Source organism: Charadrius vociferus, unplaced genomic scaffold, assembly GCF_000708025.1.
Source record: "Charadrius vociferus isolate BGI_N301 unplaced genomic scaffold, ASM70802v2 scaffold163, whole genome shotgun sequence".
NCBI lineage: Eukaryota > Metazoa > Chordata > Aves > Charadriiformes > Charadriidae > Charadrius > Charadrius vociferus.
The window spans coordinates 11035502-11107590 of NW_009648332.1; positions in this window are offsets into that span (position 1 = coordinate 11035502).

A 72089-nucleotide genomic window follows, 5' to 3' on the forward strand; every position below is an offset into this window, starting at 1 on the left:
CCACAAACCTCTGTCTATAATAGAAGGGTAAAGCTTCTTAGTAACTACTTTGTGTTAAGGTTTTCCTAGTGATTTCTCCTTACTACACATCTGGAGTATTGTCTGTTATGGTTAGATTTTATAATCCTAGGGGGAGCAGTGCACATTATCAGTAAAATGTTTATGTTTAAGAACAAGAATTAAATCCCTTCCTGGCCAATACTCTGAAGTGTATACTCAGACTTCCAGCTACTTTTAATCACTTTCCTTTTAGAACTTCAGCAAGTGGCATCCCTTGTCCCAGCCCCTTTATTAATGGCCAGTTGTAAATGACTTTAGCAAATGGAGCACCATTTGTCACACCGTAACAAGTGACGCACTGTACTGTATTTCTAGCCCTACCACTTAATTTAAGCATTGAGATTTATAGCTTGTCATCATCCTCTCTATCTTTCTGTTCCTTCTTTGTGCCTTCCCAAGTGCTAAAACAGGTTGTTGGGAAAGGGGTTTATAAGTAAAAGCAAAGACATTTCTACCTTGGCTCAGAGCACTGAAAAACACTCGTTCGACTCTTTCACCTGTATAGTGAATTCTCCTGATGGTTTTTCTTCTTCTATTTAATTGCTTCTCCACATTTAACTGATATTTGATGAAAAGATCCCCCTATTATACAATTTCTCTCAAAATAATCCCACTGTACTTCCATTGCAGTCACCTGTGTATACACTATGTTTGTTTATTACTTTGAAAGACACATATGGTACAGACAGCAGCCAAGTTGTATTGCAAATTAAAAACTTTTATTTGAACTTGAAATTAGTTCTTTCTTCAGTGTGCTACTATGCTCCATGCCATCAGCAAATTTCCCTGGGCCACAAATTTGTAGCCCATTCCTCTGTCTGGGCTATATAGATTTTTATATAGATTACAGGCTCTCTGTGTGATTTATATAATGCCACATGGAAAGTGGCAGGCATCCAAGAAGTGACCCCACTGGTTTAAAGCTCCTGTGAATCAAACACAAATCTGTTCTGTGTTTGTGTGCATTTGTTTGTTTATTTACTTAAGAGCACTGAGCATTGGCCTTGCACATGCTTACCCTGTCTCTTCTAACAGAGCAGATAGGTCATTGGGTTTTACTTTTAATTATAGTAGATAGCAGACTTTTTTTTCTTGTCATCCTGGTACTATTAGCAATCGACTGCTCATTTCCCTCCAAACTGGAGACACTGCTGGTCTCTTGCTCGACACTAGGAATGCCTAGCTGGACATGAGGGTCCTGAAGCAAACATTACATCTGCATCAGTGTGTGGATTTAATACTCCCAGACTGCAAACATTTGGCCTCTTTCTCTACTGCCCAACATCTTGTGAAGTAATTTCACTGATGTAAAGCGAGTGCAAAGCGCAAGTTCAATAATATACATGCAGAATTTCCAAGTACACTAGCACTGCTATTTTGTACTGTTTATGCACAGCTGTAGCTTAGCAGAAAAGGCACAGATTAGAAAAGGATGAGGACCAGTAACATATGTTATGTATGCTGTCTGACAGGTCAAAGACAGTAAGTTGACAGCCCATGTCTCAGTCTTTCTCTAAGAGTTGTGTCGCCCAACGTGACCAGCTCTGTTTTCTGCACTGAAAGAATGCTGAAACCATTCCAGTGCGTCTTTCCTGAATCCTTGCAGCTACAAGCCGAAGCAGGGGTTTGTCATGTGAAAATGGTCTAAGAAGCTTTCAGAAAGTCCATATAAATAACGTCATATGACTGTAACTTTGGGGAACAAAAGAGCTAAAGATCAAGCGAATTGGTTTAGCTAGAATTCTAGGTGGGCATTTCTGACTTTCAGCAGCCAGAAGGGCAGGCAGGATCTGTCTGCTCCGTGCGCCTGCAGTAGGCTGCAGCCTCAGCTCAGACTGATGAGCTCTCCATGTTTACTGTAAGGCTATGCAAGCTGGGGAGTTGCCTGCAGTCTTTGAGCTAGCTAACAGTTGGGCCTGAAAGATTTTCGGTTTCCCATGGGTGCTTAAGAAAACCTAGCTTATAAATTGGGAAAGGAACTGAGAATGGAAGAACTGGAAAACGATTCATTGACCTCTCTTTCCAATGTAGTCTTCTTTAAAACTTCAGGATGAATTCCAAAGAGTCTACTAAATTTATGGGAATTAAGAAGTCACAGAGTAACCGAACAAAATTAATCAAATTCCATTCAGAAAAAGGAGACAATTTTTTATTAAATTTTATGAAGCTGCACCTGTGCAGAACTTTGAATTTTAACCCAGTATACGCCTCCGTTAATCCATTATTTTCTAGACCATATTTTCAAATGCTTTGTCTCATCTGATGCAATTCCACTGCTTCACTTTGAATGTGATCTCTTCATATATGCTGGCCAAAATCACATTTGTTTGTTTTCTCAGTGCTGTATCACATTGCAAGCCCTTATTTAATTTGCTGTTCACTACTAGCCCTAAGTCGTCTTTTTTTTTTTTTTTTAGTGTTTTCCAAACACTATCTTCCTTCCATAGTATATTTGTGTTTCAGATTATTTCCCTTAAGTATTTGACTTTTTAGTTTTCATTACTGAATGTTGTTTTGTCTTGCTTTTCAGATTTTCCCCCCAGCTCCTGTAGGCTCTCTAGCTCTCCCTGTGCTATCTCTTTACTGTCATTTAAACAAAGCTTCATAGGTAAATAAGGTTGCATTCCCCTCCTCTCCTTTTTTTTAATTTATTTATCAGTAAGAAAGGGGAAAATGCAAAAAGGTTATAATGGAAAAAGGGGAAAAAGGTTACAAATGGAATTAACACCAATGCCCGCAGTATTTCACTGGGTACCTCTAATTCCCTGTACACATATGAAAGTTATAAATTAGTATATCTTCATATATCCTCTGATATATCTTAATATACTGAAATAAACATCTGTCTCCTGTTGGATGGCATATGCCACAAAGATATGGAATATTTTCTCTCTTTTGAACCTCCACATTCTTTCTTTTTATGTACAGGAACACATTCAAAAATACTGCATAGAGCAATATCGTTCCTGTTACCCAAAACAAAAAAGCCAGCATTTTACCTCTTGTCAGGGCAGAGCTGTGTGTTTTAGGTAGTGGCTGCATTAACTGTGTGCCAGGCTAGAATGAAGCTTCAGTGCCATTGTGATGTTTCTTTAAGCAGTGTTTTTCCAATTTCAGACACAATTCTAAGAGCATAATCTAAGACATTCCCTCTGGAGCTACCTCCATACACAAACACACTTTAATAAGTGAGACCTCTGTCGGGGTCATCAAGACCAAAATGAACAAAAAAAAATATCTTCAGCACTGCTCGTATTTAGTTAGTGACCCAACCTTACCCTTTAAATATAGTAGGATCAACATACTGGGGCATGACCTCAAAGAGCTGTCATGTCACTTTTACTCTGCTTTTCTTTTAAAATGTTATGTAAGTTGGGGAACGCAGCTGCAATGTGTGCTGTATCGTATATCTAGATTTATTTCTCTGGATTATGGGAAATATCTGTGGACTGGGTGTGTTTAATTATTTGCAGATTTATATTGGTATTTTCGGGTTGAAATGGCAAAACTGAAAAATAAAAATGTCACCAGTAAATTTTTAGCAACCGAAAGTGTTCACCTTATTAGTATTCAGTAGTCCTGTCCAAATCCTCAGCCATTCTTTATTACTGCCCTCAATCCACTCCAGTTCGGTTCAGTCTTGGACAAGTCTTTGGCTAAACAAGAATTATTGTAACAGGATTGCCAAAGCCTTTTTCCCCATGTAAAATCTTGTGTCTTCAACACCTCCACCTCCACCCTTGGTTTTTTTATTATTTTGAGATTCAGTCTGCTGCAGTATTAATGGCAGGGAAGTAACTATATTTTTGTGCCAGAGGTTTATTTGGTGAGTTGCTGGGATTTTTTTCACATTGGTCTGAGGTTGGAACACAAAGGTAAAATGCTTCTTTTTTGTACTTCTAATCCCCCCAAAATCCTGTGTCTCTGTTCACCTAGCAAATAACTCGATCGTATCCAGACATAAATACGACACAAATAAAACATTCTGTGATTGTTTGATGTAGTTATAGTTCACAGTGAAAATAATTTCTTTATTAAATCTTCAAAGCTAACATCTGAGCTAATAACTCACAATCATCCCATTTTGCTTGAGAATGACTAAATATTAATTTTAATTTCACTGATATACAGTTCTTATTGTGACAATAGACAGGAACAGCATTTGGTAGTGTGAGAAAATATTTCAGTTGTTGTTTTAATGTTAACTGACATTTCAAGGATAAAAGCAGGATTCCAGATGTGGAATAATACATTTTAATTTATTGTCTTTTTTTAAAAAAGGTGACACTTCTGTGTAGATGCTTATTCTTTTATTTTATTAACGCATGGGTTTTAAAACATTGTTCTCTAACCAAAGCTAAGCACCTGTAGGGAAACAGAAAGTGTGAAATATAAACTTTTCCTAGTGTGCTCAATGTTTAGTAATGATAATAGTAATAGTAATAGTTCCAAGACCACACTAAAGCTGCTATTCTGCTTCTAAGGCCACTGTCATAGGCCTGGTACACATTAGGAAAGCATACTGTAATGCAAAAGGAGAGGATGACACAATTGAAACACACAAGAGTGCAGCAACACCTGTGTTTCCTTTCCCATGAAAGGCATCAGAATCTAACATAAGAACATTTTCTTTCAGACTTTTCCCCTAATCTCCTTCTCAAGTGAAGCTCATCTACAAGGTAAGAAATGGCAGCAATTAACTCCATTATACTACATAGCGTCTTAAGGGTATGTTACTTTCTGTGCTGAAGAAGGAAGGGCAACAGACCAAAAAAGAGCCTGAGTACACTCTGGGATGATTCATAGCACTGCATGGGAGTGGTGATGTTTGCTCTTTTCCACAGTGGACGTGAAAGGCCAGAGACATTTGTGTCTCATAGGATAAACCAAATCAGGCACAAGTATAGTTTTGAAAGTTCTGTTTGGTTTCATAAGAATATGGTATTTAATCAGTTTTTGCATAGGAAGGCTTTTATCTTTAAACTGCAGATCATCATCTCAAACCCCAGTGAAAGATTGTGATTCAAAGTTTAGAACATGTCGTGTTTAGAACATGTCGTGTTTAGAACATATCTTTTCTTCCTTACCAATAAAGTAGCTTTTTTTTTTCTCTTATAGCTAAGTTTTCACATAGAGTTTGGAGTAATATCTATTTTGAAATTTGTCCAATTCTGCTTTTTGAAGGTTTTTTTCAGAGGTATCTTTAAAAATGTTTTTTAAAATACCATCAAGCATTGCAGAAAATGTAATAAGAATGGTTAGTTCTTTTATTGAAAACAAAATTATGGCTGTGATTTTTTTTTAGTATAAAGAATAAATCACCTTCAAATTTAGAAGCAAGAATAACATAGGTTTCATTTATCCTGCCCTTGGCAGGGAGATGAACTAGGTCTGTTTTACTCAGTCTTTTGTAGTCAAAGGATCATCCAACCTTGTTCAAAAAAGTCTGTGGACCTTGTCTCCAACTCTTATTCAACAGCTGGGAAAGAGGGGTAATAAATAAAATTCTTTATGTTTAGATTAAACTACACTCTATGATTGAAAAAAAAAAAATCTTAATTTCATAGCAATAATTACAAATATAGGTTCCCAACTGTTTCTGCCTGCAGGTACTGACTGCAGTGGGAAGCCATCTCCCGATTATGCCCGCCTGCAGGTATTGACAACAGTCAGGAGCCAGGTTTTGCCTCTGCCTGCTGGGAGGCATTTGATAACAACTGGGAGGCAGCTCCTGACGTGGTGGGCTAGCTGGCAGAAGCAGCAGTCCTTCTGCAGCTCACCAGTGGTCTATAGCCAATGAGTTATACTGGATCAGATTAACGTCCAGAGGTCCTTTCCAGTACTGTTTTCTAAAATAGTATGGTATGACTTGCTATAAATTTCAGGGATGTCAACAGGATTTTAGAAGAGGCTTTGTTTTAGAAGATGCTAATGAGCCTCTGCTGATAGATTATCCCACCAGAGAGGAGAGAATGAATTTATTATGTCAACTGGAGACTTTCTAGAAAAGTTGTATAAATTTAAGAGATCTGCCAATTGTCATCTACTAGTACCCTGAGAAAGAACCACTAACTGAATTAGTTGTGTAGAAGCCTCTCATGATGACTACAGGAAAGTCTTATCCGTACCCACCTTCATCATCAAAAAATAAATGCTGCACCAGATCACTGATGATGTGATGGCTCACAAAGGCTTATTCAGTAATTCAATGACTGGAATTAACTTCACAAACTCAATCAGAGCTGAAGTGTGAGAGGGTGGCGGGGGGAGTACCAGTGCTCCAGCTCTGCTCCTTGTTCAGTCTGCCATAGGTTTTGTCATGAAGCCCTTAACCCAAGAGGTGGCAGGAATCATAGAACCATGGAATGGTTTAGGTTGGAAAGGATCTTGGAGATCATCGAGTTCCAACCCCCCTGCCATAGACAGGGACACCTCCCACTAGACCTGGTTGCTTGAATTCAGTAAATGCTAATGCATTTCCTACCTTGGTGGAGCTGATAAAAGGAATGTTTGCACTCAGTGTCCTGAAGCAAATACATACAAATCCAGACAGTTTTTAGTTCTGCTTACTGTATATCGGACTCTAAAGAACATATGTCCTTGATGGAGGGTACAGTGTTGGGTTTTACTTCTTTTCTGAATGATAATCCATAACAATTTTCCCTCAATTAAATGTGATCAGCCTCTTCTTTCACAGATGTAAATGTTGTGCAAAAGATGACACAGTTGAGATAACGGGACTAAATACTCTGCTCTAGGCCTTGTTTTCAATACAGCTAATAAGCCGGATTCTTCAGAACATGGTCAGAGAAGAATAAACAAAGTTTGCATCCAGCTCTTTTAAGTTCATCAGTGATGTCTCTATCTTAAAAGTCACTGAAGGGTCAGGATTTATTCCACAGAATATGTGGCTCTCAGCAGTTGAACATGAGTATAATCGGGTCCTTTTTCAGTTATGAGCGTGAAATTTAGCTAGAAAAATCTTCTGATAGTGGCAAGTAACAGCACTTTTATATAATCATGTTCAGCACGAGAGGATACTAAACATCAGTATTTGGAAACAGGAATTGTGAGGCAAGATGGACTGTTACATTTTTCCAAAAGTTGGTAAAACAGCTTCCAAAGAAGGCATAAGTTAGCAATAGCTCATGATATTTCTGACTAGGCCAAATAGACAGCGTCTCTTATTGCAAGGTTTCCATTTTGTAATAATGCAGTTTCCATTTTGTAATAATTCTGTACCTCAGTCAAAAGCAAAAATTTAAAACAAAGGCCATAATATTGCAATAACGCTTTAGTTTTTTGTCAGTTTGGACTAAACATGCTGTTACATAGTATAAAGTTATATGTACACCTATCATAAAAGTAGTCAACTGTTAATGGACTCCTGTCTTAATGAGGTTGTACAAGTTTAAGGAACAAACCACAACACTAGAACTCATTGAACATTTGCATGGTCAAGACAGGCTTGCCAAATTTTTGAAGCTCTGAACTTGTATTTCAAGATAAAAGGAAGCATTGATTTGAAGAAAAAGGTCTTGTTCAAAATTGAGACTTGAAATATAATTTTCATGGAATTTATTTAAGAATATCACCTATAAATGCACAGAGTTTTAATTTCATATTTCTGAAGAAAATTTGTTGTTCTTGAGTTAAACTTCACTTTCAAATGTAAATGACAGAAGTTTGTTGTGAGATTACAAGCTATAATTTCTTTTTTTAAAAATTAATTAATCTGTATTTATTTATGTTATATATTTATTGCTTTTCAAGTTTTAAAATTTCAATTTATTCAATTTTTTTAAAAATAAATTTTTAATATAATTTAATTTAATTTAATTTAAATAAATTTTAAAAAATCAAAATTTAAATTTTCACTATTTCCTGCAAGAATGAATTTTGTTTTGTTTGAAATTCTTACAAGTTAATTACTTTAAGGCATTTTAAAGTACATGGATGAAATAAAAAACAATAGTCTTTAATACGTAACAAACTGAGTAGTTTAATGTACAGTTGCATTTTGGAAAAAGAGTAAGGTTATGAGACTGACACAAAGGACATATACAGTCATTAACTACTTCCAGTCATTAACCACTGGAATTGATATCAAGTCCAGTAGTGTCTGAGCTTCTTTAAGCTCGTTAGAAAGGCTCTTTTTTTCAGTCATTTGCATATTGACACATTTTCAAAATAAAATCATGGTATGCAAAATTTTGCTTATAGAGTAAAAAACCTAATTAGTTGCACTGACTGTGGGCAGGTTGCAGGTTATAGATGAATACAGGTTACAGACTGAATCAACCTTATTTCTTCTGAGGCTGATATACATATCGAGTTATTTCCAGGGTGACAATTTCTGCCAAGCTGTCAGTTTTGTGCAGGCTTTAAAGAATATGGTAGCAGGAATAAAACTACAAATCTGACAAGTTTTAGTCTTTATAAGTGAGACTCATTTTATCGTTTAGAAAAAGTCCAGTCTTAAGTTGTCTTACTCCTTCAAAAAGACATTCCCAGAGTGCTTCAATCAAGTATTAAAATTTCATTCTTTCCTTCCTCACAAGTTTCCTTCTTCTAGCAGCAGTTGCCTACGTAGTCTAAAAACCATCACATAAAATTAAACTAATATACCCCTATTGACTGTAATTGTCTTGGGAGACTTATGATACTTAATAATAATGACATGAATTACAAAAGATTTATAGTAACTGAGTTAAAAGTCTCTTATTCAAAAACTGTCGAGAAGTTTCCAGAAGAATTTGGTGTCTTTCCTTTTTATCCATTGTGGTTAAGTTCAAGACAATCCATTTACTCTCACATGTATAAAATAATCATTAAGTATTTTGAAAGCAATAGAAATCAAAAGCAGTTAAGATCCACAAATATAACGAGTATTTCTCTCACTGAGTTCAGAAAAGAAGCAGATGGAATGTATTTCCAGTATTATTAAGCATTACAACTTGTTTAAAAGCTCCCGAATTTGCAGTGCAGTGTACCCGAATCACAGATTGTATATTATTCCCCAGTCTCATTAGAGCTTTCAAGGAGAAAGCCATCCTTACTTCTACAAGCTACTAGTGTGTCTGCCAATGCAATTTATGGTGCAGGAGTGACCATTAACTCCTACTCCTTTAAAACATATTTTCTCTTAGAGACCTTGACAAGTTAGACGTAGGACAAAAGTGTAGTTTATTGACTTCTGATTGAAGAAGATGGAAAAGTAGTCTACTTAAAAAAAAAAAAAAAAAAGAAAGTAACAAAAATAAAGCTTGAATTATGTATACCGTAAGGTAATAAACAAGATGTCCTAACTACTAAATCCTCCCATGAGCATATATTGTTATTTATTACTTGTGTTACACTGGAGAAGTTAAAGAAGGAGCAAGGCCCTGTTGTGCTCAATGCTGTATGGACAGAACAAAAGCGTGTTTGTCTGAGAGAATTTGCCAAACACATTTTCATTAAATCATATATTCATAACCCTAACTCCATCATATATTTAAAATGTTAGTCACAGCATTCATCTATTATTACATATCAAGATGAATATGTACCCCACCTCTCAAAGCAACATTTGCATTCCATTCATACCCACAGACTTTAAACAAGATCGGGGCAGCAATGTGCGGGCCCCGCACTGTAACAGAACATTTGCATGTCAGGATTTGAGAGAAGCAAAATGAGTGGCTAAGAATCCCAGAGCAGAGCATGTCAGAGGCAAGTAGAGAAAGTGCAACCTTCCTTCCAGATCAGTTCCTTGTTGTCTAGATCCCTGTGACAGAAATGAAGCCTTGCGTGGTCCACCACTCATTTCCTCAGGCAGCACGTACTCATGGCAGTGGTCCTACTCATTCCGGTTTGACAGACTGCTGCCAGCACACCATTTAGTTATAAATATTTGCAGTATCTGGCTTTATTTATGACTCAAAAAGTTTAGTTATGAAAAAATGCAATTGGTACTTAAAGGGACACTGATTTTACATTTTCTGTTTTAAGTATTTCTACTGCTATCTACTATCAGTGGGAATAAGATTAGATCTTGTTTCAGATCCAATCCAGAGAACATGACTTCATTGCTGAGTTACAGCCACTAACATGTGGCTGTGGGGATATTTACAGCATGTAGTGGTATTTCTAGAGACAAATACAGAAAAAATAGTAATAGACAAAGAAAAGAATATAGAGTGCACAGTTTGATAAAGGTACAAGTCCTGAAACACTTAGCTATCTGATCCACTTTCACTGGAAAGGGTTTAACTGTGCTTTCAGTCACATGGTGTAGCCTCCCTGTGTTTCTTTGTTCCCCAGCATAAGACTGTTGAGACTTTTTCATAGAGAAATCAAAAAAAATCCATTGTCTTGCAAGCCGTCTGATTTTGATACTGGATGAGATGGTGAATACAGCCAGTCTAATACTTGTATTATGACTTTGCTGTCTCTTCAAATTCATTACATCATGAATTTCTAGTGAAATGTAGATGTAGATTCCAAGGAAATGTTGTTCAGAAACCTGGGATCTACAGATAGGAAATGACATCTTACCCTCTTTTCTCATTTAAAACAGTCAGAGATTTGGCAACCTTGGTAAAAATGTCAAATAAAAAATTGAAGCTATTTCAAATGAAAGGTTTAATCAAAGCTTTGAAATTAACCAATAGGAAAGTCAGAACCTTTATACTCTACTACTACTGTTATGTTGCATCTCAAAAGCACAAATTAAATGTCAGAAAAGAATTGATTTTCCCATCTTGGGACCGACAGCTACTTAATTTCTTTGATATTAAATATAGTATTAAAGTCATAGGAAACCCACAAAAGCTCCTTAAGTATCACAGAGATTTCTTTTTCTACTTGTTTTGCTTTCCTCCATTCTTTCTAAGCAGTAAATGGGAAACCACAAATCCCACAAATCATGCAAGATCCATATACAACTTGAATATTGAAGGTCTTGTTCCTGTGTCCCAACTCAAGAGCACATAGGAGAAGCAATCCTAACTTGCAGAATGGATGAGTGATTGCTGCTGAGGAAAGAGATCTTGGAGTTATGAAAGTTAGCTCTATGAAAAAAAAAAAAACAAGCCAAACCAAAACCACAGCTCAGTGCTCAGTAGTGAGCAAAAACCATTAAGAGAGGAAGAAGAACAATCCTTACATCATGTATTAGTCTATGGTGCTATCCCAAACTGAAAACCCACTAGACCTTCCTCCCTCCCCCCCTTTTTTTTTCTTAAAAAAGTTATATCAGAGCCTGAAAAGTTACAGAGAAAGGCAGGTAGGATGATCAGAGATGTGGAACAGTTTCTGTACAAGTAATAACTAGATGCTTTTCAGACTGGGACAGATGACTGATGAGGGATATGATAAAACTCCATAAAATCAGAGTAGCATGGAGAAGGTGATTAAGGAACAATTATTCACTGTCTCTCATAATACAAGAAAAATGGGCATCAGATTATATTGTCAGATAGCAAGTTAAAATCAAACAACACAATAATACATAATTGTACCTAAGTATTTCTGAGGGGGATGTAGATAATAGAATTTGCATGGATTCAAAAAGCAATTAGACAAACTCATGAAATCCATCAAGAACTGACTTAGAATATATCTGACTGCAGATGGCTGAGATGGAATATTGCAATAGAGAAGCATCACTAGGTGCCGGTCCTGTTATACTCTTTTCTAAGCAACTGCTACTGGGCACTGGACTATAGTGACTTTTGGTCTGAAAAAATAATACTATTCTTACGTATTAGTTGGTGCTTCCAGAAAATACAGCCATGTTAGAATCCTCCTGCTAGGATTTTCCTTTTCTCTTTATGTCTGAGATGTAGAATACCCACAACTTCATGGTGATGATGCTCAACACAACTGAAGACCAGTCCCCAAGGTGCCTTTTAAAGCGACTCTATATACAGCTGCACCAAAATGTGGTCACTCTGTCCTCTATGCTAGACACAAGGGAGCACCTCAGTTATGCTGTGTTTATCAATTAATTTACAATAGCAAATTAGATATGGATTAATCAAGGTATGGAAGAAAGATGTACAAAGAATCCAAAGAGAACAGATTTTTTCCTTGCCCTGTTAGTTACTGCCTGTGCAGGGTTTTGACATCCAGTGATGTTGCATTGCAGCTGCCCCCAAACATAACTGATGTCAGAATAGTATCAGAGATATCCAGAGGTGTTTTTTTCAAATGTTACAGATTCTTTTTCAGTACTTTTTACCAATGCTTTTCTGGTAAGTTGATCCAAGACGTCCAAAATCTTGAAACTAAAAGGGAAAGCTGAAGAAGTTCTTGAAGCTGTTGAACTAACCCTTTAGGATTTGTACATTTGGTTGGTGCCTTTCCCCTTCCTTCTCTCCCTTTCTCCAGTTGGTGTCTTACTAAAATACCATGTTATCCTGAAGTCTGGCATTCTTGTGTTACTATTGCAATACTCATCCCTTATGTTGGTTTTATCCATAATGTACCACATCATGTATATGCTGAGACAGTGCTCTTCTAGCAGGAGCCCAAAGCCTCGCAGCAAATGAACAGTGCAAAACCAGTTGTATTTTAATTCTATCACTGTAAGTGTACAGAACTGGAGAAAATCCTCGCCTCCAACATTTTCTCTCTTCTTGCTGTAATCTGTCCTCTTTTCTTACTTCTTCCACCTTGCTTCCACTTTGGCTTGTATTTTTAAGGTATGATTTGGTAGCAAAGAGGGAAAATACTGAGAGTGCATAATTTAAATTAGAGAGTGTGCTGTGCCCTGTTTTTGTTAAAACTACAGAAAAAAACCTTAGCTGTGTGGAGTATAAGATAACCTTTTTTTTTCTCACTCTAGTGCTATAAAGCAGATGTCCTGCATTTATAAAATAGAGTTGAAAATGTCTGCAGCAAAAAGAAAAATGCGAACAGTACAATGTTCTTTTCCCATTCCTACATTTTTCTTCATGTTTTTATAATACTCCATCTGTATTTCTTCAAATAGTTCTGATGATACAATATAATAAGGTTCCCCTGTTCTTCCATTTCCTTTTACAATGCTTCCCTGAATAGTAAGGGGAATTTACTTACTGGCTTGAGAAACAGGTCCAAAAGCTATATGAAATTTTTCAGTGTCTGAAGCGATACACAAAATGCTAAAGATTAAGTTGCTTTGAATTACAGAAAAATATAGCAGTTATGCCTTCTCTTGCCTATAAAATATTCCATGCCTGTCTTTGGAGACCAGAAAAGGCTGAAGTTTGTCAACCTTTTGCCTCATTGGTAAATAGAAATAAATAAACTAAATAAAGCACACCATGAGAGCCCACTCCATCATTCCTAAATCCACTTTCTCTACAAACAGCCAGGTGTTTGCTCCATATACTCTGTCACGCTAAACATACTGCACTCTAAAAAAGTCCAAGGTACTGTTCATACTCCAAATATACTGTAATGCCTGAAACACAAACTGAGAGGGAAAACACAATCCAAATTTTGCTGACTTTTTTAGATAGATACGTATTCTGTGATATGCACAGCAGCACAATTTCACAGATCTTTTCAATATAAATGTGAGAAAGATTCAGGGCAACAAGCCCTCTTCAATTCGGTGTCACAGTGGTAGCCTTGTGGTCCCCATAAAAGCAACTTTCCTCCCAACATGTAGCAAAGGAATCAAAGCTTCTGTATGTCTTACCAGTTGCCAGCTGCTGGCTCAATTGCTTGTCGCCTTCATGAGCTATTATTTATTCAAAGTTATAAGCCCAATGTGGAACAACTAAGGACCAAAGAAACAGTAAATTTTTCTTGTGTTCCCCTCACACTATGTGGTGTGCCACCTAGATGTTGTTGATTATTTGGATTCATACCTTTGTATCTTTTTAACTCACTGCCTCATGCACATTTCTTACACTCTGGCAAACTTTCTTGCAGCTTGTTATGTCTCATCATGTTTTCCTGCAATTCATCAATCCAGCTTCCAGCAGTCTAATCGGATGCCATGTAACTGAATTTAGTACAACAGAATGTATAAAAAATATTTTTTGCAAAATGTTTTCATCTGCCAGCGTGTTAGGTACTGAGCCATGAATCTGTACATAATGGGGAAATAGAAGCTGTATGCCCAATGAAGTACGTCTGCTGTTTGTGAATTAATAAGCAGATCTCTCCAAAGTAAAACAGTATTACAATTTACAAACATTTGCTGTAGCTATTGGCATGCTATTGCTTCAAATTCCTGATATTCACAAATTTTCAAGCCAATGTCTCCCTCCCTGCCTGCCCACGACAAGGGCATGTGTCAAACATCTCTTTTCTAAGGGCAGTAATTCTAGTAGTCCATAGTTTTGATTTTCCTTTATTTCTATGAACATACATTTTTTCTTAGTTCATTTTTTTTTCTTGTTTTGTTTCTGATATTGCTTTACTAAAATTTAGAGGTAATTCCTGTTCTGAAGGAATAAATTAGGTGCAGTGCACAAATTAGCTATACTTCATTTTTTAACTAAACACCCCAAAGCTCGGTACAAGTCTTGAGGTACTTAAGTTATTGTAGTTGTCCACTTCACTTTGTAATGGATTTTTCTTAAAACACTGTATGATGGAAGTACTGCTCTTCACATTTTAGGAGAGGAGAAAAAGGTACAGAAAGGCAAAGTGTATGAATAAATATTATACATATACTGCGTGTCATAGGATAGAAATGAACCGAGTACTTCTGAATAGTAGTTAAACACCTTAACTACTGGAATACCTTTTCGTCCTATCTTACCTCTAAATTTCTACTACACCTCTATCTGATCAGTTGATTGTCTTAAAATGTTGCAGCATCAGAAGGATAAATACAGGGCAGTTGTCTGGTCAAGGGAGGTTGACAATATCAGACTTAGAAGGAGAAAAATTAAAAACAAATTAAAATATGAGAAGCCCAGAAAAGGAAGGGTAGGCACAGCCATTGGATAAGTAGATGAAATAACATGAGAGGAATAAAAAAAAAAAAAAAAAAAAAAGCCAATGCATTTAAAATGTTGTAGAAAGTTGAATTTGATGAAATAAGACAGGGAAGCAAGTGGAAAACACCAGAGATGATGTGGTCAAGGCAGCAGGTTGGTTTCAAGAGCTGCTCTTAAGTTTGTGGGGAGAGAGACTAAAAAAGCTGGGAAAGGGAAGAGTGGACAGAGAAAAGCAGATTTCTCTAGACAGAACAGGAGAAGGTTATAGACATGTTTCAGCTGGAATGAGCAAGAGTGGGTTGGTATTTTGGATCTATTCTGTTTTAAAAACAAATTTTCATAAGAACCTGGAGGGTTTGAAAAAAAGGAAGAGTTGAGTACAATTTCAAATCTAAGTGGTGCTATCAACAACATTTTCTATAAAAATGGAAAGTGAGAGCATTCGCAGCAAATATCAAGCTAATCTTTACACCCTTTAAATGCCACATACGTTAATACTGGTGAGAATTATCCGGCATTTGCTGGTTTTACATATATTACCTCCTTAATATAAAAATACAAACAATGGAGTGACTGCATATATATGCAGCTGTAGATAAGTAGTGGCCCCTGGACCCATTTTATCTTATATCCAGCTTTAAAATTAGAGTCTTCAGCACAAATAGCAATGCTCTGTGCCATTGTGCCTGCTAAAACACATTTACTTTCAGCAACAAACAATAGGAAAACTCCATGTGGCACTTTGATTACACAAGGAACCCAAATCACTAAAGAGATGCAACATCACAAATAAGTATTTGTAAAGGTTTGTCAGCTCCAATGAAGTTATACTTTTCTAGACTCTGCTTTTTCCATGCACCTCTGCAATTACTCACTTCACAGAAAAAGGATGATGCTGCTAAAATGATGAAACCTTAATATAACCTTTTCAGCAAGAGATAAAATATATTGATTGGTGACTGCTGAAGGACATCATTAAGCTGTTCAATGTTTGATTTCATTTCTTCTTTCTTTCTTTCCTTTTTTCTTATTTATTATTTGGTTGCCCGGCAGGCATCTCTGTACTGACTGACCCTGCCAGTTCAACTATTAAAGAATTTATCTCTCTGAGGAGGCCTGATGTAAACATGATAATCTGTTTGGCGGCCCTTATGATGGCCTATGAATAAAACATATGACAACACAGTTTGAGCTGAAGAGCTTACTATCTGTTACCAAAGAGAATGTTTGGAAGCTCCCTGATGGCTCGGCCATTCTGAATCCCAAAGGTTGTCTACTTTATATGCCGGCTAACCCACTCAGACTGCTCACAAAAGGTGTAGTTAACTGTTTTTCCCTGCCAGCATCTATTTTTCTAATGGCTTATTAAAAAGGCACTAATGCAAGAGATTGGGGATTTCAATTGCGTATCTGTCCATGATGAGAGATAAAGGATTTTCTTCAAGCCAAGATAGAGCTTCTTGGGAGAAAAACAACAAAGAAAGAAAGCAAGAAAGAAACAAAAAACCATTGATTTTCTTCAGGGAAGATCCTAAATCCCTTATACTAGGGAGTTAAAATAGTCACTTGAGCTTGCGTATAGAATACAAGCGAAAATATGGCAGTTGAACTCACAAAGTTGCTCAGATGCATTGTATTTGTGAACTACTTTAAATAAGTGAACTTTTTCCTTTGATTACCTCTTGAAACCAAGGAACTCTGATTCATGGTTTTACCCACAAGGCTGAGAATCACATCTTGGCAAGTTAAAGAAGCAAAACCTGTTCCTAGTTTTTAAGGCGGATAAAGCCAGTGTGGAATTGTTTAATGTGACCTTTCCAGCACAAGAGAACTGTTGTTTTTCTATTTTCAAGTTTGTTTTTAAAGCCTAGTCATTAAAAAATGCTTATAACACACTTTTTTTTTCCTGGAAATCTCCCCCCTTTATGTAGAAGCTTTGGCCATTAATCCTTTAATTATGTTCCTGCATATATTTAATTTTTGATCTTCTGTACTAGGAACCATAAAATGCACATTTTATATAAAGGCTGTTTTATACTACTGCCTAACAGCTGCTATTGGCCAAACAACTTTCCAGGGACTGTCTCTTGTCCATCAACAGTTCTCTTTTAAGCAGCAAACAGTACACTGTGCAGAGCACTTTTTACCCTGTAGCTTCCTTATTTCTTGTTAGTTGTTATTGGATGCCACTTACTCCTTCATGGCAGCAATGTCAGCATAAAACCTGGGTAAGAATAATTGGGTTAAATAGATGAGGTTGGGGTTTTTTTTTTAGTAAATTCAGGCCATCAAGCTGTGCAAGTGAAACACAGTAAGTGAATGTCAAGGAAACATCTAGTTTAAAATAAATAAAATTAATGCCTAGCTAAATTTGGTTTTGATCACCTTCCTGATGACTCTAATTTATTATATGAGATATTTCTGATGTTAAAACTCTCCATTTAGTATTTTAGATGTAAAAACTTTTATTCTAGATTTTGCTATTAGGAACATACGTTAATATAGAAAAGCTCTAACTCCAAAGCTTGCAGAGATAATTATTTTTAATAAAAATATAAATGAAAATGACATGCAAGTGATTGATTCACCTTTATGGGGTTTTTTTATTCCATCTTCATTTGGATCATGGTTAGAAAGTTCATTCCAGATTTATTATGTATTTTCTAATATCTTGCAGGGTCCATTTTTGTGCTCTTTGTTAATACTTTACCTGAACACATGGCTGCTTATCTTCATCAGGAATTTTGAAATCAATGGGAAATATACTTCAGTTATGAATAAGTAAAGAATATTTCCCCTCAGATATGAGTTTGCCATTGATTTCAACAGTATCAGGATTTGATCCTCAGGGCAATCCACAGCTAATATATATTGACATCAAAGGAGCTATGAGGATTTAAATCAACAGAGAATCAACACTTGTTAAGTGTTTGAGAGCTACTGGGTTTTACCTGTCTAGGTTTTCCATACCTCTTACTCTCTCTTTGTTTTCTTCTATCAGGTGTATTTATTTGTTCAGAAAATGTAGACTGCCTTAAATGTGCTTTGGAGTCTTGAAGAGAATAGAAAATAAGTTTCTGAATCTTGTTTGCCAGTTTCCAGCCATCAGGGACTGGCTTTTTTTTTTTTTAAATGGAAGTCTGTCTTGTCTCCTTCATCTCAGGAAAATCACTGTTTGTCACCTTTGTAACTTAAGTCCCTCTGCTTCTCAATTTCAGCCAAAATCTTCACTTTGACTCATGCATCAAGAGAAGGGCAATAACTCCCTCAGTGCTGTGCTTGCCTGCTCATAGTTTTGCTTAAAAAAAGTTGTCCTTAATCTTTCTTTGTTTCCTTCAGGATGTTCCCACATAGAATTTTTCAATTATTTTATTATAAAAGCAGACTAGAACTGTTAAGGGTTATCATAACGGTACTCCCAGTTGTGTCTCTACACTATGTGCTTGTAAATTTGTTGCCCAAACATTGTCCCAAGATGTTAATTACAGGTGTCAAAAAATTATGCATTATTATAGTTAAGTACTATATGTGCTAAGCACTTTACCTGTGAGAAGAAATGGTGTAATAGGATAAGGGCATTCAAAGTTCTATTAGTTTTGTTCTGTTCTGTTTGAGAAGCAGCTTTTCAGCCTTTGAAAATTAGTTCTAAATATTTATTATAAGACAGCCATGCTGTGATACAGAAACCTGAGGGGAAGACATGACAAAGAGCATCAAAAAAGAAAAAGAAAGGCTTTACCTCTATCAAGTGTGTGTAATGCATTTTATGAAGGAGGGGTCAGGTTAGGTATTGGGATAAATTCTCTAAGTGAGAGCTATGGAAGTGCTGAATTGCGTTGCCTGTGGAATCTCCATTACAGGAACTCTTTAAAAACAGATTGGACAAACAACTGTTGACAATTACAGAAAGCATAGTAGATCCCACCTTGGGCAGAGCGTTGGACTAGATGAGTTGTAAAGGTCCTTCTCAATCCTATTTTTAAATCATAATTTTCTAACACAGTGTAAGTGACACATGCAGCTATATGGAAATACATTACTTTCATTTTCATTCTGGGATAGAACACAGGCTCAGAGGTAGGAGACCCTAGATCCACCATCAGTGAAAGCTACTTTTATAAACCAGCAGAGCTGGAATGTGACCCTGCAGAAAACAGATACCATTTTCTATGCTGTCAGCAGCAATAAGGAAAAAAAAAAAAGAAAATGGAAGATGGAGAAATGGTTTCCGTTAGTCTGACCCAATGAAAATAATGTTGTAGGCTGGATTAAGAATGAGACTTTCCACTTCACAGCAATCATATGTGGCACTTGCAGGTAGATTTGAAAGGCATTTCCATGCTCGCGGACAATTAGTGGCCTCCAGATTATTTCCTTGTTTGTGAAGTTTCTTAACATCATGGTAGTAAGACTGAAAAATGAAATCCACTTAATAATTAATATTTTAAAAAATTTGAAGTGAAGGAAAAAAAAAGTAGATTTCATGCTTATCATAACTCACCTTAGAAGAAATCATTCAGCTCACTTAGAGTTTATAGTATCTGACAACTGTCTTCTGTGTCTTTCTCTTCTACATATTAATATAGCATCCGTGATGTAGCACAATATTTTTGTGAGGACTCTCATGAGGTGCTTCAGTGATATTTTGAGACACAGCAGATTTCCAGAGTATATATTAGAGTCAAGGTAGGAGTAAAAATTTCATGGAACAGAAGAGCAGTGAGGTTTTTGATGAGATATGAACAGCTGTCACCTTTGAAATTTCCCTCTCCAAATCACTTTCAGCTCTGAATATGCTTTACACAGGCTGAACAATGCTGGTGCCACATATCTAACTACTAACGTTAGGCATGAACTGCTGCAGGGAACTGACACTTAACGGAACTATTTAATAAGCATCTTTTTTTTACAGCAGTAAATTAGACTTTGAAAATTGAAGAGAATCCAACTGCAATCTAAGAAAACAGTATTGAGTAAAAACATTAGATAGAAATTAAAGAATATTAATTTAGGTCTAGAGTCTTGTCCTTCAATTACACTGTATAGTGTCAGATCCAAAGTGCCCAACAGTGACAGGAAATTAACTGGTGGCATATGCCAAAGGAAAGCTTAGTTCCTCCAGAGAAGATTTTGATCAGGGAAGCCTCATTACAAGACCATACATGAGCAGTCAGGGCCAGCTCCACTGCCTAATGCAAAAATAGGGAACAGGCACAAGAGGTCTCTTTGTGCTTATTGTGTACTCAGGAGAAGATTTTCTCTGAAGACATATCTCAGCTCTTTCCAGCTCTTTCCCAATTTTGTGTGTCCCATCCGATACAATTTTCAGTGTTACACTCAATTTATAGGACATTAACATTTCCTTATCTCTGTCATAACAAATATTAAATGCCAGTAGAGACTACTGGAAGCTTTATAATTGTTAGCCTATGGTGAACTTACATGATCCACGCATGAAAGGCAAGAAGACTTCCTAGCATGTCAAAAGCAGTCTGATCAAGACTATTTGGGTCCTAGCTATACACAGGCAGTGGCTAACACCTCAAAGTTGCATATTACGTTATGTATTTTTTTACAGATACATGACCGTATGGACAATTAATGGGATGTTTACTTCAGAGTAACCTGGATGAGTTGTCCATACAAACCCTTATGGAAGATTGCTGTTACCTTATATAAACCATCCATGTTATGTGATCCATACAATTAGATTTTTGGCTGTTTTTCCCAATGTTGACAACAACTACTGAGTTTTTCATAGTTACTCTGAGAAAAATAATATCTAGTCTTTAGACCTGGCTGGGAAAATAACACCTGCAAAATATAAATCTGAGACTACAACCATAGTGAGTATTATGAACACCTGAGAATGTTTTACTTTAAAAGTACAGTATTTTTCTTTCTGTGATCTCCTTTATAAAAACTAGAACTGTTTATGAAAATCCTAAAACTTGAAATAATTATGTCACAAATGATTTTGTTCTTTTCATGAGGAAAGCACTGATTTTTTTGACCCTTCATCTTGAATAGACTTAATATCAATATAGCTGTTTTGTCTAACTTCAACTTCTTGAAGTGAACACCTTATCATGCCAGAAAGCCATTTTTTGTTCATGCACCTGCACAGTGATTAATGGAGGCTCAACCCTGGGAATACCATTTGGCAGTTAACAGCTGCTACCAGCACTCCAGAGAATGCAAAGAACCTTGCAAAATTAAAGCCACAGATTTGTTCTCCTCTAAAAAGCCAAACAGAACTCCTCAGTAATGTGTGAGGTGTAGATTGTGCATCATAATTTCAGGTATGCTCTTTACCTCTTTGTCTAAGACTGACAAGTTCAAAGCCAGCTGATATATTGCAGCAGAAGACCTCTCAGAAAAGTGTCAGCATAGACCTGGGGAGTATTGCCAATATAAGCAAAGAATTTTAAAGCAGTCAAATTAAAACAAACTAAAAAAGTTGAAGAATGAAACAAAACCAACTGGCACACCTCAGCCAAGATGGAAGCACCTAGTCTCAAGAGAAAAATATATAAAAGATAAACTAAATGATAACTCGGACAGCAGCACCAAACGATCCCTTCTTGCCAGTTATTGCTCAGCATGAGTTCAGTATTGAAGCCATGGCTATACTTCTGTGAGTGAACAACCCTATTGGCCTACACTTGTGGCAGAACAGTTGGTAACAGCTGGTAAGTGACAGTCAGGCTTTCTGATTGCATGAAACATGTATGACCAAGTCTTGGATTTACTATGCACTCAGTAGTGAATGCTCAAGGTGAGCTTCAAAAGAAAAGTAGAGCTATTCTTATTGACCTTAAAGTGACCTGTAATATCATTTGCCACAGTAGCACACTAGACAAGATACCAAGAGAACTCATAGATAGATGGTGATAACTTATCTAAAGCAAATATTTTCAGGCCACAAATTCAGCACCTGAAGGTCCTCTAGAAAGTTAGAAAGTTTGGATTTGGCACCAATTTGGTTCCCATCAATTCATCAAAGGTTTATTGACCTAGATCTTCAAGTGGGTTTACATATGCTTCCAATATCTATTTAGCCTTAAGGAATTTGTAATTACCACGGGACTGAAGGGAATGTGAGTGCTGATATAAATGCCAGAGGTGACTATCTCAAGAAATAAGAGACTAAAGCCAAGTTAATCTAGTTTTGATCTAGCACAGCTACATTGTGAGAGCTTTGTGCCAAGCCTGCTTATGACTGTTGCTATGAGGATGTTACATACATGTTAGATACTAATGTCAAACTTGTGTTGGACTCCCTGGAAGCCTGCTCATTGCTGGCTCAAGAAAATCTAGCTGTTTTGTATTAAACCTGGGCCTTCTTGTCTTGCTATACAGATTGCTATAAATAAGCACTGTTGTTTATTCAGGTCAAAGTGTGGCCATTCTCAAACAGCTTATGTTTTCCAGTTCTTGCTGATAGCTAACAGCAGTAGTAAAAGGTTGGAGAGAAAGCTGGCTCTATGCACTTGTAGACATCTCACTCATGCTCTGAAGCTTTTTATGGTTTATTAAATAAATGGATTTTATGGATGTGCTGGCCCTCTATTCCTTCTTCTTTATCTAATACCTTTGAAGTACTCTCAGTGCTAGCTGTCAACTAAGAAAAAAATATCAGTCAGACTAATGAATAGGCCCAAGGTTTCCCTCCCTATTCTTCTCCCCGGAGAAAAGGCCATGGCATATTGTCGAGGCAGTACAATCCAGATTTACTATCCTCCTCATTCACTCTCAGCGAAAAAAAAAAAAGCTTGAACCAAATTGCAGATTAGTGAGGCATCTGAGAACAACTACTTCTCAGGAAGAGAAAGTCAGAGACTTGGCCATGGAATCTTTCCGAAGGGAAAGGAAAGGAAGAAACTCTGCTTGAGAGATCAAATTCAGAAAATATCTCTGCTAAGGAATTTGTGCCAAAGGGTACTGGTAAGACACTGGGTCACAAAAGGAAACCAAGGGCTAGAGACACTGAAAGGAGAGACGTCCCACTGTGGAATGACTGGAATGCCCGGAAAGGGAAGATTCTGTATTGACCATCTTGCTTCATCTGCATGTCAAAAGCAACTTCTGCCATATAGAAACATAGTGCTGCTTTGAAAAATGCTGTGATAAACAAAGCACTTGAGGCCATGCCATTGTTCTCTTCCTCCACTGTTTTCAGGACAGGTATATGGCATGAAATAACATGTCTTTCAGAAAATCCCATGCACAAAAGGAGTAATGAAAGTAAACAGTAATGGTCACTTTGTAATGACTGAGTCTATCAGAAGTAGGAGTAAAACTCACTGATGTACCATCACATTTTTTACCTGCCAAGTCCCATAAAACGAGGTATGATTTTTCAAATTATCTTACGGTTTCACAGAATTCTCCAGGAAATCTCAAAAGTATTTGAGCTGAAGCAGAACACCTTTCCTAAAGAACATCTTACATAAGTTAACAGGTATTTTTTTGTGTAGCAAGGATGAAAGATGCTGGTAAACAGACAACCATGGAAAAATGTTGTATTGCCTGAATTGTCCAAACATTTACTACAGACGATGAGTGTTTTTTGAGCATTTTCTGACATACAGAAAGCAACGTAGCTTTTGGAGTTATGGTCATCCATTAAATAAATCTACATCCCAGTCATTATGATGAGAGGATCCATTCTGCAGAAAGATTAGAAACATACTGATTTTTATCATTCTGCCTTCCAGTTATATCCACTCACACTAATTAGTTCTTTTCCATTTCACACTGTGCCATATAGATTGAAATTTGTGAGAGAATACAGAGTAATTCTAAAGCAAGTACTCTTAGGTAATTTATTTGGAATAAAAGTCTTAGTTTTTCACTTATCAGTTCTGCTTCCCTTTCTGCTTTTCAGGCCCTTGAACTGACCCTGTTAGATCGGATCTTTGTCACTGGCTTTAACAAGAAAGTTATCATCAAAAAACAATGGCTTTTCAACTTGTCTGCTAAGGAGCTTTGTAGGTTCCATATAAGTGAGTTGATGCTGTTAATGAAAGAATCAATAGCAAATTGATCAATGAACCATCAACGTAGACATAGTTTTGTGCCCGTTTCATCCATATTTCTGTCTAAAGGATAAATCTGTCCTAAGCATCACTTAATTTCCACCAGTACCAAATAGATAGGTATAGATATAGGTATAGTTATAGATACATATTGTTTTCCACTAAACAAATGAAAGTGTCTTGAAACTAACAATTCATTTGCTATAGTTAAAAGGCAAATATATTTGTCAAGATCTTTAACAAGAACTGAAGAAGAAAGTTTTCATTCAAAGACGAATGTTTCAAACTTCACTTAGTGGAAAGCCAGTAAGCCAATTTACAATTGTTTCAGTGCGGTTCAAATGTCATAACCAATGTTAGAAGTAGATTGACGTAAGATATGATCATCTCTGCGACAACTTTTTTACCTCCCCAAAATAAAACAAATACTAAAGAAATAGAAACTGTGAGTTCAGAAGTAGGGATTGTATTATTAATTATTTTGTAAGTGGAGAACATTTCATTATCTAATGACTGATTCCAAATGTTACTATTACAGTACTGAAGGCTGTGACATAATGAGCTGCTGCACTATACAAATTTTCCCAAAAAGTGAAGCTTGAGAAAGCAAAATTTCCAAACACAATCCCACAAAGGTAAGACAACTAGTACTTGGCATATTTGGTGGGCATTATGGATGTATCCCATACGGTACTCATTTGAGGACTATCATCATCAGCAACCAGGCACCGTGGTTGCAAGAAGAGTCAATGAAATGGTACTACATAAGATTGCATCTCTGAGACTGTTAATTTTAGAGGATGATTTTAGATAAAGTATCAGGCATGAGCTCAGGACGTGATGAATTTAGTGTGATTTGAAATACTCTGAGTCTTGGTGAGAATCTGGAAATTTCCAGGCTTTAACCTCTTCCAAAAAATTCTTACTACAGTTTATATTTGTTTCTTATAAATTAGACCAACTTTTTTAATCATCTAAGTTCTGAATTGGGCAGAATCCATCTTTGCCAGCACCTTGTACTAGTTGCTTGCATGATTAAAACAACATTTACCCCTGAACTACCACATTTTCCCATCCTAGACATTCCCTCATATGAAATGGCTTTTCAAACCCACAGGGAGAACTGAGGTTGGGTCAATTTGAAACCTTTCCTTGGGTGAGTGACCCTCACTGTGCCTCAGTTTAATGCACAGAATATTAGGCAGCAACACAAGACTAGAGGCATATGCCCTACACATCCATGCATATGAAGTGCCTGGGCTAATCCTGACCTGGTTTTAGTGAACTCACCTCCTCTTGCCTTCAGTGCAGCCCCACCCACACATCCAGGTGGGAATTTGTCCCAGGGCATTAAAACTTCCCAGGGAGTAAAAGAAATCTTTAAAAAGAGACGATTTGTTCGTAACAAGATAGCTAAGATATATTTTGTATTGGATGTATTGGTGTTAGCTGAACAGAAGCAAAACAGGTGTATTTAAACTTTAAACCAGATACATTTTAAGTTAAAAGAGGAAGATAGGAATGGTTGTTTGTTTGTTGGGGTTTTTTTTTAAACTTATCAGTCATTAGACAGAAACAAAAAAAAACACAGTGGGAGACTTGTAAAATGGTTCTTGCGATCCTCAAGGGCATTTCTTTCAGCCTTTCAACAACAGAACTGGTCTATATCATAAGTCTTATTTATAAAGAGGCTTTCAGGCAATTTCACACTGCTTTTCTCTGATGCCGCCCAAAAAAACATGTAAACCCGAGGGATTAGTAGTGACTTAGAGAGAAAATAGTGTAAAGTTACAGGATGAACTGAGCCAGTGCAGCTGGCTTGATGCACTGTTCCCTTGGGCTACTGCAATGAATGAAACTTATCTAAGTGCCCCAGTCCACTCCCACACCGCCAGTGTACTGACTCTTTTGTTATATTGTGCACTAGAATTACTTGGTCTCAGGGGGCCGTCAAGTCTTTAATGGCCTGTAGTGTGGAAAGAGAGAGGAGTTCACTATCTAGGAGCTGAAAGTTAAACCTCCTTTTATATTTCTTTTTTGACAGTAGCAATCGGGAAGCATGGTAAACAAAATGTTTACTCACACACTGCGGTTGGTAGCCTATTTTGATTCCATTATTTTTATCTTATCATATCATAGCATGCAAAATAAATTGTGGCATTAATTATCCATTGTGGGTCTGTCCTCAGTTACAGGTATCAATTATATTGTGTTACAACTGGTTAATGACACTGTACATCCCAGAGCCTTATTTTGACAATATATTTTCTCATTTATTAAATTTTATCTGCAGAGGAGCTATCGAATGTATAACAAGACTGTATCTGTTTTCATCTTTTGTTTACTATATTAACTGACTTACATCTAGTTAATCCACTTTATATTTAAATTGTTACTAAAAGGCTCATATATGCAATTGTCTTTCTGTAACTATAGCAAATGAAAACTGACACAAATTTCACTTCAGTCTTCAATATGCACAAGCTCTATTCTTAAATGAAGGTCTTAAAAGCCCATCACCTCTGGAAAAAGAAAGTCTATATAGCTCACTCCCATTTGCTAAATGAAATACTGATTGGTTTTAGTTTTGTTGTGTTTACAGTTGTGCAAACACTTCCAACAATTCCATACGTTGGAATATTTAGCATTCACTTGTCAAAAAGAAGTATTGTGAAAAAGGGCAGGAATATATATTTAGGCCCTTCTACTATTGAAGTCAATACCAATATTGTTTGTCACTTCAAAGTTGGAATTTGAATATTTTTAATAGCATTGACTCCTTGTGATCTATGTTCTAATGTTCCTACTCACTCTATTAGTGAGTAAAAGGCTATTGAGGGTGGATAAGAGTAGTTTTGCTTAGTAAATAGTGCATGATCAGACTTATTCCTTTCTCACTGAAGTGCCGTGAGGATTAATTTGTTAATGTCAGTGCAGCACTTTGAAGACATAATAAAGAAAATAAAGTTACTCTGGTGATGAGTGCCATAGAAGTGTCTATAAATGAATAAAGTGCTGTCTAAGTGCTAAGTATTATTATGATTACTGCCTGCATTTGCAAAGAAGTGGTTAAATACAGTGGGATGTGGGTGTAAAATTACATTTTAAATGGATCTATTTTAGAGATTACTTATCAGCGTGATTAGCGTGATAATAATTACATTTATCATTAATAATACATTTTTGAAAAGTTAGGCAAAAAAAGCTAACAAGTTTGATTTTGATTTTGCCAGAAATGCACAGTGCTTTCCAAAAGCAATCTGTGGAACTTGTCTCTGGAATGCAGCTGTGTAAGATTTCACTAACATCTTGCAGGTGGAGCCTAATTTTAGTTCAGCCTTGAGAAGGGGGAATTGTTTTCTCTGATATGCACAGCACCATAACAGCAGCAAAGCAGGTGGAGCTTTAGACAAGTACTTGTTTACTTTCCTGTTAAAAAAAAAAAAAACAAAAAAAAACAACACAGATGATTTGGGTCGTTAATCATACAGTTTCGGTTTGATTTTAACAAGTCTAACAAAATAGTCTGGAGCACATTTGACCTACTGATTCTTAAATGTGGAACGAACCCAACAGAATGGAAAATGTTCAGAAAATGAGCATTCAGTCCTAAATATAGTGGAGAAGGAGCTGGTAAATGATGGGAAGGAAAATTTAGAAATACATCTGCTCAGTCACAAAGAGTGAGCTGCAGAATCAGTCTCAACAATTTCTCTGCCAGCTTCAGCAGTCTCTTATTAGAACTCTGAAGTTAACTTTTTGTAGAGATTTGAGATTCTTGAGCTGCAAAACATGGAAATTAATCAGGAAATAAAAGCTAAGCAGCTACTTGCTGCTTTTAGTCAAACTGGTAAAATAAACTCAGTATAATAAATCTCATTCTTTTATTTTTGATCACTTTATGCCTCAAGCTCACCAAAAATCCTTATCAACTGGTGACTTTTTCATCAGTCATTATGAAACTTCTCAGTTTGTACAAGGAATGGTAAAGTAATCCTATAGAGTCCATGGGGTGAAGAGTATATGATTTCCCTAGAAAGGCTATTTTGATACACGTACTTCTTTTCTAGGCTTCCCATTTTGGATTATTTTTCAATTTATTGCCTTGAAAACCCAAGGGTCCTTTCCAGGCCTGTGTTCTGCATTCTGTTATGTGGTAGACCATGGAGTTGCTGGTTGCACACATGCTGTATCTGGTTGTTCTTGGTTGTTCTTTTCGGATGGCATTAGCTGTGATTTTTACACCTTGGGTTAACGTTATGCATCTCACTTATTTAAACTTACTCACTGTAAAGTTAGTCCATTGTAAAGTTTTTCAGGACTACCACAGAAAAAACAGTTGTTGTGCTCTAGGTCATGTTTCACCTGTAAGGAAATCATGGCTACTGGATTAGAAAATCTGCAGCTTTCTGACTATTGATTTCTAGTAGTTCTTTCAAAATGAACTGAGTGGACAGGATCTGGATCCAACAAAGAACTATGGTTTCATGTGTTGTTATTTCCAAACATCCTTTTGGGGAGTTCATACACTTATTACCCTTGACTATATAGACCTTGCCTTTCAAACATCTCTTTTAATGAACAAGAAGAGATGAAAATTTGTCTCTAAACATGTTTATCAACTAAATATGGTTTTGGTAATTTCTCAAGAAGCTGCTCCTGCATTAACAATTAGATGGGCTCATTAAAGGTCTATATTCAGAGTTCTTTTCTTTTGCTTTAGACAGATGTGGCATATCTCAATAATTCCTGAGAAGGGCAATAGTTTACTTAATCAATTCAGTGATCATCTAATTATTTCTTCATAACAGTGACAACAACATAATGCTTTTTATCCAATGGTTCAATAGTGCTTACCTTTTTTTTTCCAAATGGCTTGGCCACCTCAGAAATGCAGCACACTCTGGAGCATGATGGCACATACTGTTTACTTTTCTCCAACTAATTCTAGTATGAAATGGATTGGTAATGACATGCCTGTGAAGCTCAGAGATGGTGAACAGAGATCATCTTATCTTACATCTCACCTTGTCTTAGCATTTATGAGAGGTCTTCCAGATGTCACAATAGAAGAGGTCCTCATACTGAAGGCATCTTTTGTTGAGTTGCATCTGTCACCTCCTTCTTCTGTATGTACAGGGCCTGTGTGATGGGTCAGCAAAGAGGCCTGGACATCAGTGACCAACCTCTAGTCTCACTCCTCTCTATTCCAACTCATGCAATTGCACTTGGCTGAGAATGACATGTGTGCTAATCTGAGGATCCACCCTGAAGTGATCCTAAGGATGTGAGTTCACTGGCATTTTTGAGAAAGCAGTAATAACCCGGGAAGCCTTTTGTGGTCAAAATCCTGTTCTTACTCTGCCACTGAAACTGTGCTGCCCCAATTGTAGGACCAATATATCACTGATGTCTTCTTCTGAAATATTTAATGGAGATTATAGCATTTATAGCCAGTACCATAAAATTGAGCTTTCAAAACCACCAAGAATTATATTGTCAGTGTTGAAGAAGGAAAGTTGTACAATAATTCCCTTTATCATTTTTTGGTATTGATTTATGCTTTCCCTGGGACCAAACTCCAGGTACATGTGTAAAACTCTCTCAACTGGAGCACTAGCAATGTCAGTACTTAAGCCTGTATAGATTAGCACTGTAGACATGGCTCAAAGAATGTTATTGCCATGCTATAATGAACAAGAAACTCCACAAAATAATGTTTGTTTCTATTACTATCTGAACTGCAGCAATGCTGGTAAGGATGATATTCAGATTGGCAATAGAGACAAGTCCTTGGGCCTGGCACGCCCAAGTAGTGGACAGAAGTATGTGAATATACTGTAGCGTTTGAAACGAAGCCAACATTTAGAAAGATATGACCTGGGAATAGTTTTTTCCTTTGCCTTGTTTCACTGTTTCTTGAATTTCTTACAGAATATATGGCCTTTGCTAAGTTTTAAAACATATCAAAGGTATTCTAAAAATTCTTATTGCTTAAGCTCAATTGATTCTGCAAATATTTGCCAGGTCTATATTTAACCCCCTATATTTCTGATGTTTTCAGTTTCTGTTAACCCAAAATAAGTCTTTCTAGCATTTCCATGTTTTTATTATGTCAAAGCAATTTGAGCTGACATGTCTTGTTCCAATTTATACTTTTTTATAAGTGATGGAAATGGACCTCCAATCCAGCAGAAGCTGAACATACTCAATGCTGAAGGGATGAGCATAACAGCCACAATGACATTTCAATTCAAGCCAAAGAAAGTGGGTTTTGCTCTCCTCATGGTATGTCAGCACTTCCTGTGCCAACTGAGAGAAGATAAGTTACTATGCTGATTAATATTGTTAGCATAAAGAAGTCCTCCTTCTGAACCAATGTTTGCCAGTGTAAATCAGGGTAACTCTTTTCAAGTGATGCACCAACATGATCTTGAACCAAGCCTTTTGTCATTACACAGTTAACTAACTCTGTTTGGCAAATAAGAACTGTCTGGGAAAGTTAGACCTTGTGCTTTACAAAAATAACGGTGGTGTGTCATAGACTTTTTTGCAGCGCCTCACATTAAAAGTGATTTTAAAAGACCGTATCCTTCCTTTAAATTGTTGACAAGGACAAAAGTAATCAGTAAATGCAATGCTACAAAGAACTAACTGATCACTGTAGCACTAATGGAGGGAATATCCTTTTTTCACTGTCTTTTTTTTGGACAACATCAGCTACTTTATCAGGATATCAAGTTGTGCATTTCTCCTTTGTCATATTTTGAAGGAATCGACTCTGCCTTCTCCTAGGGCCAGGTTATGTAAAGAGAAAAGATTTGATCCTACTTGGGAGTGTCCTTTCTAGTTTAGTGAGAGAGTTAGATCATTTTTTTAAACTGTTGGTGTCCCTTACTATGGTAAATCTACTGGTACAAATAGGAGAAGCTCTCAGGGTATGGCTCTGCACCACAAGCAGTCTATGGTTCCAAGGAAATAAAGTCATAAACTCTGCAGGCGTACTTTAGTTCTGTAGTTGAAGAAGCATTCTGTATGAAATTTTGTAAATGCAAAATACCAATGGGCTTGATTATATTGTTTTCTGTTTCTGATTGTTATAGGAGAATGGTCCTATTGCAGACATATTTGTGAGATAAAAGATCACTATAATATTTTAATTTCTCAGAGGAGACCTCTGCTGAAAAATCGTATTAAGAAAGGACTTCTTTCAGCCGAATTATAAAACCAGAGCAGAAGACTTTACTGTGAAAGAGGCTGGAACTCAGCACTGTCCAGAAGTCAGCATTTATGGATCTGTGCTGCAAAGAACTGTCTCTGCTACAGTTCCACTCTATTTGATGAGGATTCCTGAAATCTTAATCAGATCTAACCATCAGCTCTTCTGCTCTGCCTCCCCAGTTCCCTATTCTTGATCGGCAAGAGCACGCCTTTTAAAAATAAAAAGCCATTTCAGGGAAAGATAGAAAGAGAAGGAGTTTTTAAATTAACATTGAAATTGTCAGAGACTAATTGTATGTTAGCATCAAACAAACAGTGTTGATGTTGTTGCTGGGTTTTGTGTTTTATAAGTTTTCTGTAACCCCTAATCAAACATGGGCGAGTATCTGTTGAAACAATGTATGTAATTTGTTTACATTGTTAGTTGAGATAATTACAAAGCAAGCACAATGGAAATAACTGGTTTCTTACTTTTATGTGGAAAGTGTCGGGGGGGGGAACTCAACAACTAACCAGCGGTTGTCAGCTGCTCTCTAAAATATTGCCTAATTTACAGTTGTTGCATATTAGCATTGCTAAGAATGCTAGGGACATAAAGTGTCATGTTGAATATAGGGTGATGACTTCATACTAGAGCAAGTCTGGGGATATGACCAGTTTGCAGTCACAGAGAAATCAGCTTTAATTAATTTGAGTGCCAGCACTGTGTATAATTACACAGCATGAGAGTTTGCATGCAAATTCTAAAATGCTGATTGTTGAAATACTTGCACTTACTTATTAATACGTTGGGACTGAGCAATCCTGGCCTGTAAGCAAGGTACAGAAAGAACACACAGTGCTGTCAGGGTAATTTGCACTGCCCTATAGTTAGCACGCAGAATTCAGATAGTTCTGCTTCTTAAGTGATAAGCATAACATATTAGTCATTCTTGTGGGTGACGTACCTTGTAGCCCACTCTCAGTGTGCAACTACACCAAGATGATCTATTGTTATTAAAGTTGTCAGAAACATAACAGCAGGATTTGAGCTTCATTTATTGTAGACACTAGCTACAACTCAATCTTGCTTTTCAATTTCATTTTTTATTTACTTATTATATATTGTCGCTATTTTCAATTAGAAAAAACGGCTTGCAGGCAAATGTAATGTAGAAATTGTAGCAAAATTATCCCTCTTGCGTGATGTTTAGTACCTTGCGGAGACAATGACAAAAGACTATATGTAGCTGTTTCTCTCCTACCCAAAAATTACCAGTGCAAGGTGTTTTTTCTGGACTCTACAGTTGCCAGCCTTTTGTTCTGAGGTATCAAAACTGGTAACCCAAGAAATGGAAGTTGTATGTAGTCCTATCCAGTTTTTAATCAGTATGTTGGTCTCAGCCATGTGTGACTAATCCTGTTTGCAATCAATTTATCTCAGTATTTTACTGCAGCAATGCGTTTCACTGATTAATTATATGCTGAATAACAAAATAAAGTGGTCCTAAATTTGGATGGAACTCTTTTGTGTGTTGGTATACACAGGGAAAAATCCAGAGGTCTTTTCTTGTAATTCATTAATTTATACATCAGCAACATCTGTTGCTACCTTTCTCCTTTCTGAACTCAGAGAGTCCACTTTTCTCTAGTATCTCACCATATGGAAGCTTCTTCATATCTTCAATCATGCTGTTGACCTTCTCTGGGTCTTGTCAAAATACATTCATAATTCAGGAAAAAAAAGTTTGAATGTACTTGCCCATCACACAATGATTTTGTATACATCTAGGTAGTAGAACAGAGATTAATATAGGAGCTTACTTTGTATGCATCTGAAAATGTACTGTTTTTTTCTGTTGTTTCTTAAAGAATGTTTTTCATTTACAAAACATTAACATTTGTCAGGGTTATTTCCAGCCACACAGAAAAATGTTCCTTTGTGTATTTTGATTATTTAAAGCAATTTTGTTTCTCTAATGCATATGTGCATCCAGCACAGCATGTTCACTGCTTTGAATGAATATGTGGGGAATGCTGTTAATTTCCTCATGTGCATGTACAGGAATGCTTTTATTGTCTACTGCACATGTTGAGATGGGGTTTCTTTGTCTTCTCTTTCTTTCACATTATTTAGTGCAAACTTCTTCTTTATATTTGAAATGTAATAACTACCATAGATTACAAAATTGACTATAAACAGTATATGCTAGACACAGTTATGGTTTGGGGCTTCCCAGGGTCCCCAAATGAATTCCAGAGTTCTCTGTTAGGCACCAGGGCTTTCTACCATGCTTAGGGTGCTGGGTGGTTAAGAGGGGAGTCCAATATAACTAGATGGTAGCTGGAAGGTTCTACTTAGATTACAGTGAGGAAAAATACTAATGCTCCAAAAAAGATTTTTGATGAGTTGACTTCATGAGTTTAAGAATGCTCTAGAAAGCATTAGTTCCAAATCCTTCTCCTAAGACGTACATTTTTCTGAGCACAGCAGATTCTGCCGCATAGCCAGTAAAAAGTGCTCAAGGAAGTCTACACCTCCAGCATGCTGCAAAGTCATCTTCCCCACAGACCCAGGGTCTAATAGCTTGAAATGAGTGTCACAGAGACAAGATCGCTAAGGTGTTGTGAATTGCTCTGTGACTATGTGTTTTCACTCGCCAAGCTTCAAGTACAACTTGAAAATATCATGTTGAGAGGATTATGTGCTTCATCCTGCCTTACATTTAAGCATGTGTCTAATTTTAAACACATAAATAGTTCCATTCACTTTACTGGGATTATTCTTGTACATAATTTTGAATATGTGCTCAAGTGATTTAGCAAATTGTGTTCACAGAAGGCATCAGAGGCAGCAGTAACAATGAATGTGATGGGCCAACTGGAGAACAACTTTCCAGTGGAAACATGTCTCTTCTGTGTCAAAACCACCATGTATATTCTTCTCCAGTTTAAAGAAAAATCCCAGTTTCTCAGGATTTCTCACATCCTCCCATGTAAGGCTGTTGCAGGGCTTTTCCTTTGGAGGGAATTCTTCCAGTAGCCCTCAGGAGCTGTCCTAGCTATGAGGATATATTGTGCTGTGGTCTCAGTTCAGGTCTCATCAACTGGTTTATCATATTTATACCATGCCTCACTGTGTATTTCAAGCAAAGTCAGGTATTTTTAAAAAACAAACAAAAGACATTTTCCCATTGTTTTCAGAAGATTTCAGTAGAGCCCAGTGCTGAATAAATAATTGACAGTACAGAAAAATATATTTTTCGTTTTCTGAAACACAAGTCAGGCACAAGACTACAAAGCGGATAGCTATGATTTAGAAAACTATAACTCAGTATTAATGTTTAATGGACGTGGCACATTCCTTGCTGTGAAATGTTATAAATCACTCATTGAAAGAAAACAACAGAATATTTGAGGAGCGTGTTGACTAGGGTTTTGTGTGGTTCAGAGGTGACATGGAAACAGTGACCACCTGAAGACAGTATTACATCTGTGTGACAAAGAGCAACTCAACTCTGATCATTTCCTAAACATAGAAAGTAGAGTGGCTTTTTTATTTTTCTTTTGATTCTGCTGTATCTTGGGTATATTCTTATTTCTTCTAGCAAGAAGAAATAGTATTTTCCACTCCTCTTCTATCATTCTTAATCAGAAGCTTTTTTTCATCCCAGTTTTTAGTCTATCAGACATGAATGCTCTTCACTGTGTTTGACTATGGCATTGGCCATATGCATATGGCATTCAGTGAACTGGATGCTCTCAGAAGACTTGATTCTGCCATCCTTATTCCTGTTGAGATTGATTTTGATACTGGCTTTACCCATCCTGAGTCGTTTCTTTCTTCTCAATAATTGTATTGAAATCAGTGGGACTATTCATGTTAGCAACTGGTCACCGTGTAATGATGTTCAGTGCTTGGCCCAGGAGGACTAACGGATGGCTACTATGTTAGTCTGCATGAATATCGGTAGCCAAATCTGGTCCACTGAGTAGTTAGCTTAATAGCACTTTCCAGAGTAATTACTGCTTAGTATAATGGAGGCAGAGCTGGATCTTAATGTTTTCTCTCTGTGTTGCTTCTCACATTCTTTTTTTATTCCTGAAGTTAGTGTATTTGGCAAAATGTTTCCCTAGAAAAAGCAAGGTATGTGATTATAACCAAATGAGCAACTTGGAACCACACAAAAAACACAAATCACATTTGTTTATAACTTGTTACTGCTTTTGTTTGTTTCAGAAAAGCCTATTACATTTACTCTTAAATGATACAATATGACCAGTGTGATCTTGTGGTCTAAACAATAAGAATAGCTGTTTCTCAGATCTTACTTTCTGCAGCTTCTCGATGTTTTTCATTAAAGAAGAGAACATGTAAACTTTAATTTATAAATTCACCTTTTACCTCATGGATCATCATAATGAACCTTAATAGCTAGATGTTCACAATCATACAAACTGTTGTGGTTCAGATCTTGTTTGATGCCTTTTTTGAAAGACTTTTGGAACACTAGTTCGGTTTTATTTTGGTTATATGTGTTGAAGAGAAACCTTAGTGTGAATATTCCCTGAGATTTGTTTTACTTAAATAAATAGATGCTTGTTTGAAAGAAAACTTACCTAAACCAATAGGTTATGGCTAGCTTACTATTTTAGACATAAATGGCCCTGATATTTTATAATTTATGAATTTTGCCAACCTTTCTACATGTGTAGTTTAGATAATTGTTAATAATTTCCTTCTTTCAGCTCCTAAAAGTGGATATTTTCCCCTTTATCCTAAGAGATGAATGTATATCAATAGAGAATTGAGTATACAAACACAGAGCACTATCAATATTAGCAGTATAGTTTTGCTTTGAATGTTGCTGTTAAATAGATATTCCTGTCGAGCACTGTGAACCTATCACTAATAATTGGTTAATACTAAAATTAACCCACAAACCCCAGAGGAGAAGTACCCAAAGGCCTGGCACAGTTCTTAAGTAGTACATGTGTATTATGTTCTGAGTTGGCCCTCCCATGATGTCTTTTGTCTTTCTGTGTCTTAAGCTGATTGACGAACCTGATGGCATAGGTACTTTAATGTAGTGGAAGTGTTCTCACTGCACCTTTTGCATCCAGAGGTTTTCATATCAGCTGGATTGGAAGAAAGGCAGAACTTGACATCGTGAGAGAATTTCTGATCTAAAAATGCTTAGTGAAATTACACATTAGGTCTTTATCTATGTACACTTTTACAAATCTATACACATTTTAATATTTTAATCAGTAAACATACAAATTTGAAGAAATATCAAAGCATTCACCTAAGTTCCAGTTCAAACACACTATGATCAGAGCAAATACTGACGAGTTAAATTCTATACATCATGCAGGAGAACAGAGTAGAACATTGTGGCAATGGCCCCTCTTGACCCCAGACTCTTCTTATTTGGAGCTCATTGATAACAAGTGCTGTGACATATTCACAGACAGTTGTTTAAATCTGTTGAGTTGAAAATATTCTCTTTTCCAAAAATATTTGGCTGATTCTTTGGTAAAAATTGCCTTCAGGCAAACACATGGAAAATGATACAGCTTATTAGAGCTTAAACTGAGAAAAACTCTTGATAGCTGATGTTCACACATCACTAATAACCTGAAAAGCTATGGGTTTTAGACAGTGGTATTAAAAGCAAATTCCACGTGATACATTGCACAAATGCCAATCCTATTCATACAAGGGTCCAAATGTTAAAAATGTATTAAATCAGCTTTCTGAATGCCCCTGTTCATTATTTTGCTGACTTGGAAACCTTGGGGTGTTTTGTATCCATTTCATTATCTCCAAAAAGCATGAATTGTAATGGAATTTACATAAAAATCCTGCTGGAGAGTGGAGACTTTACTGCACAGTCAGCTGCCCCTCCTAATCCAATCTTCCCCAACACAGTTGGCCCGGCAGTTGCCAAACTCTAACAGTGGGGATCTCCTTTGTTAAGAAAAGTATGAATTTGAGCTTTAAAATGAGCAGAAGTCTTTTCTATTACTCAAGATGCCTCCTCTTGCTGAGTTTACATGAGATGTCTGGCAGGAGGTGTTATTAAATAGCCTCAAAAATTAGGCAAAAAACCAATTATCTAGAAAAGGGACACAAAAGGCTTAAAGAAATGAGCATTTGAATTTTCATTATTGAGTATCCATGGGACACCACACCACTATTTGAATTTTGTTATTAACCCTTTGCATAAAGAGGGTTTAATACTTTTAATCAGTTTTGAATTATACTTTGAGGAAAGCACAAGTTGGGAATTTTAAGAAGTCTCCTTCATTTCTTTCAGTGTTATTTCAGTGATCTCATGTTTGCACTTATCTCAAAAGAGTTTTAACTTTGTATTAGATTTTTTGTGAAGGTTGATTGCATGGGCATTTCAGTCTCACCTTCATTCTTTATTTAGCTGAAATTCCTAATCACTTCAGTGGGTGGTAGACAGGACTCAAGTGTTCCTATAGATGAATTTCAGCTTCTAAAAAATCTTAGGAGTTGAGTAATGTATTCTTGTTTATTTTTTTCACTTTATAGATAAAATCTAGAGAGCATTCATCACCACCTGGATAGAAGTGATTTAAAGCAGCTCACAGTTTAGGCTGGCAGCCATTTTCTGAACTTCAGCAAAACATCAAAATTAGAATGGCAAGAAATAATTTAATAGCGATTTCATGTGACCCTTGCAAAAAGATACAGATAAAGATACACATACTGCTAGGGAATTCTACCTGGATCAGCTCTTGCTTTATTAACAAAAAGCATCCAGCTGCCCTTGCCTCAGGAAAAATGCTTTTTTCAAATTAACATTAAGGAACCTAGGCTCTTTTATTCTCCTGAAAACATAGTTTTATAACAGTTCGGTCTCCTTTTTTATTCTGAAAGATCCATTCCCAGAGCCCATATCAGGTCACAAGACTCTCCTCGCTTTCCTGGTCGGTTTACTCTCCCAGTTCTGCTTCTTTGTTTCCTTCTTCTTCTTGCAGCCTTCATATTAATTTTTTTCTATTCTCTTTTACGTTTCTTTTCATAAGCTCTTCTTTGTTATAATCTCTCTAACAGTGTGTTCAATTTAAGTATCATTAAATAGTGAAAACAAGCTACTATGGCAGCACACATGTAAGCTTAGAAGTCGTACAGTGACTAACAGAAATCTTTATTTGGCTTCCTTTGTTTTTACTGGGCTCTATTGATTTCTACTGGAGTACCAGTCTTCCCAAGAGCCAGTAGGAGAGCAGTCCTTTGGCTCTGTTCCAAATTGCATTTGCTAAATAATAGCGTTACAAAACTCTTGGACTTTCCAATAGAGAAGACAATAGCTGTGTCCAAGAACTGTATACCAGGATCCTTTGAGTCTGCCCATTTAGCCACTATGCCAAACCCTACACTCGTTTAGAAAGAGATCCTCAGAAACCTCTGACATCAATGGATTTGCAAGGGCAGAGTTTACTCGACACTAATAGCACTGATGAGAACGACAAGCTATTACAAGCTTTCTTTTACTGTTTTAAAAAAAGTTCAGTTTCCAGGCAGATATGGTATCACTTCACTTCAGACCTGTATAGAAGATATATCTTTGGATAGCGGTAAAATTTGGCAAATGTTGTTCTTTTTATGATCCACCTTAATTTTATAATATGCTTTTATGTGGATGGAATTTGTTCCTCCATATGAAAGGAGTTCTTAAAAATAGAGTACAGCCTTTTTATTGAGGTAAACACAGGTTTGGCCTTTGTCTGCTCATTTTCGGACATTTTAGTTAGTTTTTGGGAGAAGGAATGAATGAAGCATATGGCTGTGCGTGGCCAGGCCCCCTTGAACGTTACTGATGAGCACACGGTACTAGTGAACTGAGAGGGAACTGAAAGGACTGCCAATTTTTTTTTTTTTGCTGCAGTACTACAGAATCAACAAAATAATGCAGAAACCGAAAACAGAAAAGCACTGTTATGAGAGGAATCAAATATTTTGGGGCATTCAAAAAAGCTCTGCAGAAAATCAGGTGCAGATCTGCAAAATCATGACTTGGGAAAAGCTCTGTTTGAAGATTTGTGGAAGGATTCATGATTGATCCTTGTACTGAACAAAATATAACAGGGGAACCTTTAATATTTGTGTCCACATCTTTAGCTGGTGGAAAGGATGCAGTTCCATTAAGTCAATGCAACTGTCCTAATTTGCACCAGCTGAGCTTCTGCTTCTTTGTTTGTGTAGCCTTGTCGGCACCCCTTCCAAGGGAAAGCAAACATTCATTGTTCTTTCCTGGGTCAAAGAAAAGTCAGTGCAGAAGGCTCACAAAGTTTCCTTATCTCTTCCTTTTTCCATTTTCACAACTAGCATTATTCATGTACAAACGTTTTGAACTTACAGTGCAGAACTTAATGCATGTGCTTCTGAATGTACCTGACACTGGCTGATGGATGAGTAATTTCCATGAGTAGAATTCATGTATTTTCATTGTTTTATGCAACATAATTCATGCTACATTAATTCAAAATGTGTAAACTGAAAAAAAACAGCACAATCTGAATCGCAGTTCATTTCTGATGAAATTAAAATCACCTTTTCCCCTGCAGATTTGCTTCTTAACCATTTATTTCCTTTAAAAGTCATTTTAGACCCTTTCTTATTTTATCCTTGTCGTGTCACAGAATCTATTCTCAATGAGCTGCTTTTTCACTCTAAGTCAAGGCAATGCGATATCTGGATCCATGCAACACTGTCTGCAAACAAGCTATTAGTGATTGAGGCATGATCACAGAGAGATAGATGACAGTGCCTTCATTTGCATTCACATATATACACTCTTATTGAACATTAAGAGTTATACTGCTAGCTACTATATTATTATTTCCCATATAAATACTTGCTTGTATTCTCATAGGATGTTATGTGTTCATTAGAATAAGAGTAGCTCTCTTGATTAAGCTGAAATCCATATCATGAAGGGGTTTGGAAGTTATTGAAAAAGATTTTTGAAAGCTGTTTTCCAGGAAACAATTAAGGAGAAGCTCCTTCTAAAATGTTGGTAGGTATTTCCAGTCATCCAGCTTCTTTCAGAATTAATTGGGAGGTCAATACTTAGTCACCTCTTAGTCAATGCTAATTATAATGTAAGAAATATCACAGCAAAGCTGGAGTCCTAGGATCCATCTTCTGCTGAGACATTAGAATAACTTTCAGGACTCTGGTTGAGGGTTTGGTGCTGAATGTTTCTTGTGACTATCTCAGAAGAGCTTGCAAATCTCATTAAAATGCCGTAACCAGAATGAAATGTGGTTTGGAGCGATTTCCTTGTCCCTGATGGAAATCACCCGTTCCCAGGATACTGCTATCTCGGTTTTGCCAGGGACAACATATCCCTAAGGCTCACAAAGCACTTGGGAGTAAGGAAAATGTTTGGTCTTTAAAACAGACAAGGTTGTGTCAAGAGTCAGTTATTTTAAAAGAAAAAAAAGTCCCCAGAGTAAGAATCTTTGCAAGTTTAAAAACCTTCCCCTTTTCAAGTGGTGCAAGCTGAGCGGTGGGCTCTCCTTGGCTGTACATTCAGCACTTTATCCATGAACAAAGTATAAATATTTCCAGAAAACCCATTTCTATATTTATTTTCAGCATGATGTCACTTCCCCTCTTTGTACAGCTGGTAAGAGAGCATTTTTTTTATTACTGGAGGACTTCAGTCTAAAGCGAACTCTATTTTCAGAGAGTATAGGGACACAGAGCCAGTGTGCTAGCTCTATAACTGCAGTGGTTTTCACTGTAAATGAAACAATGTTACTCCCCAGTTCCTCACCCAAATTCTCTGTATTTTTTTTGGTTTAGTACAGGCTAAAGAGCACATTTTTCTGCTGGGAGTCTCATGTGAAAATATTGACAGCCAATCACCAGGCAGACTCCAGTAGCAATTACTGTAAACTGTGCTGCTCCATCCAATAACACTAATATTTTTAACAATTGTCTTTCCAAAAATAACTACACTTTGTGAAGATCAAAAATGAACAGAACCGTGTATTTCTCTGCTGTCTTCGAAGGATTTTCTGAAGCAAATCATTATTTAAATGTATTCTTCAGTACACAAGTACTATATAATTGATGCAGTAAGTGTATTTGAACCTTTGATCATACTTTTATCAGTATCAAAATACGTTTTATCGCATTTTATAGAAATGTGTTACATTTCTATACCTTTTTGTTTACTTTCCACCACTTTACCCCCGAGAAGAGGCTCTTCTGAGGCAGGGTGTTTAGCAGCATCCTGCCCGTGTTTCAGCTTAAGGGTGCACTTCCCTCAAGGAACAGAATGCTGCTTAGTTTATAAATATCTTCTCAGCCTCTTTCTGTTCAAAAGGCCAGTGCTGCTGGGGCTCAATCACTGGTGGATAGGCAACCTTTCCTGTCTGGCTACGGTAAACAATCATCAGGTTATACCTTCTCCCACAGAAGTCTGAGCGCATTAGCTGCATGATAGACCTACGCTTAGGAAAGAAGGGATCTGTCACTGCTTTTATATCTGCAGAGTGCAATTAGCTGCATTTCCTGAGCTCTAGCTGTCTCATTAACGATGTTCTTTAGAAACATTCTACAGAAAAAGAGATTTGTTTCCTCTTCGTTTATTTACACGCAATGTTTAACTTGGATGGTACGGCCATGGTTTTCAGAGCAGGGCTTCTTATCTAGCCCAGCAAACCCAGTGATACTTTAAGGAAGCCAAGCAGTTCCCCAGAGTCACACATTCCTCCAGTGGCTCAATCAGGATTAAAGTCAGGGTGCTCTTACGCCTTCCTTCTCCCCACTTAATCATGTGGCCTCCCTCACTGCTGGCAATATGCATCTGAATTACCTTGGCTGGGAAAACGGCTGCAGACAAGAAAGAAAACAGTATATCACACCTCCATAGCCTTGGGACCTGGGGCAGGTCAAGGCAGGGTTAGCAGCTGGTTACAGGTAATGCATCTTTTCACCAGGAAAGGTCAATTTAATGTGAGATCCCTATCAAAAATGCTAACTCAGTGCTCTAAAACTCCGTTTTGAGCCCCTAAGGAAGGATTTCAGTAGCTAGATTCTCCACCTTTAATATTTTAGTGTTTGGAATTTGATTTCCTGGAGGTTTAGATAAAACACCAGGTATCTTGGCTCCAATACAGGTTTTTAGAACTTGAGTTGATATGGGAATTTTTTGTTGTGCTTTCCTTATTTTGTGTATTGTTAAATTATACCCTTTGAGGCGCTCTCATCATTAGTGTCATTTACTCTCAAATTCTTATAAATGTTATTTTGAAGCACTTCAGATATTTTCATTTTAATGACACATAATGATAACTACAATTATTAAAAAAGACATCCCCATGCAAACCTAGCAACTTCTTAAGAATCCTGGAGTTCCTTAGAAAAGCATTAAGACAATAAATTAAAATAACATCCAGGCTAATTATGAGCCAATTTGAAAAACAGCATTTTGGTTTGCTATTAAAAAGTAAGTGTTTTCATAGTCTGATGTCTAAAGGAAAATAATTTCATTGATACAGCAATTTTAGAGCACAGAGGGCAGAACACACAATTTTTGGTAAACCTCTGGAACAGCTGGCAAAAGCAGGGCCACAAGAAAAAAGAAATAATCACTTCCATGATATAGAGAGTGCTAAGATCATGCACTAGCAGTACCCTGAATGTTAATTACAGAAACTTGAAGTCTATTCAGTATTATATAAAGAATCAATTCAACGGCCTAAGATCAGATGAAATATGAAAAGGCTTCTTCGTCTGCCTTTGTACCCTGATGGAGGCACTTTCAATCAGCGGAAACCAGTACATTCATTTACTTATTAGGAAGTTATTCAAAAAGAGAATTCCACTGTGAACTGTCTACAGAATAAACTAATCTGGTGTCTTTCCAGCAGAGGTGACTATCTAGTGTCTGAAATTCACAAGATAAAAGAAAATTTTTGCTGATGTATAGGTACATGCTGATGCTGAATGACTATTTAAAGATAGAAAGGATCAAAAAATTCACCAGAAGCTTTTCTTGCTGATAGAATATGTGTTATGTCAGTTTTGGAGAATGAAAGGGGAGGGAGGGGAAGCAGGGCAGATCACAAAACCACAGCGTGCATGGTATGGATAACAACTGAAATACACAATATAATAAGAAACAACCCAGAAGAATACAGCAAACTTATTAACAATTCCACCAAACTTCAGAAAATCATTAAAGCATTGAAATTATCAATGAATTTGCCCTAATCTGATGTTCACACAGTATGATCTCAGTCTTGCCAGTGATTTCATGACTTTAAGCAGATATGTTTTGTAATGGCATTTTCAGCAAACTTCTGTTCTAGGAGCCCAGTTGGGCATCTTAATTTAGCCTTATCTGCAAAGTTTCTAGATTGTCTGGTTCTATGGAATAGTCCAAATGACATTTAGATAAGCATGAAATTGTGTAAATCAGATATAATTAAGGGGGTTGTTCCATTCAACTACCATATTAATCCAGCTAAGTTTCATATTGAGCTCCCAGTTTCCCTATGTATTTGAGAAGACCTTCAATATGCCACATTCATTTTAGAATATGGTCTGGATCTCCTTTTATCTCCTATCTCACTCAGTATCTTCAGCAATTTGCCTGAAGAAACCAAAGCCAGGAAGGAGACAGTGTTGGCAGGCACATAGAACAGCAGGGTGGTCCAGTTTCAGATTTTGTACCTGATTTGATGGCTGAGCACCATTTTACCTTTCTGTGATGCCATATCTTTGAAAGTTCAGTTAACTGATTTCTTCAGTTAATTGTGCTTTGTGATCTACATGTGGAATACACTAGGAAAGGCAGATATTATTTATCATTAAGGATATGTCTACTCAGAAATTAAATATTTTCATTAAAAATATGAGTTTGTATTGTTGTACAAAAATGTTCTCAAATCCCTTTTTTGATGTTCTTGCATTGATCTTCAAGCGACTGTTTTCAATTTTGCTTAAATTGATTAAGAACAAGTTAAGAAGCTAAACCAAAATAAAACATTCTTTAACCTGGGTTGTACCTTTTTAATCAAAGCAGTTCCCTTTTTTTTTTAATCTGTCAAGGCAGTTGATGAACATGAAGCAGAAAGAAAGAAGGCAGAGTACAGGGCAGTAAAGATGTTAATGACAGGGAAGTCTGAGAGACTGATTATAGCAGACCCATGTAAGTATGTAAAGAGAAGTTTGTGGACACAGTAAGACATTAAGAAGCTTTATATTTAGAAATATAATTTTATTTGTGTGTGTGTGTGTGTGTGTAAATGATAAAGGGGAAGTATAATCCTCAGGTCTAAGCTACTGAAAACTCAAAAGTATGCAAAACACCAGCAGTAGAAATGATGTCCAAAAAGACAAAGATGGAAGTAAGGGCTGTGATGAAAGAAGATATGAAACTCAAAGAAATTATATGCATGTATGTTTATGTTTGGAAAGCCAGACAGAAAACAACAAAACAGAAACAAAAACTGTATGATAAGGAAAAGCTGCTCTTAATTGCTAAAATAGAATAAATTTTGAAGGGGTAAGTATTTTCATTGATATTTTCTGATACAAGCCGAGTAAAATAGTTCAAAAGGAGCAAGAGCTTTTTAGGAGCAAGAATTTTTCACAGCCTTTTTTCCTGTTTTTTTTTTTTTTTTTTTTTTCTTGCTTGTCTAGTATTTCTTAACTCTCTCACTTGCGTAGATTTAGAACAAATGCTTGCCATTTCTCTGCCTTGAAAGGCAACATAGGGACATTTTAATAGATTTTTACCATATAAGTCATTCTGTAATCAGATAAGGGTTATACTTATTCTTGTATGGAAACGTACTGCTAGCATTTTCTAAACAAATTATTGCACGGCAAACTACTGGGAGTCTATCATCAGCACAGTGTTTACCAAGAGCTGGAAACATCCCAGCTGATTACTGGTATTCAGGGTGAGGTTTGCAGCACTGTTTCTAGTCTGCGGGCCTTGCTGTGTACCCGGTGGATGCAGCAAATGGCCACTGTTTAAGTTTAAGGTTTGTAAAGGTTATTTGCTTCCTTAAGATTTTCCCATGGAGTTAGCAAATAATTGGCAGAGCCTTTTATGTATCAAACAAACTACATCTCAAACCACATTTCATATAAAAATTTTTCAGCTTTCATCATACCCATATGCACAGTTTCTGCAATATGTCTTTGCCTGTATCGATACATTTGTGATCAGGAGAGGCTGTTTGATTAGAGTTTCAAAAAGAGGATGAGAGTTTCATTTTTATATGATTGGGGATCCTTCATAATGAAAGATTCTGTACTATAAGGAGTTATTGTGTAACTAGAGCATTACATGTAAACATAAATCACTGTATTATATTGACACGTATAGGTATATTAGGTATAACCTGACTGTCCACATTTGAAGTGAAAAAGTAACAATATATCTGTGGGTTACGTTGTCATTGGGATAGATGTAACTGTGAACACACAGCCATAAACATAATTGTCTTATATCAAGGAAAAGCCTGGGAAGATTTATACAGCTTTCAACCACAAAAATTTCAATATGCCTTTGCTAAAGTTAACTCAAGATAACTGTGAGCCGTATGAGTTTCTATCCTGCGGGGACTTATCGTGTCACAACTCCACTGTGTGAGTGAGAGACAAGTCTCCCCAGAGCGGCTGCAGCAAAGGCGGCGGGTGGGCGTCCCCCACACAACGCCCAGCACAATTCCAGTCTGAAGGATACAGGTGCTACTCAGGTTCAGCGGCAGGCTCTGTGGCTATTTACTGCATCTGTGAAAGAAATCACAAATGCTTATCTGAGAGAAGTGGAGAAATAGCAAATACGTATACTACCTGCATAACAGCTTGAAAACTTATAAGTAAGAAACTTAGGTTAACATTACTGGGTTTAATTCAAAAGATTCTTTAAAAAGACTGAAATTTCTCTTTTAGTTAGTACATATATTTACAATATTCCTTAATGCTGCACCTACATAAAAAAACCAACTCAGGTGAATAGTACAAAGTGTGTAGTACTTTGGGGGTCATTCATGCTTCGATTCCGTGATTTCTTGGTGATTGTGTGTAAGTTTGTTTTGAATTATTATTTGATTAAGACAGGACATACAATGATCTGGATCCTTACTCAGCACTGAAGAGCTGACATACCTTGTAATTGCCTCTAATGTATTCCAATTTTTTGTTTGTGATTGTAACTATGACATCTGGTTCTTTGCCAGACTTTTTGGGTGGCATTGCTATATGCTCATTCTCAAAGTGCTGAGTGATACGGTCATGGAAAATACCTCCTCTTTGCCCATGAAAAAAAAAACAGTCATATCAGAGATGTTAAAATTTATGCTAAGTCTATTCAGTGAAACATAAATAGTCATCACTTGGAGAACTTGCTATGCAAAGCATGATCCTGCAATATGCTAGGCTCTTCCTAGATATTCCCAGCACCCTCAACTTTTAGTGAGTTGCCTGATGCTCAGCACCTTGTAGGATCTGGCCTCAGAGAAGGAACGTGAAAGGACCCAAAGCAAACTGGCAAACATTCAGCTCTTCATTGTACAACTTTTCTTCTCTCTCAAAAGTAACAGTTCAAACAAAGGATTAATTTAGAAAGAAAAAAATAATTAAAATTGAAAGAAAAGGAGGAAGGAGGATGTGTGAAAAAGAATGTTAATAACAGTATTTGAAGAGGCAAATAAATTAGAGAGATGAAAAAAATGTTTTTTCTTTTAAATAACATTAGGAAGGTTGTAGATGTTGTTTAATATTGTCCTTGAATATTTTGCGAGTGGCATAACCACTTCATGAGATGCCAATTGCTGAAATACAGAGTTGTGATTTAAAGTGACAATGTCACCTTAGTTTTAGTCCAAGTGATGGATTTTGTTTTGAAATGGGTTATACCAAACCTAACATGGAGAGATGTGTTTGCATCTGTTTTATTTTCAATTAAAATTATTCTGTTTAAAAAGACCAATCCCATAAGTTTCTATTAATTTTTTTTATCCTCTAATGTGAACTCAAAAGGGCCTTACAAGATACCTTAGGAAAAGAGCTGCTGCATCCAGATAGCCAAGACAGACACCAAAAATCCCAAACTGTACAGATTAGCTTTGAACATTTCTTTCCTTTTTAAGTGAATGGCTATAAACAACACAGACAAAGCGTTTTTAAAAAATAGAGGAAGCATATTCTTAATAGCTTGCACCTGGTTTATGTGAAAAGCTAATATGGAATCCTGCAATACTGACTGATACCACTTTCTTTTCATTTTTTATTATTATAAAGTATAAAAATGGCAAGATGGCAGACTAGGAAGCCTTAAGTCTTTTTTTCATTGTTTCTTAAGTAGCAGATTGCATAGTAAATCGACTTAATTTATGTACCGTGTTTATTGTTAAATTCTCCAGAATCATTAAAGCTCTGGAACCGCATTCGTATAACAGAATATGACCTCTTTTCTGGCTGTTTAATCCATTTTCAAGCTGCATACACCTCTTTGAATATGTGTTAAAGTAGTAGCCTCATTTGACAGGAAGATTTCATAAAGCTTTGAAGTGTATCATTAAAAGGGACACTGTCAATTTGAATTTTTTCAAGATGACCAATTTAAAAAAAAATCTTTTGAATGTTGGAGGGTTTTTTCTAATTGCTAGAAAATGTCTACATTTTTTTTTCTCTGTGAATGTTTGGAAGCATCATTTAGAAGACCAGAGAATATTGCTATTATAGCCATCATTATTAATCATGAACACTTTCATATTCCTCCCCTCACATCCTTTTCTCTACCAGGAGCTCAGCCCTGTGCATACAGCCAGCCTGAGTCCTGTGAATCATATTAGCGTTATTTTAAAACTTTAAAATAGGACTTTACTACAACATTGCTTTGTCCTGTGCACTGCGGTTATTTTCATTCTTTGACTGCTGCCTGTTGTTTGGAGAGGGTTTTTAGGCCTGAGCTTTCCAGCGCCTCTCTCCAGCAGAGCCCTGCCTGCGGAGACCGCACTGCCAACCAACCTTTCAGTTGTGGAGCTTTGACAGACAACCTCTGCCAGATGTAGCTGCCATGATTTCGGATATTCATGCTCACAGCTGTCCATCTTGCAATTCTGCTGGAAATTACTGTCAACCTACAGGGACAAGAGAGAGAAGCATGTGCCTGTACTTGAGCCACCTACATTCACATCGCCTGTTAATTTAAACTGCCAGTGAAAGAGCCTTTGCCCTAATCTTCTGGACTGTCGATGGGATTATGATCTTCCAGCGGAGGGGCAGGGCATAAAGCTGCGAAGTGGTAACATCCAAAATTGTGGCAGCTTTGTATGTGAGCCAGAGCACAAACTACCTGTGCTAAGTAAACAGGAAAAAAAAGAGAGCAAAAAAAGGTCTTTCATCTTTCCCAGCTACACTGCACGACAAGTTTTTAGATGAGAAAGTGGCATTCGAGTTCCCAGTGTCCTTTTAATGACTCAGTGAAATATATTTTATTTTCCCAGTAAAGTTGTTAAACTGTGAATATTTTATCCAAGCGATTAGTTATTTTTTCACTCTTACAAATTGGGCACAGAATATTTAAAAATAAGAGACAGAAGGAACACTAGATATGATAATATCTGACAGTTTATGGGAATGTGTTTCAAATTACAAGCAAAGCATGTGCGTGCACACATGAATACAGCTGTGGTTTCTCTTCAGCATTAGGTAATGTTCTTTCATAAAAGAAAGGAGCGAAGGCTCCTGCTATTCTGTTCAAAGGAAAGACGTTTATATATTTTATATAGCACTCTTTATACTGCTGTGTTATGGTATGTAATATATTGGAAGTTCTCAGTCTGTGATAGACCCCCAAAGGGTAGACATGTAGGTCTAAGAGATGAAAAAAATCAAAGACATGATCTCTTGACAGAATTATATAACCTTCTCACACTGCCTCTGAACTTCATTGAATCCTCGAGGTGACAGAAAGCTGGCAAGCTAAGTAGAAGCAGCTGCTTGTGATGGCATGCCTAAGATATATGAATCTATTCAGTGTGATCAATGGCTGAATGCTCAACAGCCCGAGTCATTGATCACCACGATGACCCCAGTTCCTGCAAAGTCCATCAGGTTGCTGTGGAGGCTTTAAGAAGGAGGGAGTGGAAAACGTAAAGCGGGACATAAACAGCCAAGGGAGGTGAAAGAGAGGCACGAGCCCTCCTCATAAAAACTATTCAGGAAATTGCAAAGCTCATTACTATGTGTGCGGTACTTGATCACGCCGAAGTTTTGCTTTAAGGTGCATACCTGAATAAATGCTGAGAAACTCTGTTCTGAACACAGTCTGGGTTTGCCACGGGAGCCTGCCTTCCATGGAATTTCAATCAAGATTAGGGTCTAGGTTCTCCATGCTCCTTTGGCAGTCTCAGCTCCAATATGCACGTGCACTTGCACATGAACCTTGTTTTTTATATCCTTTCCACAAATGTCCTTTAAAATATTGCATGTAATAAACAAAATATCAGCCCACAGTATATGCCAAATTTTGCCAAAGAAAGCAACAAGGATATAGTGTCAGCAGAGTGTTTATTATGTGAATGTGTAAAAAGGGTACAAGTGAGTTTTATTAAATGTGTTCTACTCATACGCAAAAATAATTTAACAATTGAATTGTTTCACAAAAGGAACTATTTTAGTGCACTTGCATCATGAAAAATGACTTTGTTAGAATGGCAGAACAGGTTTCCACATGCTTTAAGTCTCAGAGGATTTATCTAATTTTCTCAGTTCACTAATAAAAATATCTTTTACAGCTTTCAACTACAAAACTTGGAAAACTCAAATGGGCTGAAAAAGGCCAAGCTGGGTTCCTTCTATCTCATGCATCCCGTTGTTACTAAAGATGCTCCCAGTTAAACCTTAGCAGTGTTTCTGCTACCCTTCATTGGGATAGTTCAGTTTTAGTATAGCACAGAATTGAAATGCACTGAGACTGCATAAATCTCATTGTTGATACAGTAAGTAATGCCAAAAGAGAATTCAGTTCACTCCATCAGAAGTGGGAATAAAAACACTTTTTCCACTAAAGTAATCATACATGAATGTGAATATACGCAAGGGGCCTGATCCAGAAGTAAAAGTCTCTCCCAATAACTTGGAATCTGGATTTAGTCCAAAGAGCAGATCTGTTGAACAAAACCAGTACATTTTACATCGGCACTTTTAAGCATGGAAGTGCCCTATAAAGGCAAATGTCTTTGAGGCTATTGTTTAATTTAAGGTTAGATTTGTTTCACAGAACACTATTCTGAAAGAAAAATAGTCTCACATATACAAATTGTTTAGTTTCACATAACAAAAAGTTATATGAATCTCAGCTACTTGCATTTAGTATTCATGATGCACCAATTAGATTATAAGACTTGAGCTTAGAGCCAAAGTGCTCAAAGCAGAAGAGAAGATTAATTTCCGTTTTCACCAGGAGAAAGCCACATCCCTATTTGTTTTATTATTCTGATGCATGCATTAATATTTCTTTTGTTTTCATTTTCACATATTTCCTTTCATTATATAGCAGTTGGACTATAAATATAGCCGTTAGTAAGATACAGTTTCCACAAACATAGAATCAGAGGAAAAGATGCTTTCTTTTGTCCTGGTGCAAATTGAGAGTACTTCCAGTAGTACTGTTACAGTATTGTAAAAATGAGACAGAATTACACTTTTAATCCCCCTCCCTACCATACCCTCATCTCCAGGTCCAAATATTCTTTGGTTTTTGAGCACTTCTAAGCCAACAAAGATGCATTGTCATGGTGATAACTGTTGGATAGCACTGTCATGAAAATAAGTGAATTAACTGGTTAGAGTACAGTTCCTTATCTCATTATGTGACTAGAATATTGAGCCATCTCATTTTTCTTTCTCAGTGCAAAACACATAAAAATTTACACAGCAAATTCTTTCAGTGTGTCATACATTGTTTTGAGGTTTGAATTAAGGGAAGTAGTAAACCTAACAATTTTACCCACAAAGATAAACAATCTATTCAGTTTGTTCAGCTTCACCTCTAATGAATGCATCCATTTGCACCTGCATAAAATGTGATTTGAAAATCCAAATGTAGTCTATACTTAACACATATTACTACTACTGGTTTTTTATGATTCCATCTTTGATCTCAATATGCAGACCTTTGGCCACGTCAGTTCTGCACATCTCAGGTATTCTTTATGGGATTTCATTGAATCCCCCCAGACAAAAAAGGCTTCTTTTGCATTTAGTTTTACATATAATACTGTATTAGGACAGATTTTTTTAGAAAAGTTTTCAAAGTTGATCTCACATACTCCACTGATTTCAGATGTTAATAGATACTCTTGTCAGCAAAACTACTTGCCATTACATTTCTGACCTGGGTAGATCTTTGTCTTACTCTCACTGTTTCTGAGTTCTTCTGTTATGTATTGCCACCATCCCTCTCCATTCAGTCCTTAATGAATAGCTTAATGAGTTTGACAGAAATTCCTTCCATTTTTATCTTAAAGGCAGACAAAAAAATGTGCATGTCGTTTTGCTTGGAAGTTACAACACCTACATGATTTTTTTTTTTAAATTGCATTTCCCACAGCAGAAGTGGGAGCACAGTCAGTTGGCCCAGAGGAACTCCTAGACACAGGCAGCTGGATAAAATCCTGCTGTTCACTTTTGTCTTGCCTGTAGGCATTTTTTAACAGTTTTCAGTTCAAGTGTGCTTTTACTTCTTGTTTAATTTTAATTTGTCTAACAACATAATAATACCTTTAGGGAATATTAGTGCTACAGAAAGAGCATACATACATTCTGTGTATACATACATGTATGTGTGTGCATGTGTCTAACATACATAAAAACTGAGCAGTGCCTCCTCTGTAGAAGTTCCACCCTCCAGCTTGGTTAAGCTGTAACAAAATAATAATAATAATATGGTCACTTGCATAAACAAGAACAATGGACTCTGTATTTATTAGGCTTTATAGAAAGGTTCTTTAAACTTGAGTAGAGTTTAAACTATTTGACTGAAGAACTGAGCAGAAATTGCTCCAAGTAATATATGAAGTAGTTAGTCTTCACCCTGGGGAGATGGAGAACCAGAATGTGTTGAGCACCTGGAAGTGGGAACCAAAAAAAATGAAACTCTGGAGAATTTTACTCAGCTTTTGAATGTTCCTGTCATGTTACCCTGTCTCTCTCTCACACAATTTTCTCCCTTCTTTGGCAACCATATGAAAAGTGGAGCAGCAGCAGCTACCAGTGCCAGACCCCATATCCTCTTCTCGAGGCAAGACATTCAGGCTGCAAAGAGCCGGGGTCAGTGGAAATGGGCAGTTCTCCCAAGAAAATGTCTGTTTTGGTGGATTAGGAAGAGGGTCTGTGATGGACACCTGGAGTGCAATAGCTCTTGGAGAAGGTGCCTGCAGAAAGCAAGGTGCTGCTGGGCAGTGGGAGGATGCCGGGAGCTCTGCTGGTGCCAGAGGGAAAGGGAACCCTGCCGGATCACTGAAGTGACTTTTTGGAGGTTATAAAAGTGTAGTTCATTATACTCAAAATGAGGGAAGGGGTGGAGTTAGGTTAAAATAGAGACTAAGGAAAAACCTGCTTGGAGAAGGAATGAAAGGAGGGGGAGGAGACAAACTATTACTGAAAATTAAAGGCGACCCATGGCAAAAATTTGTAAACTGCTGATAAGAAATCGAGTAAGAACTGTGTGTCCCCTATTGAACTGTGTGGCATGCCTTAGTTTAGAGATTACATTGTATTATACTCTATTGTACCCTGCAGAAAGCACACCCTCCCCAAAAAACTGTTTTGAAAATGTTTAACTTTCAATTATTACCAAGAAACACAAACAGGTAAAGTGCTTTATAAAGTTTAAAATACTTTATCTCTAACAAGTCTGCTTTTATTTTGTATAGGTATTTATTCTTAATATTTGTTGGGTAGGTCTTTCATACAATCCCAGACAAGAATCAAAAGGATAGGAAAATATGTTCCAGAACTGGAATATTTATACTGGAAATGTACATGAATAATCCCACATATATAAGCCTTTAGCTCAGTTATATTTCATAAATTCATAAAATTAACAAATGAAACAGGAATGTGCACAGAGGAACATATAATAACTCTGTCCATTTCCATATTTTTTGATCATTTCTGTTCCATGCATCTTTCTTCATATGATCTTTAAGCCCATGAAGAATAAAGTCAAATTTCCTCTCTTCTGTACTGCAGTAAAATCCCACAAGGCCCAAAAAGCATACTCTAATGACAAGGCAAAGTTCTGTGGGGATTTTTGCAATATCTTTTACGAAAGTCTCCAGTTTATAAACCATTCAAGCAAGGAATATATTGTTTGGCATAGATTTCCAGTTGTATATGGCATAGATAATTTCAGCACTATAAAACTATTATTATAAAGACTACGGACCAGATTCTCAGCTGGTGGAAATCAGCATCGCTCTTCCCATGTTACATGAATCAACTTTTAAATGAATTCTTTAAGTGGAACAAGTTATACTACAAACATTTTGTAATCTTTAGCTATGCGTGGATATTAGATTTTTTAGGTATAAGGTTTGGGTTTTTTTAATTTTAATTTTAGTTCAGAATTGCAAACTCTGAACTTTAAATGATCTTTGCATCCTCTATGGCACAAATGTTGTTTGGGCATGTTATTAAACCTTACAGTGTGTAGTTATATATAAAGGTTATATTGCATATACAAGGCTGCAGGAAAATACCTATTTTAAACTACTGGGACCAGCCCTGCAAGCATAAATAGTTTTAACTTATAAGATTAAACCCATTGATTTAAAACGATATACGTATACATCTTCAGAAGTACCAATGTGAAAAATCATTGTAGATTCTGTAACTTGTAGCTTCTCCTTCAAAACCCTAAAAATATAGCAACTTTACTGATGGATTAGGAGACAGTGCTGTCATATGACATGGGCCCACAAACATTAGGCTTCAGCACATCAGCTGGAAAAGTCTCCCCAGATCCTCAACAGGTCTCCCATGTAACATGGACTTTCACGTTACATATCATGAGACCCCTTGTCATGTATAAAAAGTATACTGGGCACGTCTTCCTGTATTTTCCTAATAAGTTGATGCTTTTACTTTTTTTTTTTTTTTAGTATCTTGAGCTATGAAGCCTCTAGAAATCTGCTATGGCTCACATGGAGATAAACTGTAGAGAGTGACTTTCTATTGGACGGTCAGGAGGACTGATCAGACTTTGTTATCACTGACAAGGTGTAGACTGGCCCTGACTCTGACTCCATTATACCTCTCTGGGACAACAGTGGTCCAAGTCAACTCTGAACTTACCCAGGGTTTCCAAAAATCTTTAAGACAGCAGTAATTCAAGGCCTTATTTGAAAATGAGCTGTGATAGTTTATTACATGTGAGCAGATGAACAGCTGTGAAAAATGAACATAGAAGCAAAAAGCAGCGTATTTTCTTTAATGTAAAAAAGCAACATCAACTAATTGACTCTTTAAAGACAATCTTCAGAATATGCAGAATTATGTTTTAGTGCCTTACGTTTATCATTCTTCCCTATATGTCTGACTATAATCCAGTCTAATTCAATCTATCTAATGCATTTCTAATATGTTTTTCACCATAGAAGTTAGGCACCATTAGGAACTTATCTCTGTTCCCACTTTACCTTGGTGGTGACATGTTTTCAAACCAGACAATACTCTATGTCAGAAATATCAAGACTTCCCATAACCTGAATTTAGTAACCCCCATGTACTTTTAGATTCTTGACTCTTCCTACTGTCTGCATTTCAATATGGAGTCCCCAGTATCTGCTCATCACTCCTAATTACTTTTATTTTAGCCTATGTTCCTGATTTCTGGGCCAAGAAGTTTAAAGAACTATGATGTACTCTGACGAAGCATTTAATCAGGGCTGAGTAATCAAACAAAAAGCTTTTCAGGGCAGGGTGGAATATGGGAGGAACCATATTGTCTGCCCAATTATTGTGTTTCCTGTTCTCAGCCCTGAAAGAGTTGCTGCAGGGACCAGAAGACCTGCCCATAGCTTGATGGGAAGAGTTCCCAAGTAAGTAGAAGCCATGTGAAAAGGGAGTGGTGGCAAAAAACAACATAAAATCGGTGAAGGAGAAAAGCTTTAAAGTATACACACTTTGCGGCTCCTAAAGCCTTTGTCATGATGGTGCAAAACTCTCTAGAACTGTTTGTGGCTATGGGTGAGGGGCAGGGGAAACCCAGCCATTAATTCCTAAGAGGTGTTATCAGATGCATCAGGGTTTGGCTGTAAATTTTGACTACATTGCTGTGGTGCACAGAGAAATGAGTGAGGAAATATCTGATTAAAGTGTACATTGCTGCTGAGGCAACTGAATGTTGCCATAGCAATTGAGATGAAATGTGCAAAGAAGTGAGATAATTAAATCTAACCCCTTTAGTAGTTCTGATAGTCAATGCACTGCCAATAGGAAAAGTTATCTACAGTGTTAAAGATAAAACATATTCCTCGTGGAAGTACTCCTTGCTGGTATTTTGTTGCTCTCTTTCTAAATGAATTGCTTCAGGTAGCTAATTTGAATGTTCTCTTTAATAATCAAATACAGTTTTGACCTTGGTCTGTAACAGCCTAGAACTTTTGCTGACTTATTGTATCATGGGAACTGTCTACACTAAATATCCAGAATGTTTTTATTTCCCCTTCCTCCGTGTGCAGTACAGTAAAGCCCAGGCTGTCATCTCAAAGCCTGCAGTTCAATAATATCTAGAACGTGCTGCCCTCTTCAGGAGCTAGCGATTAAAAATAAGGTGATTTTGTTTATTGATCCAGAAACTGTAGTGAGCAAACAGGAACTACAGAAATTAACAAGTTGGGGGTTTTTGACATTTGTAATGCCAATGCCAGAGACACTGAAAGTAGTTGCAACATTAATAGACAAATCTGATTTTAAAAAAGGAAATAAAAAAACTTGTTAGCATTTCTTAAACACAATTTGAGAACTGTGGTCATACTCACATCCACTCAGATTATTTATTTCATCCAGTGAAAGCAAAAGCTAGGAGAAGCCTTGACTCACTTCTAAAGTAATAATTCCGTATTCTGTATACCAGCAAATAACCTGTTATTAAAAATTATTTGTCTCCAAAAAGAACTCATACATTAGCTGTCACACTAATCTTATTTTACTTTCAGCTGCTCTGCTCATCTGAATCCATGTGAGGATTTAAGCCATGATTTAGCAGAACATTAAAACACACTTAACTTTAAGCACGAGCATTGCTGCAACTTCAGAGGGATACTTGTGTGAAAGTATGGAACAACTTATGCATCAGCCTGCAGGCTGGCATCCATGGCTGCTAGGTAGGGGACAGGCCCACAACTTCCAGTTCATATCTTACAACATTGTAACTCATGTTGTAGAGTCTTAACAACTAAGCAGTTAAGAACTAGAAGCAAAATCTACCCTTTTGTGAATATAATTCCTTTTGAAGTCAACAAGAACTTTTGTTCATTTATGAAATGGTGACATTTTATTGGTTTACTAATAGCTTTGGAAAAAAAAAATTATTATGGCTTCGTAGCAGGGAGACTCAAAAACCGTGTGGAGGAAAGGCAACTACTACTTTGCCGAAATGAATGGATTTTTTTATGTAACAGTCTTGAACAGGCAGTGGATTAATGATTGCCTCACCCAAAGAGCACGGTTTGCAAACTGTGAGAGCTGAGGAGCAAAGATCTCTGGGAAGGACGCAGAAGCCAGTGCTTTGTGGGAACTTGGCTCAACTGAGGTGCATGTTCAAAGGGTTTATTTTAAGCTTACGTGAAATACTGTTTCTTTGGCTGAGGGGGACCCTATTTTTCTGCATTGCATAAATGAAGCAAAAGAGATATTCTGTGCTACGTCTCACATGAAGCACCATACAGAAGATGTAGCCCACAAAGAATGGAGCAAAAGTGGCTTTAAGCCATCTCTGTAGATGCTCAGATTCAAGGCTGGATACAGGCCAATGAATCTCCGCGTAAATTAGAGCAGCCCTCAGGGACTGTTCTAATTTACATTAGGTTTATCCAGGCTCCCTATATCTTGTGCTGTGCTGCAACCTAGATTAAGTCTGAATTTCTGCAGCACTGAACACCCTGGAAATTCCCTTTTTGCCCAAGGTAAACTCCTTGAACGGAAATAACTCCTGTACCATACTGGGGAATTCTTCTCTATCTGGACACTCCCTTACCTGTAAATACCTATATTTCATCCAGCGGTATATGTGGTCATGGTGAGAACCTGGAATCAATCTATCATTTATTTTATAGTTTCCCTCTTTAAAGGTAATAGCCCTACCGAGGCATCAACTTTTTTTTTCAAAGTGGTTTGTGACTGTATCTCTTGGTTATAGCAACATTTTCTAAACACAATTTTTAATTTAATTCCTTAATTCTTTCCCTTGCATGTTTACTTTAGGATTTAATTTTCTCAAAGAATGAAAATAATTAAGAATAAGTGAGTTTTAAGTAGTCTCCCTTCCTTGGCAAAAAAACTGTTTTACCTCTGAAAACTATGTACGAAGCAGATAGGTAGATTCTGTACCTTACCCTGGACACTTCAGCAGGAGTAAAGTTGCATTGTGTGTGAGAAATTATTGTAGAATTTAGCTTATTGTCCTGAAAACTTTTTGTTCTTGAACTGCACAATTGGGACATATAGCACAAGATGTTACAGAAAAGTTAAAATCCTCTCTGTGAAGATATTGAGTGAAAATGATCACTCTCTGTTCAGCCTTTAACTAAAGGAAGTGGTAGCAGTGATTCATTTCTTTCTAAAGAAAACAGAATAGCTACCATGTCAGGTATAAAACAGACTGAAAGGGATAATAGAAAAGAAGGTAGAAAGGAGAGTTAACTAGTATCCATTCTTTCATTCCCACATCACAGTTAAAGCATGCTGATGAAGTGTGTGGTGTGCTTAGTACTTTCTCAGGATCCCAGTCTAACCATTGCAAACTTATAACCCATGAGCAATCTTTTTCTAAAGCAAAATGTGAAGGCTGATTAAATATTTTAATAATGTCAAAAGGCTTTTTTACAAAATCATAATACAAATTTCATAAGGAGTTAGGAAGAAAATCTTTAACATTTCATTGAAGATCGTCTCTCCTCATCTTAACCCTTCATGTGCACATTTTGCCCTGTTTCCTCCCACTCTGTAGCAGAGTGACAGCAAGCCCACGGTTTTATTTTCAAAAGCACAATCACAAGTTGGATGCCAAGATCCTATGTCTCTATTTTACGAACACTATGCAGATAAATTCCAGCTGGCATACAGTTCTAAATACAGATATGCACAATAGCCTGTGCTTTTTTTCTAACCCGGTACCTGCTAAGTATATGTAATATATATTCAGAACTGCATTAAACTATTGATCTATGATTTGAACACATATTTTCATTTTTTGTTTTGATGCTGGTGCATTGTTTGGCAGCTAGAATCCCTGCAGATAAGAGTATAATAACTAATAACATTTTCTTTGCTTTCTAGGGTCTTTATGGCAGAATGATGAATTCTATCTTTTCCAGAATGGTAAGCAGAAAGCTATTTCTGTTTGTGATAACAAAGAACATAAGGTAAATTCTTGTAAGAAAAGATTGCCAAATTGCTTGAGAAATAACTGTACTGTACAATTTCATAATTATATGGCTTATACAACTGAAAATATTTGAATATTCAAATCCTGTAAGCTACCTAGAAAAGATTTGCAGAACATTATGCTAATTATTCAAAGGAAAATAAGTTAGGATTTAACATCCTTGTTAGAAATGCTGCTGACCCCAGAATGCCCAACTTTTTATTCTTCTTAACAATTTATTATAATGTATAAATTCCCGTAAACATAAATACATTATTCTGTCAGTGAAGAACATAAATATCTCTCTTATTTAGGCTGAGAAAGGGTGAGTTCCATAGCATGTGTTACTATTTGAATTGTATAAAATTGATCTTTATTTATGTTTCACTCGGGCTTTGCTGTATCTGTGAATTTAAAAACACGTAGTGTCCAAATGTAGACATCACTTCTGCATGCTATCATGTTGTTTAAAAAATATGGTTTCATTTTTTGTTCTTTTTTTATGGCTGAAAAAGGCAATATTTATTTTGCCCCTTGATCATAACATCTTTACAATCAAATAAAAAGAAAAATTCATCATATTGTATGGGTAAAGGTCATCCTAAAATAACACTTCTGAGCAAACCCTACTGAATCCTATGACTATGTTGCTAAGGAGAAATGTTTTCCAACAGGTCTTGGGCATTCACTTTACAAAAAAATTCTTTCCCACTACATAAAAATGTAGTCTGAAATCAACATAAAGCCATCACGAAGTAAAACTACTGTTAAAGTGGAAAGACATATTACTCGAAAAATATCCCATCGGAGCACAAATTCTTGAAACGTGACTGCTTCTTAGTGTTACACTTGAAAGATCTTCCATCTAATCCCAAAAGGAACTCAAGACCCTTTAAAAAAGAAGATTATTCACAAACTTTAATGCATAAGAGCTTAAAAATGAGAGATTTAAAATACATGGGACTGTTTTTTTGTTATCTTTGATAGAAACAGTATCAAAGTTGCTAGTGTTCAAGCAAACCAATAGCAAAACACAAATTTTGTGATGAACTTTAAGAATGATAACTTGATTTCTGATGAACATGGGAGGTTAGTGGTTCTTTGAAATGTTTTTCTAGGAAAGTAAAACCTGCAGGTGAAACTGTTTTGAAACACTTGGTTTTGACTTGCAGATCTGGTCCTCTGATAATAACAATGAGGTCTGCTTTGGCAAAGTCTGTAATGTATTTTTGCCTGCCTGCTAACGGGGTATTTCAGAAGTATCAGGGTTGAGGATCCTTTAGGGGCGTACCTATGATTAAAGGGAGGGAGAAGTCATGTTGAACTAAAGGGGGGAAAAAAGTTTAAAAAAAAAAGAACAGTCCAAACAGGCATGAGAACTACATTTAACCTCCTTCATCCACAAACGTAAAAATGTTCAAGAAGAACTCAAGAGTCATTTTTAACCAAAAAGATTAACTATGTGACAGTTAAGTATGTTTGGGATTAAACCATCAAAGGGCCTGTCTCTTTTGTGTATATTTGCCTATTAGCAGTAGGTACTTGGCACAAGGATCCTATGTAGGTTGCAGCCACAGACAGACACTTGCACTGCATACACCCTTTTCTGCAATGTTCATTAGGCAATAATATTGTCAAAGGTAAGTGTTTACCAGCAGCTTTAGTCTACTTAAAACCATTTTAGCCTGAGGCTGTTCTTGTGAAGAAGGCTTGGGGGAAGGGCAGAAGAGAGACACAACATTTCATTTTTCATGAAAACAAATGTATTCAGCCAGTATCCTGATTTGAGGTAATTTATAACTCTAAATTTGCATGTTAAGTGAAATTATAATTATTTTTATTTTGAGGCCAACTGTGTGATTTACACTATAAGCAAAGAAGATAGGACAAAGGGTTGGACCTAAGGGTTACTACAACAAAGACGATAATAGATTATTTTGGGGAGAATTAATTTTTGTATGTATAACCATGTACACCTCAATGAATTTTCCCTGACTGGCTCAGGAATACAGGGTTACTCTGCTGATTATGGATTTCCTTTATGTAAATATTAATTCAAATATAAATATATTTTCAAGTTGGGTGTCTTTTGTTTAAGGAACGGGAAACTGAGCTTCCTCATGTTACTCCCTTTCAACATTACAAGGGCTTTTTTAATCCTAAAAACAAGATAAATATCACAGAAGAAAATAAATTGTGGAATATAATTATTATCACTTTAAGAAAATACACTTTTCTTCTCATTTCTAACTCTAGCTGTGCTTAATGAATAAAGATTAAATGCACATTACTATGAACAGTCACAACATCTAGATTTTAATCTGAAAATGGATTTTTTTTCTATATATGTGAGTAAATGATCTGTTACCTCGAATTCTTCCTAAATATGTAATATTTAGTGGTAGCATTTCATTAAATACATAACTATTTTGTCATGAATTTTTAATTCCACAACTGTTTTTCATAAGTGGAAAATAACATTTTAGGTAAACTGAGAACATAAAAGACCTACAAACATACATGGAAGACCATCGCAGCTAAAAACTGAAGAATACAAAAAATAGTTCTCACTTTCCTCTCAGTTAAAAGTCTGTGCAATTATTCTTCTGGATTATAGATCTCTTTTGGGATTCTGGTTGCACAGAACTTTTTGGTTCATTTCACAGGAATAATATTCATCTTAATTAGCAAAAACAATTGATGGGCTTTTCTCTTTTTTACAAGAGGGTGTTCACTCGGTGTACTGATTACAAGTAGTAGATTATCCTGATAAATGAAAAGTTCTTGTCTTTCTGAACAGCAGCTGAATATGTTATCTGTCTTCAGCCTTGTCGCTTCTTTGTTAGACATCACCTTGTTGAGACAGAATGACTTACTTGGTAAGTGGTTGACCCGATTTTTTGTCTGGCACCCTAACATTGCTGGGCATTATGCCAAGCTGGATTCTGTAGCTATTTATGACTGCATTCAAGGTTCAACTATGCAAATCACAACTATTAGCCAAAAAAGCAGAGCAGATTTGTTTTTTAAATATTTCCATAGCTCACAAGGTCAAAGCATTTGTTTTCACAATTTTAAAATATAGTTTTGTAAGTAATGATCAGTAATGTTTAAAGAGATCGTCACCTTTTAACATTTTATTTAGACTGAATTAGACAGAACATAAACATTTTTCCTTGTGCTACAAAATAATTGTATGGGGCACAGGAAGAAGAGACATGAGCTGAAGTGAAAAAAATATACATCTTATCTGTTTGTGAACAGATAAGCGCCCTACAAAATTACAACAAAATAAAAGGAAGATGAACTATGACAAAAAATCTTTGGAGAGTGCAGTCTTCCTCCCGAAGGGCCGCCCTGGTGGAGCCAGCTGCAGGGAGCTGCAGAGAAGGTGAGGCCCAAAGGCCTGCCCTGCCCACAGCCCGGGCAGCTCCACATTGCCTCCACAACTTCTGCCCCTAGTTGGTGTGAAATCGGACTTGAATCCCAACCGAATCCCTAGCCGGTACATACTCACAAATATTTATGCCTGTGTAACTTCCCAGGCCTAAATCCATCCAGCAGCTTTTTGGCAGATTGCAGCTGCAGGCAAATACAGGGTGCGATGGCCCTGTAGACCCGTTCTTGCACCACGCACTGAAACTGTGGTGGTTTGCTAGGCTTCATCTTGGGACATTTCTGCTGGGTTCGGCGTTGGTTCGTCACTCCCTGCCCCATTCCCATGCCATTTGAGCAACACTGAGCCCAAAAAGTAAACCTTGTGCAACTTCAAGGAATGCTACAGAAGTTCTTTGGGTTGGGTTTGCCATTGCTCTGTGTGTTGTCCGGTATCAGTCCTGATTTGAATCCTTTGACAATCATATGCATAGGCTGTCCTGGCTGCTATCATCCTGCAGATTAGCTGTTGATTTGTCTCAGTCCTTTGAAGTAACAGTGAAAACATGTTTACAAAACCAGCAACGGTATATGTTTTGTAGTAAGAACTGTGTCTACAGAAAATCGAAATGTATTTTAAACACTTTAAAAATGATTACTCGTAAGCAGAATTTGAAAAGACCTTGTGTGCACAAGATGTTGCAAGACAGATTTTAAACTTAGATCTCCAACGTATACTAATTTCCTGACCAACTTAACAAAAGTATTAATAAACTTTACACATGTATCAACAAACTTATCTATAAAAGATACACAATTAAAAAATAATAATTCTATTAACCCAACACTTAAAGATTCTTCAACGATGTAATACAAATAGGCAATAATATGGACTATCGAACATAGACATGGGTATAACGATAACATATTGCAGACTATATATAGTAGACAGTACAGTAAATTGAACTATTTCTTCTTAGAGAAAAGGGAAGAAGGTTTAAATATGAACAGCGCAGTCTGTTTTCTAATACAGGTTTGGGCATACTTTGGATTAGGTCCAAACTTTGTGACAGAATCTGAGGCGGGAGCACATGTTCCTTCACCAGGTGAGCATCCTTCACAGAACACCAAGGGTGGACAACAGCTGCTTAATTTATTGGTTGTAACATGAAATAATTACCAAGGCTGAACCTCTGGTTCAGAGTATTTCTTTGTCTGAAATCAAGGATTAACATTAAAAAACTAAAAAAAAACAGTTTTCTGGTTTAAGTTTGCCTTATCAGTCAACAGTTTTCTTTATAGTTGTACAGCAAAAAGCATTTTTTTAAGATTGTATTGACTAAGGAAAACAATCTGAGTGTGAGCTAACAGTGGCTAAGTGTAGTTTTCATTTCTGAGATACTTTTTATTCATCACCTGAGTTTTGTGGGTTGTAGTAAAATGTGTTTCAGCAGAAGAGAAAGAATTATGGGAGAAATCATGTGAATAAGTGCAGGATAAAGCCAATTAAGATAAACTAATTGGTCAAAGTCTGATTTCTCTGTTGTAGTTATCATCCACTCCGAGCAGAAGAAGGACTCATTGTTCTTGATAGAGTTTCTTTCCTTACTTGTGAACTGCAGGGCTGAGACTGTAGGGCTTCCCTGAGTCATCAGCAACAGTATTTCCCCAGACTTCTAACGAGGTGTGAAAGAGGCTTCCAACAACATATGGAAATATATTACAGTGCAACAAAAAATAAAGGTTGAAATGGGAATATGGAGATTTTCCATCAAATTCATCGGGTTTGTACAAAGAAGTAGAGTTTGAGCCTTATTAATACAATACAAAGCCCCGGAATTTATTCATGGTTAAATTTCTGTGCTTTAGCCAATCCTTTTTAAAGAGTCCCTTCTCCAAACAACAGCACAGAGCATTGTGTTATGGTAAACACTAGCAACCCTGTCCACAGTCAAATCTAAATAATACTTAAGAAACTAAATCCAAAACATTAGCAATAAAAATACTTAGCATGTATTTCTTTCCTGGGAGCCTACATGGAAATTGAATTCCACTGAGCTGCACTTACACAGAACAGAATTCAATTAAAAAAAAATCCGCCTGGATTCCATGCTGTGAAAAGCCCTTGCAAATTTATTTTAGGGACTTCGGGTGTAGAGCCTGGACATAGTTTTATTTTGTTTTTTAATGGAATCAGTCGTAATGTCTAAGGTTATTCTTTACTTGCCTCTGCTGCACAGTTTTCACATATAAGCCAACCGAGGACAACTCGTTATTAAAGAAGTCGGCAGGTGTCCTGTGCTCTGAAACATATTAAATAAAGAACTCAACAGGATCATGTTGACTGTAAGCTCCACAAAGAAATTAAATAATCAAGACAGAAGCTCTTCAACAAAGACCAGTTCTGCATAAGTAAAAAATGTCTTGTCAGAAGATGGAAAGTTCTACAAATTTTTACTAGAATCCCTATTTTGGTATTTTCTGAAAACAGGCAGTCTATGGACTTTAAACACTTTAAACTTTCTGGCCTGAGTCTTACGCAATAGAGTGATCAGAAGGGCAAGAACTCAATGGTCAAAATCTGCCCTTCTCTGCACAGCTTCATCGCTCAACAGAAGAGCCATGGCAAAATGGCCTCATTATCACTCTGAAGTTTGTTGAATTGTCTTACCCACGTCAATATTAATATGAAATAGCTTTGGGAAATACAGAGAAAGGAGAAGAAAAGGGTCCATGGTATTTTTAGTTAATATTTTTCTAATGTATGAAGCCTTCCAGCCACAGAAACATTTAAAATTCAATCCCCTTTGAGATTTAAATGTATTTTGGGATAAGGTAATTTTAAATCACATTAGGAAGGTTCAAAACCAATATAAATACAGTTTTGAACTTCCCACTTATTCTGAGTTGCTGAGTAATTGTGCCAGACAAATGTTTTTAGAGTGGGCTTTAATACAAGGAATTACAAAATGTATTGGATTTTCATTTATTAAAACATGTTGTCATGCCGTAATTGTTTGAAGAAAATTGACAATTAAGAAATCTAACTAAGTCTCTTTTTGAAGAAAAATTAAACTTGATTTAATTCTATTTGGAAAAAAAAAAAAAGTTGACTTCAATAGAAGTAGGTCTGGGCAACTCGGAGTCGATTGTAAAATAAATTAGGCTAAGTGCATCCAGACTCACCAAGCATCTTTAAGAAACGTAGTGTTCATAATCTGTCTTCCGACAGCTTAATATGGCTTTAAAATAACTAATATGAAAAAATATTACAAAACCTTTGTTGACCAGGTGTTTTCCCTTTTTATCAATACAATATATTCCTATAATGGCCATCCCATGCTCTGTCATTAAAATGTGAGCTTTCCTTTCAGGTGCTTTGCCTCAGACATATGGAATTCTCATCTGCAGTTTTTACCTTCAGTCTCCAAGTTAATCACACAGGGCTCCTTGCACGACAGTTTGCTGCAAACACAATTCCATGCTCTGGGACTCAGTGAGTTAGTATGAATTTACTAGAACAATTAAAAACCCCTTCTCCAAAACTCACCATCAATTTTAATACACCGCATAAGATGACACATTTCCCTATATCTGTGATTTCTCAGTTAATATTGTTGATGAGATTTAACAGGCATAGGTATTTGTAGGTCTGGCGATATGGTCTTGATTCAGCAAAAGTTTGCTCACCTAAACCTTGGTGTTTGCAGAAGTGGGGCCTCAGCTTATGTTAAGTTACAGGTGAAAAGTAAGTATGAGGTTCGGATGTCCTGATGCCATTCATTCCTACCAACAATTTATTCCATATCTATACTCATTTTTCAAGAAGGAAACAAACAATTCTCTAATATTAATTCTTCCCGAGACATAACTTAAACTTGAATTAGTTACTGTGTTAGCTCAAGCTCTTGTTGTCAGCCTAATGCCCATTATGCATTTTATAGAAATATTTCCCAGGAAGTTCAGATGAAACCACAAAACTATTCCAGTTATATGCACTGCAGCCTCCACGTATGATGGAAAATGCTTCTCCTACCATTTTTTCATTCCAGTTGTCGTTGTCAGATTCCCCAGCAAAAATCCATAGAGATCCTCATCCTTTCTTAAAATGAAATATGTGCACATCGGTCTGCCTGGGTCAAAAATTCTACCAGTGCTGCATTACGCCAGGCCATGGCCAAATGCAAACATACCTGTAACGGACCATATGCTATAGCTATCAGGGGGTGCACTGCTCAAACTGAAAGCTGAATTTGGAGCAACATACAGGCTGAGATCTAGGCTTGTGGCTTAGTCTATACGACCGTCTAACACTGTAATCCCAAGTCGAAGAACGTGGTAGGAGTGTGGGAGCTTACCCTTGGAGATCTCTTGAGTGAAGCACAAATGGCAATCTCTAAGTGCACTGGAAGAGTGAGTGACCCAATAAATTGAATGCATTCAATCACTTTTAAGACATCTCATCTGTGTGTAGCATTTTGATCCTGTGCTTGAGTAAATGTATGATTAAATTTTTATTAAAAGGTAATGCTTCTGTTTTAATGATAGTTAATTATATATAATTAAAATGAAAGGATTAATAATATTAAACATTTCATCAGAGGTAAAGATAAATATAAATACATATATTGTAGTATGATTAAATATGAATATATATTATTGGGCATATATTCTCTTCAATGCATTATGTAAAATAGCAAATGAATAACATAAGAAATAATATTATATTCTGGGTAGTACGCAAATTAAAGGCCTGGTTCAGAACTTCCATGTTCATGAAATCTATTTGATTGGGGGGGGCAATACGCAAAGAACAATAGAGGTAGTCTTAAAAATTATTATAAAAAGTCCCTATGAAACAGATGCTTACACTTTACATTGTTAGGTCACCTTTCCATGTGAAAAGTTAATTACAATGCTAAATGCTGTACATTTTGGCCACAAAAGAAATCCTTTTTAGTGTACAGAATAGAATTTGGAACTGTCTCATTTCTAGCTAGCCCTGAATCCATACATCTTTTTACACCTAACTTCCGATTTTCAAAATTTTTGAATCAAGCCTTAAATATTCATACACAAAGTATTCCTCTTGCATGCAACTTACTTATATCTGACATAGCTAATCTCATTTTGCCTCTTTAAAAAAAACCCACAGTATTTAGTGAAGCAACAGCACAACTTGATCTCCACCCACAGATATACCATGTATCTATGTACTGTAACACTCATTCCAGTAGATACAGAAAATCTGTATCTCCAGATGTAAATTACTATGAATCCACTGAAACTTTGTCCTATAAAATTTTGTGGATTAACATAGTTTGATAAGCTGAGAAATGTGTTAGCCTTTTAAGTAAATCTTTAAATTGTGTAGTTTTAAATCAGAGAGATGTTTTGGTCTCTGCAAACTATAAGGAACTAGTATTTTTCTAACGAGACCTTAAGACCCTCGGAAGAATTTTAAGGATTTTTATGAACTTCTGTATGCATTCTTTAGCTAGATTTTGGCATTGTTTCAGTATAACTCCAGTACAACTCAATCAGTTTATTTTATAATTAAAAACAAGGAAATAGTAACAAAAATACATAATATTTGGTACTCGTGTTTATAATAGAAACATCCATAAAGAAAGAAACATGTTCTAACTCTTCTCATTACCCCAAAGGGAATTGCATCTTTAATCACACAAAGCACAACGGCTTTCTAATTTTGTTTAAAGTGTTTCAGTACTTACAAAAAACAGATCAGGTTATTGTAAATCTAGAGCAAATTAGAATCATTGGCCTCTGCTCAGCTGTATTCAAGAATACTATGTAAATCATAAATTTAATGGCATACTAAGACACACATCTGTTTCTATTTTGTAGAAGTTAATAATCTAACTTCAGAGTATTTAAACGTTACTTTCATTAACTGGAAAATTGTGAAAAATAGAGACTGTTGTAAGTCACAATGTGTTACTGCATTATGCTAAAGGCAATATAAAAAATGCAAGTCTATACAGTAAAGCATAATTCTCTGAGAGATATGTGCCATTGTCTGTTTCATGACCTTGCAGCTCCTCTGTTTACTAGGGAAAACATCACTTCTACAAACAAAGCTGCCTTGCTAAGTAGAGTCTGCACCTGCACGTAGTAGATTTCAATTTATATTTTTAGTAGCAAATGTCTTTCACAACAAGGAATAGATGATGCCTTAATTCCCTAAACCTACATAGATAATGACCTAATGACTTGTTTTATAGTTAGCATTCCATAATCCAAGTAAATAATCTGCAGATCAATATGCAAATTGCAACTGATTTTAAAGATATTTTTGTCACTAGAACTGATAAAAATGTGCTGCATAGATCAATTCACAGTATACACTTATTTTTGTAAAATTTACTTTGTGGTCTAGCGTGTACACTGTCTTTTAAGTTGCTTCATACTATAGTTCCTATTGAAAAGTTTAGTGTACTAACAGATTAATACACTATCTTATAGTGTATCATAAATGATGTGTCACGCACAATTTATATAATTTGCAAAGAACCAATTGTGTGTGATTTGTTGGAGAAATACATCACTGTTTCCAACTTCTGGTTGGTTTCCCCAAAGGAAACAACTATATTACCATACCCGTACCAATCTTTGAAAATGTAGTTGAATTCAGTTGTGAGACAGAATAGAGTTGGTCTGCCAACTTTAGCACGGTAATAAAAGATCTAATTTGTAAGGTTTACTATGATAATGGATTGTAAGGTGATAAATTTTGACCAGTAAACTCCTTGGAAATTCAAAACTGGGTTGCTCTAAGTGGCAAAGTTAAAATGTGCACAGTATTAAATTAAATCTTTATACATTAAAATTACAATGTTAAAACCGTAATTACTTACAGAATTTTTTTCTCTTCAAATAATCTCTTTATTAAAAGACATCCAATCTTTGGGAAGTCCGATGTCACTTATGTGCTGTTTTGCTTGTGCTAAAATTACCTGCGGTAGTAGATACTTTGCATTAAGGCTTAGGTTGCATAAAGCTGAATGGGATTTATGTAAATAACTGTATGAATATGTATCTCACCTTTTACCAGTGCTAATTTCAATGAGCTGTATTTGAGAGGGAATTATATTAATATATACAACTGATAGGGAATTTGCACATTAATTTTACTATCAACAAAAATTCTAAAGAAAGCAAATTAAACCAATGTAGCCATAGAGAGAGGCGACAGGAAGAGAAAACAGAAAGGCAAAACTGGGCACCTACATGGTACAATGTAAATTTGTGGTTTGTTCTTCGGTAAGATTCAGTGTTTGCATATGCAGGAAATTCTCCCGTTCCCGTGTAAATGGTACGGAGTGCTCACTCTGCTTTCCAAGCATGCAATAAAAGCTTAAGTGTGTTGTCTTAGCAATATATTAGATGTAGTACTGTGATTTGCCAGATATAACATGAAAAGATCCTATTTTGGTGCTAATTATTCAACAAACAGCAGCCAGTGCTCATAGTGAGGTGGGGAATAGAATCTTAATTAATTATTGAATATATTTTAATATTTATAATTAGCAGTAGTACTAAGCAGTCAATCGATGTTCCTCACAACAGGAGAATGGTAGTAACATCATTCTTTGACTACAGTGTTTTTAGAAAGGCGTAACCATACCTTCAATCAGATTCAAATACTATTTGTCAAAAACATCGAGGTCTGTCAGAAGTAAATTATCATTTAATTAAAGAAAAAAAGGTGGAATATCTTTGATCCCTATACTTTAGTGATATTAATTCCCATGTGCTGCAGGTGTTTGTAATGTATAACAAATCATTACTGAAACAGAGGTTTTTATAGGCAGTTTCGGTGAAGGAAAATGACTTCCTACAGCTGCCAGAGTTACACCTGGCAGTGTAACACAAGCACGACAAAATGTGAACTAGAAGATGGAAGCCTGGAAACAAATCTGGGTCTCCCTCTCCATGCTCTGCCCATGCCAGCTGAGATGGATTGCAAAGCAGTGCTGATGTAGAAAGTTGACGGGGAGGGGGGAGAGACTGAATTTGCTGCTCTTTCTAGGCTCTCTGACCAGTGATCCATGATGCATCTCTGGTATCCGCTCCAGAGGGAGCCAATCACATAACTGTCAGCATTTCAATGGCAATCAGTACCAAGAGGAAAAAATATATTCTTATAAAAAAAATATAAGGGACCAAGTCCTTGGTATAAATCGCAAAACAAAATCAAAGCAAGTATAACCAATCAACTGAGGTTATGAGCGCTTCCAGAGTGGCATGGGAAACTGAGGAGCAGAACCAGATGAACTGTAGGTAAAGCATGACTTATACATCGTCTTGATTAAAGCCACCAATTGAAAATTCTAAGTTAAAAAAGAAAACAACAAAAAAGCCTACTTGTTCTTACAGATTAACACCCGGTGGCACACTGGGAAAACAGTAAGTGTGAACTGAAATATGCAAGTTTGGAAGCAAATAAGGCTCTCGTGCCCCGCCTTTCAATAAGGGAATTTGAAAGTTGCAATCATGAGGTGAGGAAGTCCCAGTGGGAGGTTCTTTTCTGTTCATGATTGATCATGAGCACCCTGTGCTTTCCTGTTCATAACCTATTACCATATCTCTGAACTTGATTACTGTGACTATGGACCAGATTTTCACGTAGGCACCATATAGAATTCCAACAACTAGACTCTGAAAGAGAAACGTGGAAGGAATTCAAGCCCTTAAGTTTAAAAACTCCACTTCTTCAATGCTGCCTACCTGGGGAAGATGCCTCTGTTCAACAGGCACTCCCATGATTTTATATTAAATTTTCCTACAGCTCAAATGCTCATCATGCCGAATATTGCTTCAGTCAAGATAAACCAGACTAAGGAGCTCTGCGCCTACATCATTGCTAAGGCTGTCTGTAAAACAAAGCTGAGCAGTTATAGGTGACAGTCATACTCTAAGAGCACCCAACACCCACCAACACAGTTAGCCTGTCACTAAACCCAGCGGTAATCACTGCTTTCTTTTAGAGGTGTAGCTTTATTCTACAAGCTGCAGTTAGAGACTTGTCCGAAGTGTGTGAAACAGGATCAGTACTCTCCTCTGCCTGAAGGGACTGAAATATCTCTCCCCAGCTAAACAGTGCTCTAACCCACAGCCTGATTGGAGGTGGAGATACTCTCCACTTCTCCTGTTAAAGTCATGCACCAGGCAGAAAATTATTCAGGATTCACTGGGCTAGAAAGTGAGAGCACCAGAGGGAACGTGACTCTGTAGCTTAATGATCTGGGCAGTCAGTTGGAATTGGGACGCCTGAGTTCTGGTCGGTGGTCCAAAATTTTGATGTATTGTATCCCTTAACTTCTCAAGACAGTAAATTTAACCTTGCCCCCAAAGTAGGCATCTAAATCGTTATGGGTTCATAGAGCTGTGCAGATAAAGATTAGTATCTCTTCAATTCTTGGCCTATGCCATCAAGAGCATGGATTTTAATAGTGCCTAGGATGATTATAGTAGGTGCTTGGGTAAGAACAGAAAAGCCTTCCTGGATTCATACTTGCAAATACAACGGTTTGCCTTTGAATTCTCCATTCTTTGTTCATCATTTTTGCATCACCTTTCATTTTCTGACACACAAGCAAAAGAGGAATGCCCAGTGACCTAGGTAATACTATAGTTAAAAGCACTCCGTAATGAATGTAAGTTCTAGATCTGCAATTGGAGTTTGATAAAGCAAATCATAAGAGGTACAGGGGTTTAGCATAGACATCCAGTCCTTCTCCCATTCACTTTCAAATCTTCCCATTCTGTTACATCAAGCAGTAGGGTAG